Source organism: Elephas maximus, chromosome 14, assembly GCF_024166365.1.
Source record: "Elephas maximus indicus isolate mEleMax1 chromosome 14, mEleMax1 primary haplotype, whole genome shotgun sequence".
NCBI lineage: Eukaryota > Metazoa > Chordata > Mammalia > Proboscidea > Elephantidae > Elephas > Elephas maximus.
In genome coordinates this window covers 96,461,283-96,521,061 of record NC_064832.1, presented here as the reverse complement: position 1 = coordinate 96,521,061, position 59,779 = coordinate 96,461,283, and the positions used below count along the sequence as shown (strand labels likewise).

General features: G+C 45.0%; 1 long non-coding RNA gene across 2 annotated transcripts; it reads left to right on the top strand.

Moving 5' to 3' along the window:
• Positions 1-34,240: 34,240 nt before the first annotated feature.
• LOC126058070 (uncharacterized) lies at positions 34,241-58,828 on the top strand. Of its 2 annotated transcripts, none has more exons than XR_007513077.1 (4): positions 34,241-34,335; positions 35,613-35,678; positions 38,650-38,870; positions 58,745-58,828. It is a non-coding gene; the product is annotated as an uncharacterized LOC126058070 (long non-coding RNA). The 2 variants fall into 2 exon arrangements; XR_007513076.1 differs by lacking the exon at positions 58,745-58,828 and adding an exon at positions 52,471-52,699.
• Positions 58,829-59,779: the final 951 nt, after the last annotated feature.

The window sequence follows — 59,779 nt, the reverse complement described above, 5'->3', positions numbered from 1 at the left end:
ATCTTTGCAGGATCAGATCAGCAGGTCTTTCCTTTGTGGAGTCTCAGGGTAGGTTTGAACCACCAACCTTTCAGTTAGCAGCCAAGCACTTAACCGCTGTGGCACCCGGGCTCCTTTATGTCCATTAAATGGCTTTAAGGGCCACATATTGTCGTCACTGCGGTCATTTGCTGTCCAGTCAGCTCTGACTCACGGCAACCCAATTTGCAGTATAATAAAACGTTGCCTGGTCCTGTGCTGTCTTCGAGGTTGTTGGTATGTCCAAGTCCATTGTTGTGGCCACTGTGTATTTTGAATGCCTTCCAACCTAGGGGGCTCATCTTCAAGCTCCAAACTGGAAAATATTCTCTTGTGATTCACAGGGTTTTCACTGGCTAATTTTCAGAAGCAGATCACCAGGTCTTTCTTCCTAGTCTTAATCTGGAAACTCGTTTGAAACTTGTCCACCATGGGTGACCTTGCTGGTATTTGAAATACCAGGGGCAGATCTTCCAGCATCACAGCAAGAGGCACGCCACCCCCGTGTGGCACACTGACAGATGGGTGGTGGTAAGGGCCACTAAAATGTTGTAAAACTTTTCAGAGTTATGTGCTTGCAGAAGCGAGTATATGTACTGTCATTGACAGACGGAAGCCAGGAGCTCCTTTCAAAGACTGTGCTGGGAGAGGATACCTGGTGGACCTACTAAGATGGGGGGTTCCAAGGAGAAAGAACACCCAGACACTGCAGGTGTTGGCATCCCCTCAGCTACGTGTTGGTTCTGACTGCTCTTTGCCCAGGGAAACTGTTTTCAGTAAGGCCAGGCCCTGGAGCAGCTCTTCACCTTGATTCTACCAGCATCGCAGAGGGCTCTGTAAAGCACACCTATGCGTGGTTGTTGACGTCATGATGACACATCATAATTTGGAGTGCATGTGTTCATTTCTGGAGCCTGGTGGCACAGCAGTTAAGCATTAGACGGCTAACCAAAAGGTCAGCAGTTCAAATCTACCAGCCACTCCTTGGAAACCCTACGTGGCAATTCTACTCTGCCCTATAGGGTTGCAATGAGTCGAAATCAACTTGACAGCACCAGGTTTTATTTGTTGTTAATTTCTACTCTCTTTCATGACAGAAATGCCACCAGGTATGAATGTCCTGAGGGAGATGAATTGAAAAGTGTGGGTAAACCCATATGCAGACCTTCCCAGAATATGTGTCTTTGGCCAGTGATGACAACGACACAGGCATAAATGTTACAGTGATTAAACATTTTACAGAAGGATGGTGATTATAAGGAGTCTGGTAGAGCAATGATTAAGCACTTGGCTGCTAACTGCAAGGTTGGTGGTTCAAATCCACCAGCCGCTCCCTGGGAGGAAGACCTGGAGACCTGCTCCCATAAAGGTTATACCCTAGTAACAGAGTTTATGAAGAAAGTGTTCTACATACTACTTTGGTGAGTAGCGTCTGGGGTCTTAAAAGCTTGTGAGGGGCCAGCTAAGATACTTCAGTGGTCCCACCCATCTGGAGCAAGGGAGAATGAAGAAAACCAAAGACATAAGGGAAAGGTTAGTCCAAAGGACTAACTGACCACAGCTACCACAGCCTCCGTCCAGCACTACTAGATGGTACCTGGCAACCACCACCGACTACTCTGACAGGGATCACAATAGACGGTCCTGGACAGAGAGGGAGAAAAATGTAGAACAAAATTCAAACTCACACACACGAAAAAAAGATCAGACTTACTGGCCTGACTGGAGACTGGAGAAACCCCAAGAGTATGGCCCTTGGACACCCTTTTAACTCAGTGCCGAAGTTACCCTTCAGTCAAAGATTAGACAGGCCCATAAAACAAAGTGAGACTAAATGAGCACACCAACCCAGGGGCAATGACGAGAAGGCAGGAAGGGACAGGAAAGTTGATAACGGGGAACGCATGGTCGAACATTATTTGCTGAGCAAATAATCTGGGAAGCTGGACTGTATGAAGAAGAACGGGGCATCAGGATTGCAGGAAGACTCATTAACAACCTGCATCATGCAGATGACACAACCGTACCTGCTGAAGGTGAAGAAGACTTGAAGCACTTACTGATGAAGATCAAAGACCACAGCCTTCAGTATGAATTTCACCTCAACATAAAGAAAACAAAAATCCTCACAACTGGCCCATAGGTAACATCATGATAAACATTGAAAAGATCGAAGTTGTCAAGGATTTCATTTTACTTAGATCTACAATCAACCCCCACAGAAACATCAGTCAAGAAATCAAGAGACACGTTTCATTGGGCAAATCAGCTGCAAAGGACCTCTTGAAAGTGTTGAAAAGTAAAGCTGTCACCCTGAGGTCTGAGGTGCGTCTGACTCAAGCCATGGTGTTTTCAGTCGCCTCATATGCATGAGAAAGCTGCACAATGAATAAGGAAGACTGAACAAAAATTCAGGCCTTTGAATTGTGATGACGGTGAAGAATATTTAATATGCCATGGACCTCCAAAAGAATGAACAAATTCGTCTCAGAAGTACAACCAGAATGCTACTTAGAAGCAAGGATATGGTGAGACTTCGTCTCACATACTTTGGACATGTTGTCGGGAGGAACCAGTCCCTGGAGAAGGATATCATGCTGGGTAAAGCAAAGGGTCAGCGAAAAAGACCCTCACAGAGATGGGATGACATAGCGGCTGCAACAGTGGGCTCAAGCATAGCAACAATTGTGAAGATGGTGCAGGACCGGGCTGTGCTTGGTTCGCTATGAGTCAGAACCGACTCGATCGCACCTAACAACAACAAGGTCGAGGAGAGAGTGTTGACACATCGTGGGGTTGGCAACCAATGTCACAAAACAATATGTGTATTAATCGTTTAATGAGAGACTAATTTCCTGGGTAAACCTTCACCTAAAATACAAGAAGAAAAAAAAAAAAAGATTACAGCCTAGAAAGCCCTAGGGGCAGTTCTACTCTGTCTTACAGGGTTGCTATGCATCAGAATCGACTTGACGGCACCCAACATGGTGATTACATTTTCCCCAAAATATTCTAATGGTTGTGTACTTGTTCCATGAAGGCAAGGCACAGAAGATTGTCTTAAATCTTCACAACTGTTATTTGGTGCGTGGGAAATCAGCTCCTTGGAATGGCTACCGAGGGGACTACAACATCACAGGGGAGAATGCACTGCGCGCTTACTGTTTATGAAGCATTGCACAATCACCCACGTGATCCTAACATGAAGGCATTGCTTCTGTCCCCCCCAGTAAGAGATACAACCCCCCGTTCCACCAGTGCCTGGCATGTGGTAGGTACCAAATAAGTGTCTGCTGAGTGAATGGGTGAATTTGTTAGAACAAACTGAAGGGTTAGCAAATGCAACTTCCTACCTATGACATTGTCAATCCTTTTCCAGCCATCTCAGCGTTTTGTTACCTTTAAAATATGTGTTGACATCCTTCTGCAACTCCAGTCAATAAGGAGATGATGTGTCCCGGCCTTCCAAGCTAGTCTCGGTTATAAACATCCCATCTTCCTGTTCCACCACCTGTCTGTCATGTCAGTCTGTCCTCCTGTGGGGGCGTGCGTGTTGCTGTGATGCTGGAAGCTAGGCCACCAGTATTCACATACCAGCAGGGTCATCCATGGTGGACAGGTTTCAGCAGAGTTTCCAGAGCAAGACAGACTAGGAAGAGAGGCCTGGTAATCTCCTTCCAAAAATAAGTCCATGAAAACCCTATGGATCGCAACAGGCTATTGTTGGATATAGTGCTGAAAGATGGGTCCCCTAGACCTGAAGGCACTCAAAATACACAGTGGCCACAACAACGGCCTCCACTATAACAATGATCATGAAGAGGGCACAGGACCAGGCAGCGTTGCGTTCCGTTGTACACAGGGTCACTTCGAGAGCAACTAACAACAGCAGATCTCACTGTCAGGTCACAGACTGCAATTTTCCCATAAAATATCCTCACCGTATATGATTTCTGCTGTTACCCTCACACCTGGCCTATCCTTTCCAATTCTGCTTTTCTTCCTTTCTTTTTTGCTCTCCAAAGTTTTGAAGAAAGTCAGGAGTGAAACTTCCCATGAGTATTTAGAGTGGAGCAGAGTTTTTAGAGGGCCAGGGAACACTATCCCAAAGCCAGCTTGCCAGGTAGTTTTTCAGCATCCCCCTGTAGCCCTGAACATTTCCTGGCTGGGCACAGACCTGGGCTCACTAAGCATGTATGTAACCGCTGGGCCAGGTGCTCTTTAAGAAGAGGACGTTATTGCAGTCAGTTGCTGTCAAGTCAATTCAGACTCAGAGTGATCCCATGTGACAGAGTAGAACTCCCCTATAAGGTTTCCTTGACTCTAATCTTTATGGAAGCAGATCTCCTGTGGAGCTGCTGGATTGGTTCGAACTGCCCAGTTACCAGCCCAGGGCTTAGCCATTGTGCCACCCACCTCAGCAACGTGAGGGTCACGGTTAGGGCCACCCAGGGCTCCTTCTCAGGAGGGAAAGGACCTTAACAAATAAGCATCACAGTTAGGGGCAGATTAACTAGTAAGCATAGCACGCACCAGCTTACAGTGAACAACATACGCACGGGCTTAATTGTGCTTACTTACTACTCTGTACTGCAAAATTTCACAAGGGTTTCCAATGCAGTAAAACCCTAATAAAATTGGTCACTACAGATTAGTAAGTAAGCACAACTAAGTTCCCGTGTACCTTGTCTCGGGTAATCTGTCCCTGACTCGCGGCACTGTGATTTTACAGTCGTGAAGGCCGTACATCCAAGTCCTAGGTCTTCAATGGGCAGTTTCCAAGTGACTCTAGCATCTGGGACAACATTTGACTCTTTGATCTTCCACAGCTTTTAATTCGGACACATGGTGTGATGAGGTGGTGTGTGGGGGGAGGGAGGTGGTGATTAAGGCCTTGTTAAACTGAAAATATTGAACCAAAGAAAGTCAGTTAATTGGGGATAGCGTTTAATTAAGACAGTTTTTCTCTGTCACCTGGGCCCACAGGGCAGCTGTATGCCTGTTGGGTACGAGCGAGTTGCAAAGGGGTTTCCACACACGTCCCGCTTCAACTCAGTGGGAGACAAACATCCGTCAGTTCCTCAGGGCCCCCCCGCAACACCTGAGAGTAAAGCGCTCAGATCCAAGTGTCAAAAGCCAAATTTCCAACCTGCCAAGAACCTCAAGGTCCTGTTCTTCGGAAACTCTTCTTCTCTGAGATTTCTTCAGGACACATATTATCACAAAATTATAACAGGGGACACAGAATCCAGGGGGTGAAACGACTTTCCCAACGTCCCTGAGGCCAGGGAAGTGTCTCGACTCCTCCCTAAATGTGCTGGTCTTGTGATATGGTCTCTCTCTGTTTCTGAGCTCATATCAACTTGCTTCTTGTCACGCTTTATGTCTTTCCTGGGGGAAAGAGTTTGCAAGGGTAAGGAAGAATAGAGAAAGTTTGTTTTTTTTACCAATTGCCGTTGAGCTGATCCCAACTCACAGCAAGCCCACAAGTGTCAGAGTAGAACTGTGCTCTGTAGGGTTATCAATGGGTAATTTATCAGAAGTAGATCACCAGACCTTTCTTCGGTTGTCCCTCTGGGTGGACTTGAACCTCCAACCTTTTGGTTAGCAGTGAGAGCATTCACCATTTGCACCATGCAGGGACTCCTAGAGAAAGGAGCACAGGTGAGGATTTCTCAGTTACAGGTGAGAACATCCTCAGATTTAGAAAGATCTAGCCTTTGTCTTGAATTAAATGATCAAATTCTGGTATTTCAAATTCTGTGAACTTTCTCGTTAAGGCATTCATCAAAGCAGGTAGCAGGGTTTTATAAACATCAGAGGACTCTGAATAGACCCTAAACCCAAACCAAACCAAACCCACTGCCGTCGAGTCGATTCCGACTCATAGCGACCCTATAGGACAGAGTAGAACTGCCCGATAGAGTTTCCAAGGAGCGCCTGGCGGATTCAAACTGCTGACCTCTTGGTTAGCAGCTGTAGCACTTAACCGCTAGGCCACCAGGGTTTCCACAGAGACCCTGTCAAGGTATTATTCTTCCTAAACCACCTATTTCCCGTTCATAGCACGGTATTAAAATGATTGATTGGACAAGTAAGTTCATGGTGGATGACACAAACAATACTCACCCAGCTGAACCAACTACACACCATACATCATTTCAGAGCACTAAATCCTTTGCCTAGTACAAAACAAAATAAAAGAAACCACATATTCCCCCGAGACTATCGCCCTGAGATTAACTTGGAACTCAAACCACTTTCAGAGGTCACCTTTCACCCAAATGACAGATTGGCCCATGAAATAAATAACACCACCAGTGAGTACTGGGCTTCTCAAAATAATTGCCTAGATGAACCAAATGGTAAACATCTACCCTAGACCAAAGATGAGACAGCTAGGGAGGACAGGGAAGCTAGATTAATGGAAACAGAACAACTGAGATGGAAATAACAAGAACACTGATATATTGTGAAGAATGTAATCAATATCACTAAACAACATGTATAGAAATTTTTTAATGAGAACCTAATTTCCTGTGTAAACTTTCACCAAAAAACACACAAAAAATTAAAAAAAAAGTCACACATCCACAATTCTTAATGACAACGCAGAGGAAAAGGGTGATTTCTGCATCCGTCAAATGCCCCTGGTTTTCTTAGAAACCATTCTCAACTCAATGGCCTCTTGGATGGTGAGCTGTTGGCAAGATATATGGCTTCTCCTTCGTGGCCTGCTTTCAGAAGCTTTTGCAGTAATACAAACACATCTTTCATCTTTAATATACTCACAACCAAAGATGAAAAAATTCAAGGCACTGCTTTCGGGATACCAACATCCTTTGTCTTGAAATGTTGCTGAAGTAGCTCACAGCCTTAGCCACACAGCATAGGAGGGTTTACAGTTTAGTTCTATAAACACTTTGAGCAGCTGTTTTTCAGTTTGTGCAGCAGAGATGTACAGTGGAATAAAACGTTATACAGCTGCTGTGCGTGTAATTTTATAACTGAGAATATAGGAGAGTAGGCAGGATGTAATTACAGCACAGTGTGACAAGTGCAATGACAGGTGTTTCTACCAGAGACAGGAAAGGGGCCTTGGAGAGGGGCTCCTCCTTGCTTTGGAGTGGTCCAAGGGAGCTGCCCAGAAACATATGACAGAACCAAATTTAGAAGAATCACTAGTCATTTTCAAGGTCAAGAATTTGGGCAGACAGCTACCATTACTGAATATTTTAATCAAAGACTCTGTAGAAGAATCCTGATCAAAAGGGGGGAAATGTAGAACAGAATTTAAAATTCACATGGAATTCAGACTTTCTGGACCCATGAAGGCTGGATGAACCTCCAAAACCATTGCCCTGAGGTAATCTTTAAACTTTGGTACTTAAGCCAAAAATATCCGCTGAAGCCTTTGAACCAAACAATAGTTTAGCCTAATTAGTAAAGAATGTCCAACTTGAGCACTGTACTCTTTTAATGAACTACACGGAATCAACCTGTATCTCGAAAGGTTAGATAGAAAGCTCAGGGTCAGTGAGTTTATGCTAATAAGGAGGAACAATACAAAAAAGGAGGGTTTACTCCCTGCACAGTCTGGAGCCTTTCGACAATCAGAACACAATAACTGCTCCTGTTATTATTGTTTATTGGCAATCTCCTAGCACAACATTGCGTTAGTGTCAATCGGGTAATAAAACGTCTCATTATAAACCCCCAACTATACCCAGTGGAGTGTAGGACGGCTATGTGGGAGCCAGCAGCAAATCCGGGAGCCTCAGGATGCACTGAGCCAAGAGACCACAGGGTCCTGAGGGAAGATAAGCTCTGCTCCCCGCTTGGAGGCCTTGGGTGGTGCACACGGTTAACGTGCTCTGCTGCTAACCAAAAGGTCAGGGTTTGAGTCCACCCAAAAGTGCCCCGGAGAAAAGTCCTGATGACCTCCTTCCCAAAAATCAGCCGTTGAAACCCTGTGGCGCACAGCTCTGCTCTGACACACACGGGGTCACAGTGAGTCGGAGTCGACTCAATGGCAATAAGGTTTTCTTTTTTGTGTGTCGGGGGGATGGTCTTGAATGGATGGTCTTAGAAAATAAGCTTCCACAGATGACAGCCCACCATTTTAGGTCGGGCATAAGCCTAACACAAGGCCCTGGGTGGTACAGACAATTAATGCCCTCAACTGCTAACCAAAACGTTGGAGGTTTGCGTCCCCCCAGAGATGCCTCAGAAGAGAGGCCCGATGACCTCCTTATGGAACATCAGCCAGTGAAAACCCATGGAGCACAGTTCTTCCCTGACACACATGGGGTCACCACGAGTCAGAGCTGACCCCGTGGGGACTGGTTTGGTTTTTCTTCTCCCAACTGACCCCATCCCTGTGGCCAGTGGGAAAAGACTCAGGTCCGTAAGTGGTTAATCAAAGAGCCCAGAAGGCTAGAGGGGTTTTCTCAGTAGTTTCTGTGTGCAGATGGAATTGTGACCTCCCCTCCCTAGCAGGGAGCCCTGGGTGCACAAAGCTGAAGCGCTCAGCTGCTAGCAGCTCTGTGGGAGAAAGGACTGGAGATCTACTCTGGTAAAGATTCCAAACCTGTGGCCATTGAATCCATTCCAACTCATAGCGACAGGGTAGAACTGCCCCATTGAGTTTCTAAGGAGTGGCTGGTGGATTTGAACTGCTGACCTCCTGGTTAGAAGCCAAGCACTTAACCACTGTACCACCAGGGCTCCCTGTAAAGACTACAGCCTAGGAAACCCAGTGGGGCAGTTCTGCTCTGTCTCATGGGGTCGCTAGGCGTCAGAATCGACTGCAGGGCACCCAGCCACAACCACCGCCCTGGCAGCATGCTGGCGTTGGAAACTGGAAGCCAGAGCTGTCAGGCCTGCTCCCTCCAGCTGCCTTTTGCAGAGTCCTTAGGTAAAGCCTGAATCTTAAACCCCCTGAGTACAGGGGGAATAGCTTTATTAGCAAGACCTGAGAGTATTCCCTCCAGAAATATTTTCATAAACAACCTGCGCTACTTATTCAATCTAGCATCTTAGAAGAAAATTACAAGTTGAGGTGAAAGTGCCCTAAAGCTTTGGAGCATCAGGAATGAAGAATTTCTTCAGAGCAGAGAGACAGCAACGCCGCTGGCTCCGTTCCAACACGAGAATATCCGTCTGTTTGTGGGTGAGACTGTCGAGTACGAGATGGCTCCGGAGTTGCGATAGTGATAACTTCCATAATTCGAATTTGGAAAACATGCCCAAGTTACTAACTAGAGGATACCTGGATCTCATTGACAGATTTGAAAAGGGCTTTTTCTTTTCTCGAAGATATTACGCAGTCCTCTTATGCCCTCGCGGCCAGCTCTTCCTCAACCTGTCAGGGGCAGGGTTTTCGTGCTCACCTCCCAGTGCTAGCCTGGAAGCGTGAAATCCCCGTGACAGCTGAGCTTCGACACCAAAACCCTGGTGTTGAACTTGACTGCAAGGAGCCCTGGTGGCGCGACCGTTAAGCCCTTGGGTGCTAATGGAAAGGTTGGAGGTTCGAACTCTCTCAGCAGCTCCGCAGGAGAAAGACCTGGCGATCTGCTCCAGGAAAACTTGCAGCCTAGAAAACCCAGTGGGGCAGTTCTCCTCTGTCCTGTCCGGCCTCTACGAGTAGGAATCAAGCGGATGGCTCGACAGCAAACTCATTGCTTGGTCTACTGTATCTCTGCCTCCCTGCTCACAGTCCACAAATGCTGGTTGTGTGTACAGCTGTGCCAGGTGTTGTAGATCACAGTGGTCTAGCCCCCAACCCACCCTGGGATAGCTCAGGACCAGGTAGTGTTTGGTTCCGTTGTGCACGGGGTCTCCATGAGTTGGGCGCTGACAAATCAGCAGCTAACAACTGTCTGAGGTTTAAAATCCTGCTCTGGGACTTAATACTTGGGAGACCCCGCAGTTGCAGGTTGCTAAGCCTCGGTTTTCTCGACTCTAAAGTGGGGGTGGAGCTTGTGGGGGCGCTGGATGATCAGGTGAGATGCTGCATATGAAAAAGTGTTCTGTAAACTTCACAGCACCATGCAAGGGTCAGATATCACAATTACGTAAGTACTAAATTATATAGGGTACGGTTTATACTCCCCCGTAAGTTTTTCTGCAGTGCTGAACATGGAGGCATTCGTAATATTAAAAAAAAAAAAAGGTGTAACGAAATATCCTACCATGACATACCGTGTCCGAGTCATGCAGTAGAAACCTAAAAATTCTAGGAAATGGATATAATGACGTCATCAAATTGGATTCCTCACTGCATTCGTACGCTTTTGATCTGGGGCTAAATTCCTGAGCATTTATATTGACAAACCTAAATGTAACATATTACTTTTGAAAAGTAGCAGAGTCTCTATGAGTCGGAATGGACTCGACAGCAACGGGTTTGGTTTTTTTTTTTTTTTTTTTTGGTTTAGTGGGACTCAGTTACGAGCCTCATGCCAAGACAACAGCTTTAGAAGATCCAGATACGCAGGGGGATGGCCACATTGAAAGCACGATTTTATCCACACAGATCTTACTTTTTGTTTCAGGAACTATTTTTGAACACTGGGGTTGTGATTTTTCAAATATAGAGAAACGAAGGCTGAGGAGCAGCTTTCCAATGAGGCCCTAATCCTACTCAGGCAGCTTTGCACCTGCACCCATTTACGGGCGACCGAAGCTGTTTGCACGCACACCTGAGTACCAGGCAGCCAGCTGCGGACCGGCAAACGCAAACGCTCATTAGCCCATCAGCAGGTGGGCGCTCACAGACGTTTCCAATCAGAGCCTGCAGTCCAACTCCCTTTCACCTTTCCAGCGTTGCCAGTACTCTCAGACTTCACTTAGATCTCCAGGTGTTTCGTTGTTGTTGTTAAATCAAGTCACTCCCTGAAGTGGTAATTCTCTGTCAAGTTTTCAGTTTCCAACAAGGATAGGAAGGGTTTCTGTTATTAAAGCGGTGGTCAATTTACAGTAAAATCCAATGTTATGTATACACGCGTGTGTGTATATGCATATATGTGTATATATGTACATTCTATTTTTTTATCTGTATATACAAACACATACATATATACACACATATGCGCACACGCACATATATATGTTGTTGTTAGGGGCCATCCAGTGGGTTCCGACTCATAGTGACCCCTGTGTACAACAGAACAAAACACCGCCCAGTGCTGCGCCACCCTCACAGTCGTTGCTGTGTTTGAGCCCATTGTTGCAGCCACTGTGTCAATCCATCTCGTTGAGGGTCTTCCTCTTTTCACTGACCCTCTACTTTACCAAGCATACACACACACGTATATACATATCTACATATCTATACAAGGAGCCTTGGTGGCATAATGGTTAAGCACTCAGCTACTAACTGGAAGGTTGGCAGTTTGAATCTCCCCAGTGGCTCTGCAGGAGAAAGACCTGGCAAATTTCTCCCGTAAGGATTACACCCTAGGCAACTCTGTGAGGCAGCTCTACTCTGTCATATAGGGTTACTATGAGTTAGAATCAGCTCGACAGCACCCAACAACGACATGCGTATGTACACACATACACATATATACCTACATATACACATATATATACCTATGTACCCATTGCCATCGAGTCAATTCCGACTCATTGCGACCCTAGAGGAGAGAGTAGAACTGCCCCACAGAGTTTCCAAGGAGCATTTGGTGGATTTGAACTGCTGGCCTTTTGGTTAGCAGCCCTAGCCTGGTGGAATAGTGGTTAAGTGCTACAGCTGCTGACCAAAAGGTCAGCAGTTCAAATCCACCAAATGCTCCTTGGAAACTCTGTGGGGCAGTTCTATTCTGTCCTATAGGGTCGCTATGAGACGAAATTGACTCGACGGCAACAGGTTGTTTTTTATACATACATACACACACATATATATAACACACACACATACATATATGTGTATTGTGCATATTTATGTGCATATTGTAAAAAATAAACCACCCAGAACACCATCAACAGATTGCTATGCTGGTTTAATAGACAACTTGAAAGCTGTCATTACCGAGCAAATCAGTGCTCTGATTAATTAGTATCGGGAATTGTGAGCAAAAAATGTTGGATTGGTTGACGATTATGTGAGAATACATAAATCTTATAAGAGAGCAGCGTGTGCTCAAACATCATAAAGAATAAACCAGTTGCCATCGAGTTGATTCCTACCCACAGCGACCCTATAGGACAGAGTAGAACTGCCTCATAGGGCTTCCAAGGAGCAGCTGGTGGATTTAAACTGCCGACCTTTGGTTAGCAGCCCAGCAGTTAACCACTGCGCTGTGAGGCTCCATTGTAATGCATAGAAAAGTAGAAATCTTACCAAGACAATGGCAAGATCAGTGAGCGTGATGGCAAGACCTCTGGGGTCTTAGAAACAGCACATCTTCCTTAACCTTGGGTTGTTCTCTAAAAGAAGCGTCAAGGGTTGCAGTGAGCCTGACCACCTAAGAGCAGTCACATGAACAAGGCCAGCTGCTTCTACAGGTTAGCTACAGCTTAAGGCATAACTGCAGGCTTTAAAAATTATACATGTACAATTTACACACAGGTAGGTACGCGTATTAGATACACACGTACATGTTTGCACATGTGTGTATGTGTGCATAAATTATAAAATAAAATTTTAAGTTTTGATTTATGAAAACAGAGTTTCTCTTGCCCAAGACACTAAAGATCATCTTATTAAGTGTTAGAAACCTATGTCCCGTATAATGACACATACATAATTTTTAAATTTTTATTAAAACTGATCATATCCATATCTACAAAATGGTCAAATTTATGCACAAAGATCTTTTTTTTTTTAATTTTTATTGTGCTTTAAGTGAAAGTTTACAAATCAAGTCAGTCTGTCATACAAAAACTTATACATACCTTGCTGTATACTCCTGGTTGTTCTCCCCCTAATGCGACAGCACACTCCTCTCCACCCTCTATGTCCGTGTCCATTCGGGCAGCTTCTGGCCCCCTCTGCCCTCTCATCTCCTCTCCAAACAGGAGATGCCAACACAGTCTCACGTGTCTACTTGATCCAAGAAGCTCATTCTTCACCAGCATCATTTTCTTTCCCACTGACCAGTCCAATCCCTTTCTGAAGAGCTGGCTTTGGGAATGGTTCCTGTGTTGGGCTAACAGCAGGTGTGGGGACCATGACCACCGGGGTCCTTCTAGTCTCAGTCAGACCATTAAGTCTGGTCTTTTTACGAGAATTTGAGGTCTGCATCCTACTGTTCTCCTGCTCCCTCAGGGGCTCTCTGTTGTGTTCTCTGTCAGGGCAGTCATCGGTTGTAGCCGGGCACCATCTAGTTCCTCTGGTCTCAGGCTGAGGTAGTCTCTGCTTTATGTAGCCCTTTCTGTCTCTTGGGCTCATAATTACCTTGTGTCCTTGGTGTTCTTCATTCTCCTTTGATCCAGGTGGGTTGAGACCAATTGATGCATCTTAGATGGCTGCTTAACGTTTAAGACCCCAGACACCACTCATCAAAGTGGGATGCAGAATGTTTTCTTAATAGATTTTATTATGCCAATTGACTTAGATGTCGCCTGAGACCATGGTCTCCAAACCCCTGCCCCTGCTATTCTGGCCTTTGAAGCATTGTTTATTCAGGAATCTTCTTTGCTTTTGGTTTAGTACAGTTGTGCTGACCTCTCCTGTACTGTGTGTTGTCTTTCCCTTCACCTAAAGTAGTTCTTATCTACTATCTAATTAGTGAATGCCCTTCTCCCTTCCTCTCTCCCTCCCTCCCCCCTTTCGTAACCATCAAAGAATATATTCTTCTGTGTTTAAACTATTTCTTGAGTTCTTATTATAGTGGTCTTATGCAATATTTGTCCTTTTGCAACTGACTAATTTCACTCAGCATAATGCCTTCCAGGTTCCTCCATGTTATGAAATGTTTCACAGATTCCTCACTGTTCTTTATTGATGGGTGGTATTGCATTGTGTGACTATACCATAATTTATTTATCCATTCCTCCGTTGATGGGCACCTTGGTTGCTTCCATCTTTTTGCTATTGTAAACAGTGCTGCAATGAACATGGTGTATGCACAAAGATCTTGACATAAATGTGAACAAATAGGAGATTGTTTGAATACATTTGGGGTACTCTCATGCAGTATGCTGATCTTTAGAATAAATTTTCAATTATTTGGAAAAGTTACATCAACTACATTAAAACACACAGACACGCACAAATCCCTTGCCATCAAGTCATTCTGGCTTATGGTAACCCCATGTATTACAGAGTAGAACTGTGCTTCATAGGGTTTTGTTGGTTGTAATCTTTACAGAAGCAGATTGCCAGGTCTTTCTTCTGAGGCATCCTCTGGGTGGATTTGAGCCACCAACTTTTCAGCCGGTAGTTGCACACAAATTGTTTGCGCCACCCAGGGACTTCTCAAAATGTAGAGTAAGAGAAAGAGGTAGAAAACCTGAGTGACTACCTTGTCTGACCTGGCCTGTGTTAACACAAAAAATGGCTATATAACTTTCTCAAGTCAGGGTAGGGAGAGAGGTAATGGAGAGGTGGAGAGAGGTACAAGGAGCAAAAATTCCTGCATCTTACGAAGAGTGAGTCACGAGATACTGTCTGGAGATACCGCAAATCAAGGAAGAGAGTCTTAAGTGTATTATGGAAAGTTACAAAGGTGGCCACCAGAAGACTCAAAAGTATTGGTAACCATCAAAAATCAGAGTGGGGGAGGTAGTGTGAGTTAAGTTTTCTATTCTAATGCTCAAGACACACGTTCTTTAACAGTTAAGCTAAACTATTGTTTGGGTTAAAGAATATTTCAGGGGATGTTGCTGTCGTTAGGTGCTGTCTAGTCAGTTTTAACTCACAGCGACCCTGTGCACAACAGAAAAAACACTACCTGGTCCCGCACCACCCTCACATCATTGCTATGCTTGAGCGCATTGTTGCAGCCACTGTGTCAATCCATCTCCTTGAGGGCCTTCCTCTCTTTCACTGACCCTCTACTTTACCATGTACGCTGAGCAAATAATCCGAGAAGCTGGACTATATGAAGCAGAACGGGGCATCAGTATTGGAGGAAGACTCATTAACGACCTGCGTTATGCAGATGACACAACCTTGCTTGCTGAAAGTGAAGAGGGCTTGAAGCCCTTGTTAATGAAGATCAAAGACCACAGCCTTCAGTATGGATTACATCTCAACATAAAGAAAACAAAAATCCTCACAACTGGACCAATACTCAACATCATGATAAGTGGAGAAAAGATTGAAGTTGTCAAGGATTTCATTTTACTTGGATCCACAATCAACAGCCATGGAAGCAGCAGTCAAGAAATCAAAAGACGCATCGCATTGGGCAAATTGGCTGCAAGAGATCTCTTTAAAATGTTGAAAAGCAAAGATGTCACCTTGAAGACTAAGATGAGCCTGACCCAAGCCATGATATTTTTCAATCACATCATACGCATGTGAAAGCTGGACAATGAATAAAGAAGACCGAAGGAGAATTGACACCTTTGAATTGTGGTATTGGCAAAGAATATTGAATATACCATGGGCTGCCAAAAGAATGAACAAATCTGTCTTGGAAGAAGTACAACCAGAATGCTCCTTAGAAGCAAGGATGGCGAGACTGTGTCTTACATACTTTGGACATGTTGTCAGGAGGGATCAGTCCCTGGAGAAGGACATCATGCTTGGCAGAGTACAGGGTCAGCGGAAAAAAGGAAGACCCTCAACGAGGTGGATTGACACAGCGGCTGCAACCATGAGCTTAAGCATAATAACAATTGTAAGGGTGGTGCAGGACCGGGCAGTGTTTTGTTCTGTTGTGCATAGGGTCACTATGAGCTGGGGTCAACTCAACAGCACCTAACAACCTAGTAACTACTTTACCAAGCATGATGGCCCTCTCCAGGGACTGGTCCCTCCTGATAACATGTCGAAAGTATGTGAGATAAGGTTTCTCCATTCTCACTTCTAAGGAGCATTCTGGTTGCACTTCTTCCAAGACAGATTTATTCATTCTTCTGGCAGTCCATTATATAGTTGATATTCTTCACCAACACCACAATTCAAAGGCATCAATTCTTTTGTCTTCCTTATTCATTCTCCAGCTTTCTCATACATGGGAAGCAATTTAAAAGAACAAGGCGGACCTTAGACCTTAAAGTGACATCTTCCCTTTTCAATACTTGAAAGAGGTCTTTTGCAGCAGATTTGCCCAGTGGAATACATTGTGTGATTTCTTGACAGCCGCATCCATGGACAGGTTTAAGCAAGTGAGACCTCCAGTTAGGAAGCATGTGTTTGGAGACAGGACAGAGAATATGTTTTGTTGGGCATAGAGAAGACGACAAGAAGGAAGATGAGGTGCTGGAGTGACAGGTGATGCCAGGACTGTTTGTGGAAGGATTTCAGAGGTAAAGATGTAAGCCTCAGGAGAACTAAAGGACGAACTCAACATAAGAAAATACTTAAAAAATAAAAAAAAAAACGTTTTCTGGTTTTCTCCCAACAACTTGACTGATTTGTCTTGACTTTCTGATGGTGATTCTCTGCCCTGAAAAAAATCATTCCTTTCTGTAAGGGGATGTGGCCCATAAAATTACTTGGCCCCCACATGTACCAGACAGCCTGTGAATTACTCTTCTCCAGGAAGAAAAATGTCTGCCAGCTCCAGACATCTGTCGCCTGCCCACGCAGAGCTGTTCTACCCGTAGCTCAGTTTACTGGGCTCATCCTCGCAGGAACGCTCTTTCTTATCTGTTTCTCAGGATTAGCCAGAGCAGAAGCAGTGTCCCAGAGCCTCAGTGTCCAAAGGGACTGAGAAAGAATCTGCACCAGGGCTGTTCTCATCCTCAGAGTTACACGCACGTTTCACACACTGTGGAGGAAGGGCATTAACTTACCCGCTGATCAGGGCTCCCTTTTTTATTTCACTGTCTTATTGATTAAGTGACATGGAGAAGGGTAAAAAACATTCCCTCCCATCTTAGTCATCTAGTGCTGCTATAACAGAAATACCACAAGTGGATGGCTTTAGCAAAGAGAAATTTATTCTCTCACTGTTTAGGAGGCTAGAAGTCCAAACTCAGGGTGTCAGCTCCAGGGGAAGGTTTTCTTTCTCTGTCAGCTCTGGGGGAAGGTCCTTGTCATCAAGCTTCCCCTGGTCAAGGAGCTTCTCAGCACAGTGATCCCCGATCCAAAAGACATGCTATTCTCCTGGCTCTTTTTTCTTGGTGGTAGGATGTCCCCATGTCTCTGTGCTCACTTCTCTTTTATATCTCGAAAGAAATTGACTTAAAACACCACCTAATCTTGTACATTAAGTCCTGCCTCATTAACATAACTGCCTCTAATCCTACCTCATTAGCATCATAGAGATAGGATTTACAATTTACAGGAAAATCACATCAGATGACAAAATGGTGGACAATCACACAACACTGGGAATCATGGCCTAGTCAACTTGACATACATTTTTGAGGGACACATCTCAATCCATAACACCTCTTCTGTCTACTAACAAGAAAGACATAGGGCCTATCCCAGAAGAGGAGAATCCCTGGTAGCACAATGGTTAAATTGCTCAGCTGCTAACCCAAAGGTTGGTGGTTCAAACCTACCCAGAGGTTCTACAGGAGAAAAGACCTGGTGATCTGCTCCTGTAAAGATTATAGTCAAGAGAACTCTACGGGGCAGTTCTACTCTGTCACATGGGGAATCAACTCGACAGCACCCAACAACATGCTGGTAGGATGGGAAAGGCTCTTCCCTCGAGGGGACTCAGAATTGCACACAGAACCACTTCCTTTGTTCTCCAGCCTGCTGCGAGAGCTGCTCCTTGAATACCATCTCCTTCCCTCCTGCACTTGAGGCACAAAGAAAGTGATGCTCCTTGGAAAGAGGAAAATGTGAATAGAGCTCTCAGATCCTTTGCTATTTCAAAACAGGTAGTGGAAGCAATCAGAGAGTTCTTCAGCAGGCATTATGGTTAGCAAAAGGAAAATGTCCTCCCTCACTCCAGAATTTCCAATGCCTCACTCCCTCTGTGGCAGCTGCTAAGAAATACATTTTGCTTTTATTTTGTGAAAGTATACAAGCTGAAGATACACCATTTCAACAATTTCTAATGTGCAATTCAGTGACATTGGGTACATTCTTCACGTTGTGCTCCCATTCTCACTATCCTTTTCCACAGTCTCCCACCACCATGATCTTAAACTCACTGCCCCCCAAGCTTCCATCCAACCTTTCAAGTTGCCGTTGTCAATTTGATCCCACATAGATAATTCTTTAAAGGAGCACAATGCTCAAAGCAGATATACTTTACTAATTAAGATAAGCTATATTTTGATTCAAAGATGACTTCAGGGATATTTTTGGTTTAAGGTTTCAAGGTTAAAGATTATCTCGGGGCAATGGTTTCAGGGGCTTATCCAACTTCCATGCTTCCAGAAATTCTGAATTCCACTGAGAATTTTAAATTCTGTTTCATATTCCCTCCCCGCTTTTGACCAGGGTTCTTCTATAGAATCTTTGATTAAAATGTTCAGTAATGGTAGTGGGGCACCATCCAGCTCTTCTGGTTTCATGGCAAAGGAGGCAGTTGTTCATGGAGGCAACCAGACACACATTTGATTTCCTTCTCGGATTCCTGACTCTCCTTCTTCTTCTGTTGCTCCAGGTGAATGGAGACCAATTGTCGTACCTTGGATGACTGCTCACAAAGTTTTAAGACCAAAGCATCCTTTCTAAGTTGACTTTTGTACTGGATCAAAAATAACGGACCAGCTTTACAGGATTATTCTAAGGATACGGTGTCACAGGCAAGGAATCCAAGGAGCAGCACATCACAGGGAACTAGAATCTTTACTAAACCATTGAATAATTCCTTTCTTATTTGGTTCAAAGATTAGCCAATGGCTCAGTTAGAGGACTGCCCGTTTTAAAGAAATGGCGAGAAGATTTCATCTTATTCTTTTCCTTTTCCCCTTTGTCATCTGGTTGACCACACATGTTGGTTGTCATTCTTACTTGGCAGCCGGTGAGAGCTGGTTTGTTATAGAACGTAATCTGGAAGACTCTAGATTTCTTGGATTAGCTGCTGGTAGAGGCTGCTTTTTTAGTGATTTCTTGGACTTTAGTCTCTTTGCTTCTTTAACAGGCATCTGGAATGTAGTTGCACTGGGAACTGATAAGAATCAAACTTCAAGAAAAATTTTAATGAAATAGGGTATATCTGAGACGAGGAAAGGAGTCCCCGGGTGGTACAAATGTTTAAGTATTCGGCTACAAATATAAAGGCTGGCAGTTTGAATCCACCCAGAGTCACCTCAGAAGAAACGCCGGTGATCTACTTCCAAAAAAATCAGCCATCAAAACACCCTGTGAAGCCCAGTTCTACTCGGACACACATGGGGTCGCCATGACGGAGCACAGTTCTACTCTGACACACGTGGGGTCGGCATGACTTGGAGCTGACTCGAAGGCAATTTTTTCTTGGAAGAGTGAAATTTGGAATATGTGTGTTTCTATCAAAATGAACAGGCTCCTTTTACCACTATACTCTATGGAAAGTTTCTCTTATGAATATGTGGTTCTGTAAGTGTTCACCAGGATTGGACAAAATACCAGGTAGTTAGAACAAACTGCCTTGGGCCCGTAGTCTCAAAAAATCAAAAAAGAGCAAGCCCCAGACTCCATGGGCTATGTGCCATCTAGTCACCCTGAAAAGCTTTAAGGATACCCGCCCAAATGTGCCCTAAGAGGCGCAGGTGTCCTTAGAGGCAGCCTGGCAGTGGCAGAGCTTAGACAACCGTTGCTGGGAAGTTGGATTTGGGAGACTCACGGGACCGAAAGGGTGAGCACAGCCTTCTTATTAACCTTACTTTCAGGATGAAGGGGAAATAAGCACTTTGCCCTTTCACGGAGGAAGTGAGTGCTGAGAAGCCATTCTATTAAAGATTGGAAGGTTTTTATATAATTTCTGGAGAAACTGACTCGAATTCTCAAGAAATGCCATGAGTTAATTTTTAGGGTAACAATGTAGATGACTGATTGCTTACCAGTACCATTCCTCTTTTTGATCATTTTGTTGTTGTTGTTGAGAATGTACACAACAAAACACACCAATTCAACAGTTTCTACATGTGCAGTTCACAGACATTGACATATTCTTCATACTGTGCAACCGTTCTCACCCTCCTTTTCCAAGTTGTTCTTCCCCTGCAGAGGTAAACTCATTGCCCCCTAAGCTTCCTATCTAACCTTTCAAGTTGCTGCTGTCAGTTTGATCCCACATAGACAGTTCTTTAAAAGAACACAATGCTCACAGCAGACATTTTTTGCTAGTTAAGCTAAACTGCTATGTAGTTTAAAGAAGACCTCATGCGATATTTTTGGTTTAAGGTTTCAGGGTTAAAGATTATTTCAGGGTAATGGCTTAGGGGGTTCATCCAGTTTCAGCGTCTCCAGAAATTCCAGATTCCATGAAAACTTGAAATTTATTTTTCCCCCTTTTGATCAGGATTCTTCTACGGAATATTTGGTCAAAATGTGCAGTAATGGTGGCTGGGCACCATCCATGGTCTCATGGCAAAGGAGGCAGTTGTTCATGGAGGCAGTAAGCCACACATTCCATTTCCTCCTCCTATTCCTGACTCCTCTTCTTCCCTTGTTGCTCCAGGTGAAAAGGCACCAATTGTTGTACCTTGGATGGCCATTCGTAAGCTTTTAAGGCCCCCGATGCTATGCAACAAGCTAGAAAGTAGAACAGAAGTGCTAGAAATGACATTAGGCCATCTAACTGGAAGGTCCCTTAAGACCATGACTCTAAACCCCCAAACCAAGAGACCAAATCCTGTGAGGTGTTTTGTTTTACATAAGCAGCCTCAGTAGCTACTGTTCCTCTGTTGTTGTAGGAAAACGTACGTCACAGAGCCTTTGCCAGTCCCTGTCCCACCACTATTACTGAAGAAACATTTGCATAGAGCCTTGATTTATACCCGGAGAGTTACTAATGCCCATACAAAGCAGGAAAAAAACGTGTACTTTTAACCCTTTTCTAGCCAAAAGGGAAGGAGGAGCGTATAAAATGTTGCCTGTGGAATAGACCAACCTGGTTCAGATCCCGGCTCCACCGCTTACTTGCTGTGTGACCTTGAGCAAGTAACCTAACTTCTTTTTGCCTCAGCTTCTTTGCCATAAAACTGGCAACTACTGATATCTACAGTGTAGGATAGTCAGGGGTACAACCGTGTAACTCTCTGAAAATACCCAGCTCAGTGTCAGCTGGTGCTGTTATTATTTAACTCCTTTAAACCTCTGTTCTCTCATCGGTAAAAAGAGAATAATTATTTTGTCTAACTCACCATGCTAATTAATGTAAGAGTAGATAAAGCACTTACCACTTGGTACAGAATAAGCCCTTTTTTTTTTTTTAAAATACTAGCTGTTCGTGATAACTCTCCGCCCTGGTGGTACAGTGGTTAAAGAGCTCAGCTGCTAACCAAAAGGTTGGCAGGTAGAACCCACCATCTGCTCTGTGGGAGAAAGACCTGGCAGTCTGCTTCTGTAAACATTACAGACGCAGAAACCCTATGAGGCCGTTCTGCTCTGTCCTGTAGGGTCACGAAGAGTCGCAATCAGCCCAACGGCAATTTTTTTTTTTTTTTTTTCCAACAAAGCAGGGGCTGCAATGCCAGCTGTGGCCTCTTCAGCGTGAACTTCAGAAACACTGCCACCTAGTGGCACACCTAAGTCTCCTCTAAATGTCCCCTTATTTCTAAAGCACTGGCTCCAAGACCTGTCACTGTTTGGGGCTCGTTGATGAAGCAGCTGTGCTTGGGCCTTTAACGACACCCCTTGGACAGGTCAGTCACTGCTGGCCACCGCTGTGTGCCATGTGTGACAGGAAGCTAGTGGAAAGGGAACCACAATGTGTCGGAAACATTAGCCCTGCGGGCACTCAGCCTCCAACAATCTGTTGGCTTCTCTCCTGACTGTCCGTGTTGACTCAACTGTGGAAGTGGTGTTTCCTCAAGCAAAACGAGCTTGAATTGTAATGAAAAATCGGTGAGACAGCGAAACACAAAGAAGGAGCTAGGGCCTTCGTCCACATTGCCATAGCATTGTCAACATAAACCAAAACCAAGCCTGTAGCCGCTGAGTCGGTCCCAACTCATAGCCGCCCTGTAGGACAGAGTAGGACTCCCCACAGGACTTCCCAGGCTGTGATGTTCACAGAAGCAGTTGCCACATCTCTCCCCGAGGAGCGGCTGGTGAGTTTGAACCACCGACCTTGTGGCTAGCAGCCAAGTGCCTAACCACTGCGCCACCAGGGCACCTTTACCGCCAACGCAATTAAGAAATTCAGATGGCTTTGTGGTGGAAGGTGGTTGGAAGGGCTAAGGAAAGGTCACGACAACTAAGCAGCAGCTGTGTGCCCTGGGGGCTGGCGAACAAAGCCTTACCTACGTTCAACAGGGTTGCCCTCGGGTGTTGCGAGCCAGCCAGCTCCCCGAGACGATGTGTGTTCAAGAGCTAGAACAAAATCATCCTAAAAAAATCGGGGCTCATCTACAGAGCAAGCTCAGGAGTGTGACAGCTAAAGGTGACCTTTGCTTCACACGTTTGAAGGGCATCCACCATGTGCACCTTGCCTCACTGCTGTTTGCAGACAAGCACATTTGGGCAAAGCAGCCGTGTCAGTTCGAATCCACCCAGCAGCTCCACAGGAGAAGGACCTGGCGATCTGCTCCCGTAAAGATCACAGCCTGGGAAAACATACGGGGCAGTTCTGCTCCGTCACATGGGGTCTTATGAGTCTGAATCAACAGCACCCAACAGCAACGACCTCTCCTGAGGCCAGGCGTAGCTGCTTGTAATAATGCAGAGAAATAGGTACGCTCAGGCTAGCACAACATCACAAAAACTAAAGGGAATTGTTTGTTAGGGACTTTTTTTTTAAAGTAAACACTCAGTGGGTTCAATTTTATATTGGGGTTATAGGATCGGTTGTTACAGCAATTTTAGGAAAATGATAGTAGTATTTTGCTACCCCCCCCTTTCTGCTTCTTATATGATAACGTGATCATGATCCTAAAATCATCTCATCCGTGAATTTGAACTGAATAAAAACTCTTATCTGGTTTTGGAAAAAAGCAAGCATTTCTGTATAATTATATTAAATGACCTAGGGAAAAGCAGAGTCAAGCATTTTGATTTTTCAAATGTTCGAATTAAACAAGCCCTGTGAGACAGAGAAATGTGTTCACCCACAAGTCCATCGTTCCCCTAAAAGTTAATTAAATGCTGTTTTTTTTTATAGGTCTGATACCAAGATACCAGTTCATGAAGAACAAATTGCTCTCAGGTCAGCATCTAACATACACGGAGATCAGGATTTACGGTATGGACCCAGAAAAAGTGTGAAACTGAGGCACAGATAACAGAAAAAGAGATAAAGAACCTCAAAAAAAGAAACTGAGCGTCAACAATACACCCATCTCTTTCAGAGTTACAGACCACAGAACTCTAGTCTAGCCTCGTCCTTTGGCATCATGACACTCCCATCGGGCCTAAGCCGGTCTTCCCCATGCAGTCAAATGCTCACCAAGTACTTTGGGTGAAGGAGTAAATAAGTAAAAGCCATGGTCCTTTTTTCCCAAATGATTTGCAGGAGGAAGCAGTTATGTTTGTTATTGTAAAAGAGGAAACTGACTTCTTACCCTGTAAAAACAAAATATTTTATTTTCAGAATATTTTTGGTTAAGAGAGATAATTTAAACTGCTTTCATAGTGACACAGGGATCACTAATGGCTGGTCCAGGGACACACAGCCAGTTTGTTACAGAGACGGCACTAGCATCAAGGTCTCCGACCTCATTGCGTGTGTGTGTGTGTGTGTGTGTGTGTGTGTATACATACCCATTGCCACTGAGTTGATTCCAACTCATAGCGACCCTGTAGAACAGAGTAGAGCTGCTCTGTAGTGTTTCCAAGGAGCAGCTGTTGAATTTGAACTGTTGACCTTTTGGTTAGCAGCTGAGCTCTTAATCACTGCGCCACCAGGGCTCCTGTATGTATAGTGCACCCAGAACACTGAACGTTAAAAAGAGTAGATATATTCTATACAATGAGTGGTGTACAGTAGTGGTTTTCCTAAGGGTTACAAAGGGTAATGGAATATGGAGAACCCCACTGCCTTCAGCATAAAGAAATACTTATAATAGGGTCAAATACAATTACGAAGACAAGCACCTGACAGCAATAGTTTTATAGGTTTTGCTTGATTTAAAGAGTACAATCATCGTTTGGGAGTCAAAATCTAGCGATTGGAAATTAGCTTTAAACCCTCCAGAGCCTAATCTACTGAATAATGTCCAAAACACACGAGATACATAGACTCAGGAATTTCAGAAAACAAATCTAGCTCAGTAATCAAGGCAAATGTGTCACTTCTTCTTCCTCGATCTTCCTCTTTCATTGTCCAGCTTTCGCATGCGTTTGAATCATGGTGCTGGAGAAGAATACTGAAGATATCACAGCCAGCCAGTAAAATGAACAAATCTGTGCTGGAGAAAGTACAGCCAGAATGCTCCTTAGAAGCAAGGATGGTAAGACTTCATCTCACGTGCTTTGGACCAGTCCCTGGAGAAGGACATAATACTTGGTAGAGAGTCAGCAAAAAAGAGGAAGACCCTGAATGAGATGGATTGGCACAAGAGACTGCAACAATGGGCTCAAACATAACAACGATTGTGAGGATTGTGTGGACCCAGCAGTGTTTCATTCTGTTGTACTTAAGGCCACCATGAGTCGGGGATGACTTGACGATGCCTAACAACACCAGCAATGACAGTGAGGCCTTCTATACTATGCTGAGCTCCATTGTATGTTGGTTTCTAAAAGATTGGAGCCCTAGTGGCACAGTGGTTAAGAGCTCAGCTGCTAACCAAAAGGTCGGCAGTTCGAGTCCACCAGCCACTCCTGGAAACCCTGTGGATCTGTGTAATCATTCAGGCGCCTCTTCAGCATGTTGTCCCGTGAATACGTACGGTAACGAGCGTGAGCAACAAATTGTGATCTGCCGACCAAGCTTCCAGCATTCCATCCACCTCACATCTATGTCTGACTTCTGAAGTTATTGCGCCATCTCAGTAGGATGCATGCTATTTATCTACTGTTTATTTATTTTTACTAAATGTTCTTATCTTTCTAATGTGGTGGCATTTTAGATAGAGCTAAGACTCTTGCAAAAAGTGTTTGCTAAGCCACATAAGTGTCCACTCTGCCCTTGAGATTAACGACCCCAATTACAGGACTGATGTACGTACAGATTGACTGACATCGCCTCGTTGTGATGACCTTAGCCCTTCCCTGTCTGGCATGTCCTGAGTACTGTAGTCATTCTGGTTGACACTCTAGTGCATGTACTACACCACTGCTACATCGTGGCCCTTCAATCTCTAGCATTGTCTTAGGAAAATCAAAGGGAAAGGGCTAAGGTTCAGTGGTGATACAGAAGGTCTGAAATCAGGACTCTGACAAATCGAATGTTACACAGACTCCTGTTCCAGGAAGTCAGATTGACCAAGAGAAGTGAGAGGAGAGGGTATAATTAAGAAGAAAAATTACAGCTTTATTGCACTCTCGCCCAATGCTCAGTGACACCAGTTGAATTTGAGTTCTTTCCAAATTCCCAAAGGGCCAAGCTTTCTCCTGGTTACAACCTAAATGGGTGTATTTCTAAAACAGTACGTATAATTGAAATTTGCACAAGACTAAGTATAAGGAGCCCTGGTGGTACAGTTAAGCTCCCAGCTGCTAATCAAAAGGTTGACAGTTTGAACCCACCCAGTGGCTCTTCGAGAGAAAGACCTGGCAATCTGCTTCCATAAAGATTACGGCCTAGGAAACCCGGTCGGGTAGTTCTACTCTGTCACACTGGGTTAGTATGAGTCAGAATCGACCTGAGGACACCTAAGCACAACAAGTGTGTCGTAAATACACTAAGGAAGTGGTTTCCAAAAAACAGGAGCTAGTAGGATACCCTTGTGTGTTGTAATTAGCCCCAAAGTCTGTCACAAGGAATTTGTTGACCATAATAGCTAAAGTATCACAGTCCAAGAAGTATTTACTTTAAAAAGAATCTTGATTTTACGCAGGATTGTCCCTATAATACTGTCATTTTCATTCCTTTGCATTTGAGCACGCTTCCTGGGGTGAGAGAGAAAGGGGTGAAATGACAGCCATTACGCCTCGTCCTGAACTTGCCGAATCTTCCCAAGGTAAGGTTCACTGACCCCGGAGGTGTGTGCGTGCTTACAAACGTCACAGCGTTAATCGGTTTACAATAGTGGTTGTTTGTTGACCTGTCTGTGTTTCACACAAGCTCTCTGAGGATGGCAACAGTGTCTTGCACACCACTGCACACCTTTTGCCTTGCGTGGAGCTTAGTGCATCAAACACACTCAATAAATATTTCTTGAATTAAAAACTTGGATGTTCCTTGGTGAAAAGATGTAAAATGTGGATTTATACAAAAGCAGAGTGAATTAACTTTACAAATTCCTTGATACTATGTGTATCAAATGTGCTGAAAATTATTTACTAAAATTTGGTTTCAGGCACACATCTGTTGTGTGGGTTTTTTTTTTTTTAAGCAAAGCATATCTGTATTTATTCTTTAAAAAAATCCTAACTCTCTATTAACGTTAATTCAATTCAATTCAACCGGCATTTATTGAGATCTTACTCTGCGCAAGTTTCCACGCTATGGGCTAAGAAAACATGGTGAATAACGTGCAGTCTTACCCTCGAACATCAGGTATGTGAATAAATAAATTATAGTGCAGCAAGAAAAAGGCGAGAAGTCTCTGGGTAGTGCAAATAGTTAGCATGCTCAGTTGCTAATGGAAAAGCTGGAGGTTGGAGTCTACCCAGACTCACCTCAGAAGAGAAGCCTGGTCATCCACTTCTGAACGGTCAGAGCCATTGAAAACCCTATGGATTACTTGGCCCAATAACATGTTTAGTGCTTCTGTTCTACTTCCTAGTTCATTGCATAGTGCCTGGCATCTTAAAATCTTGGCAACAGCCAACCAAGGTGCAACAATTGGTCTGTATTCACCTGGAGCAGCAGATGAAGAAGGAGCATCAGGAACAGGAGGAGGGCATGGGATGTGTGGCTAATGGCCTCCATGAACAACTGCCTCCTTCACTATGAGACCAGAACTAGATGGTGCCCTGCTACCATTACTGAAGGTTTTGATCAAAGACTCTGTTGAAGAATCCTGATGAAAAGGAGGAAAATGCAGAACAGAATTTCAAATTCTCATGGAATCCAGAATTTCTGGAGCCATTGAGGCTGGAGGAACCCCTGAAACTATTGCTCTGCAGTAATCTTTAAACACTAAACCCAAAAATATCCCCTGAAGTCTGCTTAAAACCAAACAAGCGTTTAGCTTAATTAGTAAAGATTGCCTGCCTTGAACACTGTGCTCTATCTACATGGGATCAAGCTGACAACAGTAACTAGAAAGGTTAGGTAAGAAACTTAGGAGGCAGTGAGTATATTTAAATGAGGAGGAACAATTTGGAAAAGGATGCTGAGAATGGTTGCACAACTTGAAGAATGTGATCAACGTCACTGAATTGTACATGCAGAAATCATTGGTGTATATTCTGCTGTGTATTTTCTCAACAATGACAACAAAAATAAGATAAATTATTAAAAAAAGAAAAGAAATCCCTATGGAGCACAGTTCTACTCTGACACACGTTGGATTGCCACGAGACAGAGTTGACTCAATGGCTACTGTTTTGTTTTTGTTTTTATGAGAAAGGCAATGATGTATGAAATACACAGCATAATACATAGGAGGTTCTTCTCCACGTCAGCTTCACAAAACAATTGCCAGATCTTCCTTCTGTGGAGCCACTGGGCAGGTTTCAAGCCACCAACTTTTGGTTAGAAGCCGAGCATTTACCCGTTTGCACCACCGGGGCTCCTTATAGATGTGGGCTGTCATTATAGTGTCTTACACGAGCACGTGTTCAATAGATGGATGGAAGGATTGGTGGGTGGAGAAATGGACTTAGAAATCAAAAAAGCAATAAAAGAACAACAGGACTTGGCCTTTTTTCTATCTGCTGAGGATCAAATCTACTCAGAAGGGTCTGGAAGACTCCTGACAGGGGTGACATCTTAGCCAAGATTTCTAGAATGAGTTGTAGGTGACTGCTGGATAAAGGTGGAGAAGTTTGGAAGAGGGTCGTCCTCAGTGGACAGAGCAGCATGAGCAGAGGGATAGAGGCATGGAACAGCTTAGAGGGCGACCGTCTGCAGGAGGATGTGCTGAGGGCAGGTGGCATGCTGATTACTTAGAGCTTCCATGACATTCGAGGAGCTAGCCCTCAATTCCACAGTCAGGAGTTTTAAGTGTAAGATCAGAACAATCACCACTGAGTTTTAGGAAGCAGGGTGAGAGGGGAGCAGATGATAGATAAGGCAGAGCGCCCAGTGCAGATACTGGACCCAGGAAGTGGGAGTACAGACGGAAGGATGGACTCGCGAGAGACCTGAGAGGCAAATCCACAGAACATAGGAGTGAGTGTATGGGGGGATGGCCATAAGGCAGACAGACAGATACCGACACACATAGACACAGACATAGACACAAATATACACAGACATAGGCATAAATATACACAGACACACACAGAGACACACACATAGACACAAATACACAGAGACACACAAATACACAGAGACACAGACACACACAAAGACACAAATAAGCCCACACAGAGACACACACACAGAATGATGGGCACATACAGTGTAGTCACAGAACCGGTCAACTCAGCATCTTAGTGAAGGAGGAAAGACAGTGCACGTGTACTCGCTGGAGACCTGAAAAGACACCTAGTTGACCCCATCCTGGGAGCCAGTCCAAGTCCATGTCTTTGGAAACAGACTAACTACGATTCTATCACCCTACCTGGGGGCTTGTTGATCATGGCTCCCCGGAGGGGGCCCGAGGTCCAAGGTCAGTTGGACCCCTGGCTATCAGACATCTCATTAAAGTTTCTGACCCTCTGGACAAGTTCTTCTCAACCTCAGCTTCACAAAAGAATTGCCTGAAGAGCGCCTGAAAGTCTAGCCCAATCATATGCAAATTGTGCTCTGGTGGTGGGATCCAGCGTCGGTGTGACCCCAGTGGGCCATGGAGGCAGAGAACCAGTGGTCTGGACAGAGACTAAGGTCTTCGTGGAGAAAACTAGAGTTTAAGTGACGCACCCAAAGTCACAAACAACGGGAAAGAGAGCTCCAGCCTCCTAAGCCCCAGCCCGGGGACCTGACCACCAGGTGAATTACACCTGGGAACATCACAGGTCTTTACCATCACTGACAAGTCAGTCTCATGACATTCCCCAGGTACCTCATGTGTGCCCAATCCTGACACAAACTGGATCTTCTAAGGAGCAAAAAACACCAGTGCTATCACTAGTGCGGTAGGGACCACACCAGCTGACGCTGTCAGAGGGCATGACACCAAAATGACTGTCCGTGCAATTTTTATGCAATGTTTCAGCAGAAATCTGTTATTTTTTATAAAAATATCGTTGGAGTTAGTTAAAACAGCAAAAACATGTTTCGTAGGCCCAGACTACATGTATCAATACACCTACCAGGCTACACTGTACGCTAATTTACTTTCTAATTAGTCTGTCAGAGCTGCGGTTATTACCCAGCTACAGGGACCTTTCCAATCACGTGGTTTTGTCTGCATGCGCTGTAAGCACGCACTGTTGTTTTCATTGCTGCCGGTGTTTTATGGTCACTGATGTTGTCAAATTTTCTGGTAATTTTAGCTACAATGTTGTGGCAATTAACATGGGGGGGAGGTGACACCATGAGTTGCCGCGCTGGGTGACACCAACCCCAGTGATGCCACAGGAAGACATTTTTACTTATCAAGATGATGACAAACTAGTTAGGAAGACATATTATTCCAAAAGGTGAGCCAGAGAACGGACGACCCAGAACGTAATTCATGCTAGCAGCACTTAGAGAAATTCAGAGAACTGAGAGTTAACTGTGGAAAAGATCTTCCACGGAAGAAACAAGACTCATCACAATGTGACTTGGAATTATGATGGCTTTAAAAGGCAACGGGTGACATTCCTTGGCCTTTTGGTAACAATCCAACTCGCCCTGACAGGTATGCACACACGTTATTTAGTATTTCTTTTAGGGAAGATTTAATAGATTCAGGAGGAGTTTGCAGCCCTCGCACAATTTTAAATCATAAACCAAAATGTAGATGCAGTCATTTACTCATTGAAAGATTAGGTCAACTGGAGAAAAAACCCAATTAATGGCGAAGCAAGATGAGTAATTACTAACCAGCTCATTCGACTGTGAAGAATCTCTTCCAGGGCGCTTCTTCAGACAGGGAGTAGATGAGCTGCTTAGCTGGTGTAGTGATAACGTTCACTGTGCCCACACATAAATACCATAAAGTACAAATTTAGTTAATACTCAAGGGTTTATTTTGAGAAGAAGCTAAGACCAATTTTACATACTATGCCAACCCTTGTTGTTTGTTGTTGGAGGCCCTCGAACCCATTCTGACTCGTAGCAGCCCAATGTGACAGAGCAGAGCTGTCACACCAAAAGGCTTCCGAGGCTGTGATCTTCACCAGAGCAGATCACCAGGTCTGTCTCCTGTGGAGCCGCTGGGTGGGTTCAAACCGCCGACTTTACAGTTAGCAGCCGAGTGCTTAAACATTGGCACCACCAGGGCTCTGTAAGTATTTAAAAGATATGACCTGTTATTATAGTGTATTTCATGAACAAGCGTTTAATAGATGGATGGAAGGATTGATGGATGGACAAATGGACACAGAAATCAAACAAGCAATAAAAGAATAACAGTATTCATTACAACCAACAGGACTTGGTCTTTTTCCTGATCTACTTCCAAACTGCAGTAAAATTCTAGACAGCTCCTGCAACCTCACTCTGACCTTGACAGCTGTAAAATAATGATGTTCACACTTTCTTCCCTTCTTCCAGCTGACGTGAAGATTAATTCTATAATAACTTTTCACGGAAACCTCTGAAGATCGTGTTTTATGAGTATGAAATATTATTTTTGAATGTCCTAGTTTTTATCCAATGCTTTCCAGAAGGAGTGGAGGGGCTGCATTTGATGGAATCCTAGAAAAGCTGAATGACGTACTCCTTGTTTAACGTGGCAGATTTGGGGCACCTCACGTGCTAACTGCCGGATACTGTAATTAGAGAACTCTTACGTGGGGTGAGCATCTGCTGAAGCACATTGATGGAGCCCTGGTGGCACAGCGGTTAAGTGCCGGATTGCTAACTCAAAGGCTGGCGGTTCAAACCCACCCAGCAGCTCTGCGGGAGAAAGACCTGGTAATCTGTTGCAGTAAAGATTATAGCCTAACTAAAAAATATATACTCAGGTACACAAGTATGTGTGTCAGAGTGTACGTGTACAATTGTCCCTCAGTATCCGAGGGGGATTGATTCCAGGACCCCACCATGGATACCAAAATCCTCGAATGCTCAAGTCCCTTATACCAAATAGCGTACTATTTGCATATACCCTATACCCACGCTCCTGTGTACTTTAGACCATCTCTGGATTACTTGTAATACCTGATACAATGCAAACGGTTGTTTCCTCACAGTTGAGTGCTTTCTCTAAAAGGTAGCTGTCTCAGGCTGTATTCTCTAGAGAGGCAAAACTAACCAAACCCAGTGCCGTCAAGTGGATTCCGACTCATAGCGACCCTACGGGACAATTTTTACACAAATCGTTCAGTGACATTGGTTACGTTTTTTCCAAAGTGTGAACATTCTCATTATTTCTGTTCTGGTTGTTTCATTTCCGTTAATGTAATTTCCCTGCCCCCTTACATTTCATCTTTTTTAAAAGTGATTGTTGACTGGTTTCATATAGATGATTTTTTTAAAGGAGCACAGTATTTTGAGTGATATTTATTTTCTGAGTCAATTTGTTATTTAGCCACAAGGTGACCTCAAGGGTTAGTTTGGGCTCAAGGTTTGAAGAGTATCTCAGGCAAATAGTCCTGGGGAGTCCTCCATTCTCAACCAGTCTAGTAAATTGTTTTTTTTTTTTTTAAGAATTTGAATTCTGTTCCACATTTTTTCCTCACATTCTATCAGGATCCATCTACTGTAAAGATTGTTGGTTGGGAACCTATACTCCTGTATAAACCTTCAGCAAAAGTAATAAAATACTATTAAAAAATAAAGATTACAGTCTAGAGCCCTATGAGGTAGTTCTCCTCTGTCACGGGGGGTCACTATAAGTGGAAATGGATGTGATGACACCCAGCAATGGCACAGCACCTGGAATGAGAGCAGCAGCAGCTACCTGCAGTGAAAAGAACAGGGATATGACCGCACCCTCGAAGGAAAGAGGCATTGTTCTGCCACATCTAGAAAACCCAGATCATTAAATTCCTGAATCAGATGGATGCTTGTTGGATTCAAGGTGATCCCTTCGTTAAGGTCAACGTCTTCAAGGGAAATCAACACAAGAGTTGGGGAGAAGGCTTAGAGTACAACACAAGGGAATAAATAGCTTGCTGAAGGCTGATTTATGAAGTCATTTCTGCCAACACTGAGCCTGGGAGGCACCCCAGGAGCTGAGTTATCCGAGGAGGAATGTGTAGGCAGCTGTGAATGTTAGGTTACTTGATCAATTTCCATTTGTACAAAGTGCTCATTCCTGAGCCAGCGTGCTTTACTTTATGGGCTGGTCTTGTTGCCTCATTCATTTAACCAGGTGTTCTGGTAAGTGAGCTACAGGGGGCTTTCAGGGCTGGCTGTCTCCAGGAGCCCAAATGGACACATACATTTGAAACAAAGTGCCTTTTCTCCATCAGAAGATGGCTGGGACTCTAAACCATGATCTATACTCCAAAGCTATGAAAAACGATGGTAAATTATTCCAAATGACAGCTTCCATATCATTTCAGAATCGACTCAATGGCAAAGGTTTTTTCGTTAAAGCTGAAAGAAGGCTCTCAGTTGCTGTCGAATCGACTGACTCGTGGCGACCCCATGTGTGTCGGAGGCGAACTGTGCTTTATACGATTTTCAATGGCTGATCTTTTGAAAGAAGATTGCCAGGCCTTTCTTCTGAAGTGCCTCTGAGTAGACTTGAACTGCCAGCTTTTCAGTCAGCAGCCAAGCACATTAACCTTTTGCACCACCCAGCAACTCTGAAAGAAGGCTTGGTGATCATTTAATGACAACTTTCTCATTTGTAGATAAGGAAATGGAGACTCAGAAAAGTGGTGAGCCTTGGCCAGGATCACACAGCCTGGCCCCGGTAACCCCAGGGTTAGATTCCAGGGCCTCAGACTCACAGCGACGCCCTTTTCTCTGCACCAAATCAAGCCAGATAAAACCCATCCGCTGACGGCGGGCCTCCCTTGAGCTAACATCTTCTTTAATCAGGTTGGCTTGTGCCGTGTGTACTGCTCTTGCTTGAGCCCCTAATTTATTACATGAAAACGGCTTAAGATATTAGGAAGACTGTAACTCAGGAAAGCAGTGATGTGCCAGGCATGTGGCTTACAGTAAAGATATGGGCAAAGTGTCTACAATGCAGAGAATCATAACTGATTGAATGCTTTGTCCAAAAATGTTAGTTCTCAGCCAGATGACATAGAGCATTCTAGAGCGAGCAAGGGGGATCTGTATAAAAGGATATCTGCAAAGATCTCAAACTTGTTTGGCCTCATCTAAAATATTTATAACCTGTATCTAAATCTGATTTTATTTCATTTGCTTCCTTATGACTCAAGTGGAAATACACGCTCAGTCAGGCTCAGGTATTTCATTCATGCCTTCTCTGCACTCTCAGGGCCCTTGGTGGCATGGTGGTTAAGCGCTTGGCTGCTAACTGTGAGGTCGTCAGTTCAAACCCACCAGCTGCTCCTCAGGAGAAAGACGTGGCAGTCTGCTTCTCTAAAGATTACAGCCTTGGAAACCCTGTGGGGCAGCTCTCCTCCGTCCTGTAGCATTGCCACGAGTCGGAAATGGACTCGATGGCAATGGTTTTTGTTTTTTAATGTTTGGTTACCATTGTCCTTCCTGTGAACCGGTCACATGGGCCCTCGCACACTGGCCTGCACCCTCCGCTCTGAACAGCCACTTTCCTGGAGGCAGCTGACCCAGGTGCTGTGGGCAAGCACGTCTCCTCTGCTTTCTCCGAGTGCCAGGTTCCTCGACCCCGGTGAGTGTGCAGGTCTCACATGTGTATCCCTCCTTCTCCCCTAATCCCTTCTCCTTGAGGGCATGCCTTTTTTTTACAAAATAAAAAATGCATTTCTAGCGTGTATTAATCCCCAGGGTCAGTGATCCAAACTGTGTGTGTTTATGAAGCTGCTGACCTGAGACACCCTTTTGGAAGGGAGACAAAAGTTCTGAGTGTACCTTTATTAAACCAGAAAGTAGCACAGAGCCTGAGTAAGAAATAAATAAAAATAAGTGTTTTCAGTTCAGCAGCCTTTCTAACAGGGTCAGGGGCTGTGCACACGTTGGCCAGTGAAAAGACCTCCATTTGGGGCATCCTCTCTGAAGCTACAAAATCCCTCGTGGTGCAAACTTCTAACATACTCAACTACTAACCAAAAGGTTGGAGGTTTGAGTCCCACAGAAGTGCGTCAGAAGAAAGGCCTGGGGATCTACTTTGAAAAATCAGCCACTGAAAACCTTCTGGAGTGCAGCTCTACCCTGACACACGAGGAGTCACAAAGAGCTGGAGTCAATTACAAGGCAACTGGGGTTTTTTTCCCCTGTTGGAAGCAACAAGAAAGATTTTGGAATATAAAACATATTCGATCTTAAACAAAAACTGGAGTTTGCAGGATTGCAATACTTTATCCTTTTTTTTTTTTTTTAATTTACAAGTAGCCGAATCTGGAAATAATCAGTTGTGTAGCGTGTGTTTCCAGCTGGAGGCTGTGGCACCTCCCTTACCCTGGGGCTTTCCCTGTTCTAAACAGCAGCTCTGATCCTCACCCACTTCCTGCTTCAAACCCTAGTCAAGTTGCTTCGGATGTTTAACCCGTTCGCCCTGTGAGGTACATACAAGGCTGAGTGAGAGTCTTGGGTTACGGATGAGGGAGCTGCAACTCCACAAGATTAAGTGGCTTGTCCATGGTCCCTGTCTTTTCTGAAGGGTGGCCCTGAGTGGACACTCGGGGAATGACGAGACTATGGGTCATTCTGCACCCTTTTTGTGTAAGATGTGTCTTAGGGACCCGTCAGGAATGGGGTTGTAGGAGGTCTCTAGGCAATAAGCAGTCCTGGGGTAGTGCAAATGGTTAAGCACTTGGCTGCTAACCAAAACTTTAGTGGTTTGAGTCTACCCAATGGTGTCTCAGAAGAAAGGCCTGGTGATCTATTTACGAAAAACCAGCATTAAAAAACCTATGGAATGCGGTTCCATTCCGACACACAGGCTTGATATGAATCGAAGGAACTCAACTGCAACTTTTTCTTCCATAGTCAATAAACAGTGCTGCAAGGAGCTCTGGTGCTGCAGTGGTTAAGCGCTCGGCTGCTAACTGAAAGGTCAGTGGTTCAAATCTACCAGCAGCTCTGCAGGAGAAAGACCTGGCAATCTGCTCCTGTAAGGGCTACAGCCTAGGAAAACCTATGGGGCGGTTTTATTCTGTCACACGGGGTTGCTGTGAGTCATAACTGACTCGATGGCACCCAACAACAACGATATATTTCTAGAATAAGTTTTTCAAACTTAGAGATAAATTCCAGCCTTCCATAAAGCATCCCTGGGGAACGTCTTACCAGGGGTTTGTTCAGATTCGAACCTCTGCTGAGAACTTGCATTTCTCACAAGCTCCCTGATGAGAATTTGCATTTCCACCCCAGACATACTGAATCGGAGTCCACATTTTAACAAGATCCTCAGGTGATCCTTTTGTATAACTTCCTGGGAACTTGTGAGAAATGCAAGTTCTCAGCAGGGGTTCAAACAGGAACTAACAGGTGAGAAGTTTTGCTTCTTACCCCTTCATGGTTGCCGCCTCATCCAACCCACTATCACCTGGCATCTTCACCTGTAGCAGATTTTAACCTATCTGCCTGCCTCCAGTCTTGATTTCTAAGGGTCTCTTTGCCACGTAAGCAGACCAAGTAAAACAAAAAAATCAAACCCACTGCCCTTGAATCAATTCCAACTCATAGTGACCCCATAGGACAGACTAGAACTGACCCACAGGGTTTCCAAGGAGATGCTGGTGGATTCGAACTGCCAACCTTTTGGTTAGCAGCCAAACACTTAACCACCGTGCCACCAGGGCTCCCAAGTAGCCTTCTAAAACCACTTCCAACTCCTTCTCCATACTTCCAATAGTTTCTCATCACACTCAGAATAAAGCCATTTGTTCAACCAGTATTTCTTTGGAACCTACACTGTTTCAAGCGCTGAATGAAATTTGAAGTGTTATCCACATATTTTGAAAGGAAGCACTTGTTTTGGGGTGGCTGGGAAAATGAGAACCAGTCTTGGATCCTGATGAACACAGAGAAAATTTGGCTGACCTTCACAAAAAGCACTCTTAATAGTAAAGGCTGTCACGCTGCAAAGAGCTTCCCGGAGGAGGTGGCAATGGTCCCAGTCTGAGTCATAGGAAGTCTTGCTGGACAGGACGGTCAGTAACACACTCTGGGGAACAATCTTAAAATATAAAGGCCAGTAGGAGGGATTACTTCATTGTTTCCATCTTTCTTTTCTACAAAGGTCCTTGTGGGGCCTTGTCAGCATGGGTGGCCAAAAATGTAATCGGAGAAGCATGCAGCAGAAGGGGAATCAAAATGTCCCGGTTGCTGGTTTTACTCCTATTACTGACTTTTACTGGCAGGCTTTATCCCCTGAACTAAGGAGCCTTGACTGCTAACTGAAAGGTTGGTGGTTCGAATCCACCCAGTGGCTCCATGGGAGAAAGACCTGGCAATCTGCGCCCGTAAAGATCACAGCCTAGAAAGCCCTCTGCGGGCAATTCTTCTCTGTCTCGTGGGGTCAGCTACAGTTGAAATCAACTGGACAGCACCCAACAAAAACTGTATACCCTGGACTTTTTTCTCCATAGCATTTTCAGTTAATACTCTCCATTTTTCAATATTTTCTTTTTTATTGTCTTAGCTCTTAAATTGAGAGAGTGTTAACTAAGATACAGAAGCATCAGACTGTCTGGGATCACACTTTGGTTTGCTATAGAAAGTATTAAAAACAAAAAGACTTGTTGCCATCCAGTCGATTGTGACTCATAGCAAACGTATAGGACAGAGAGACCTGCCCCACAGGGCTTCCAAGGAGCGGATTCAAACTGCTGACCTTTTGGGTAGCAGCCGAGCTCTTAACCACTGCACCACCGGTATAGGAGGTGCAAATAAATTGCCCAGTTCCTCCCTCTTTTAATGGTGTTTTAGTGTCACTTCAAGGAGCCCTGGTGGCCCAACCACTATGTACTTGGCTGCTAACCAAAAGGTTGGTGGTTTGAACCCACCCACTGGTTCTGAGAGACAAAATCCTGGCAATCTGCTCCCATAAAGATTGTTGTTGTTGTTTGGTGCCATTGAGTTGGTTCTGACCCATAGTGACCCTATGTACAACAGAGTGAAACAGTGCTTGGTCCTGTGCCATCCTGACAATTGTTGCTACGCTTGAGCCCATTGTTGCAGCCACCGTGTCAGTACATCTTGTTAAGGGTCTTCCTCTACTTTACCAAGCATGATGTCCTTCTCCGGGGACTAGTTCCTCTTGGTAACATGTCCAAAACACCTGAAAAATCTTGCCATCTATCTTCTAAGGAGCCCTCTGGCTGTACTTCTTGCAAGACAGATCTTTTCATTCTTCTGGCAGCCCATAGTATATTCAATATTCTTCACCAGCACCATAACTCAAATGCACCAATTCTTCTTCAGACTTCCTTATTCATTGTCCAGCTTTCACATACATATGAGGTGATTAAAAATACCATGGGTTGGGTTAGGTGCACCTGAGTCCTCAAAGAGGCATCTTTGCTTTTTAATACTTTAAAGAGGTCTTTTGCAACAGATTCGCCCAGTGCAACGCGCTGTTTGATTTCTTGACTGCTGCTTCCATGGGTGTTGATTGTGGATCCAAGTAAAATTAAACCCTTGATGACTTCAATCTTTTCTCCATTTACCATGATGTTGCTCACGGGTCCAGTTGTGAGGATTTTTGTTTTCTTTATGTTGAGGTGTAATCCATACTGAAGGCTATGGTCTTTGGTCTTCATCAGCAAGTGCTTCAAGTCTTCTTCACTTTCAGCAAGCCAGGTAAAATTACTACTCTGTCACATGGGGTCGCTTTGAGTCAGAAATTGATTTGAAGGCACTCAACAACAGTATCACCTCACATTGTTACCAGGAGATTAGCAACAAAGTAATCTCCATATATTTTCTTTCAAAATGCTTACATTGTGTGTTTAAAGACCTGATTTTTCACTTCCTGGCAACTTTTTTTAGATTGCTGTCTAATCTATTCCTGCATTTCCAGGTGTCTTACTATGGGGGCCCAGGCCCTAGGGCGACTAAGGAGCCCAAAGAAGAGTAGAAGAAAGAATTCAAAAGTTGTTTCCTTCCAGCCAAATTGGCTTATCGTCCGATATCCAGAACGTCTGATTAAAAATAAAACTTTAATCATGTTACATTTGGGGATGAACTCAGAAGCTTTATTTTTCGGTTCGTGAGCCTGGGAACAGCTACCCCAAGAGTCAGGTAAGAGTTCCCAAGCCCCCAAACAGGCAGAAAGGGTTTTATAAGAGCGTCTGCAGGAACAAGGAAGTTGTACTGGGCAAATTTCAGATTGGCTGGTGGGCAATTTCTTTCCGTATCTGGGATTAAAGGAAAACTTTGAACCAGGTTAAACTGATCAGGAAGTCTTCACTGGCTAGCTTTGGTTTCGTTTTCCGGGAGAGTCAGTTGGTTGACTCGGATTTTGGCTTCTGGGAAAGTTAGGCATTTATAAGAAAAAGAAACTTAGGGTTTGATTTGCTGATGTGGGGCTCAGCACAAGAGACTTCATTTTGGGACCAGAGAGGTTGAGGGGCCCTGGTGGTGCAATGGTTAAGTGCTTGGCTGCTAATTAAAAGGCTGGCAGTTCAAACTCACCAGCCGCTTTGTTACCGGAATAAGGTTCTTGCCTCTCACCGGTCAAGAATGAGCAGGTAAGGCATGCAGAATTTTCCACAGGACCAAGACCTTATTGAAGAGGCTTGCGAGCAGAGATGAGGAGGACCTAAGCAATGCTTACCCGCGTCTCACGGAACAAAAGACGAGCCTGGGTTTTTAAAAAGTTCTTGGCAGGAAAAGATTCATGTTTATTCATAGGCACAGGTGGGGATATGTTAACTACGGTGCACGCGCAGCAGCTTTCTAAGGTGTCTCCTGTCCCGGAGGCCTCTAGGATTCACAGCAGAACTTATTATGGGGTGTTGCACCTGCGCAGTTTCTTGCTCCCCAGGTTCGATTCCCCGGCTGGGGCTGTAGCCCCTCACTGCCCCTGGTGGAAGGTCACACAGTGGTCACAGGTGGATGTTCTGCGCATGTCCCCAGGGCTGGTTTTCTCCAGACGCTTCTGAAGGACAACTTTAAAAAAGTTTGCGGGCTGTTTTCTGGTACCCTGCCCCATTGTTCTGGGGAATGGCTTTGTTTCTGCACCCTGGCCCATTTCTTGTTACTTTGTTTGCAGATATGGGGCCCCTCTGTTCCCTGTCTTAGCTTCACAGGGGACAGATGCGGTAACCTGAACTCATAAAAGTAACAGCCTTGGAAACCCTACAGGGCAGTTCTATTCTGTCATGTGGGGTGGCTCTGAGTTGGAATCAACTCAAGGGCAATGGGTTTTTGTCAAGTTTAGTCAGGTTAACCCACCTGACTAAGCAAGAACAGCCTTTACCTCAGGGAGTATGCTATAGCCTGGTCCCACCAAAGCTGAAAGCCCTAAATTGGGCCTGTTTCACGTGGTTCTGATGTGGCACCTCCAAAAATGGACATGTCATGTGGTTTTCATATTTAGTGGTCACTTCTGCCTAGCATGCCCAAGGGCTTGGCCTGAGGCTCCCTGGGTAGCTCCCAGTGAAGAACATTGGAGACAAGGAATCGTTCCTCGGTAACCTTTCACCTTCGAAGCCGTTGCACAGTCAGTCAACCTTTCCAAGAAATCCGAGCCTTCTTAAAGATTCGGAGCCTCTTAGGCAAAAATTTCCGGTCCTTTCCGTCCTTCCACTGCCCCTGAGCACAGCAATTCATCAGTTAGTGGGCCTGAGGGAGGCCACAGGAAAGGGGCCCTTAGCCTGCAAAGTGAACAAGGAGACACTTCCCAGCACACAGATCATTCTGGTTGTTTTGTTGCAGGAACTCAACCACCTGCAGCAGAGCACCTTTGCTGTTGGTGTAGTTTTGTGATTACGTGGTTGTTAGACTAGACTGGGCTGGAAGAGGCTGGAAGAGCTGTGGTAATTCCCTAAAATTTCATCTAGGGGTAAGAAAGATGTACTCAACACTGGGGATTAAAAGAAAATGGTGATAAAGAATAAAACTGGTCTTAAACTGCTTGCCTTCAAGTCGATTCCAACTCCTAGTGACTATAGGGCAGAACTGCATCACAGGGTCTCCAAGGATGCAGTCTTCATGGAAGCAGACCACATCTTTCTCTCAAGAAGTGGCTGGTGGGTTTGAACCACTGACCTTTCAGTTAACAGCCAAGCGCTTAACAACTGTACCACTAGCTCCTAAAATTGGTCTTATACCCTCTTAAATTTAGATTTTTTCAATAAAATATTTGCATATGAGTTGTTAATTAACATTGCTTTTGTGATCACCTCCCACCTGTCTCTTTACCTGTTTAAATAATAACAGTTCCTTTAACTGCGTGTCTTAGTCATCTTGAGCATCTCGTGAGAATCATCTCCTATGACTTCAGTCATGGGAGAAAAACCTGGTTCCCTAAAGATGACAGGCTAGGAAACCCTAGCAGCAGTTCTACTCTGTCACAAAGGGTCAGTACCAGTTGGAATCAGGTGGATGACACCCAACTACATAAAACAACACCCAGAAAAAGTCAGTCAAACTATTCCATGTCTCTTGGCTCCAGGTTTTAAATCTGTACCCTAAGGGAGGGTGAACAAAAGAACCCCTGCAGTCCACAGTTCAACAGCTGTACAATGGGCCACTTGAAGTTATCTTCAAGTCCTCCTTGCCTTGGTTAATTAGCAGAGCATCAGCAGGTCCCTTTCCTAGTGAGATCTGAATCCGATAAATCCACTCACAGCTCCCCTCCCTTTCCAGGGCACCTGCATCCATGGTGAGACCACTCAGGGAATCACCTCCACACCCTGTTTCCCACTGGTGGTCTGCTCTGGATCCCCCATCTGACCCCATCTCCCTCCCATCCCCAATGCCAGAGGGTTCTTTTAGAGAGAGAAACACTCTCACCCTGCTGGCTATTCTGGAAGAATCAACCTTTGCTAAAAGAACACTGACATCAAAGTGAAGCTCAATTTATCCTCCCTGGCAATGTTCTATAGCCAAAACCTGACATGCAAATAGAATATTTTATAGCATATCACTACATTTAGATCAAAGGGATTTTTACTAGAATATGTAACTTAGAAGAGTGCATTTTAATTGCCCATAAATGAAATATTAAACTTCTTAGAAGTATTAGGTATACAAAATGCAAGTGATTGGATGAATTATGCTAGTACAATGAATAATTTAAATGGCAGACTCACATAAGGAGTAACTAGAAGTGAGACAAGTGTATTCCCCCAAACGTGCCCGAAGCCTGTTTTGTCAATTTGGAGTCATATCTCGTATAGGTACATTGTCACCTTTTATACTTAAAGATATCGTTGTGAATGTCGGGGATATCATTGGGTCAGAATATCAATGATATCATAGGAATACCACTGCCGATGTCGATGGATCTTGGCTGAAAGCAGAAAATACCAGTAAGAAGACGTTTACCTGTGTTTTATTGACTGTGCAAATACATTTGACTGTGCGGATCCTAAAAAATTATGGATGACATTGTGAAGAACGGGAATTTTGGAACTCTTCATTGTGCTCCTGAGGAGCCTGTACATAGACCAAGAGGCAGTAGTTCAAACAGAGCAAAGGAACTCTGCATGGTTTAAAAATCCAGAAGGGTGTGCGTCAGGGTTGTATCCTTTCACCATACTTACTCCATCTGTATGCTGAGTAAATAATCTGAGAAGCTGGACTCTGGAGAAGAAAGAGGTATCAGGATTGGAGGGAGACTCATTAACAACCTTCAATATGCAGATGACACAACCTTGCCTGCTGAGAGTGAAGAGGACTTGAAACACTCCCTGATGAAGACCATGGTGTGGATTACACCTCAACATAAAGGAAACAGAAGCCCTCACAACTGGAACAATAAGCAACATCATGATAAATGAAGAAAATGGACTATGATTATACATCGAGATAAATAAACCCAAACCAAACCAGTTGCCCTCACGAGTCAGCTCTGACCCATGGCGACCCCATGTGTGTCGGGGAGAACTATGCTCCGTAGGGTTTTCAGTGGGTGATTTTTCAGGAGACTGCAAGGCCTTTCTTCCAAGGTGCCTCTGGGTGGACTCAAACCACCAGCATTTTGGTCAGCAGCAAGTGTGGCCACAAGCTCATACTGCCCAGGGACAGGTCGGCATGTACACTGACTGGGCAGAATCCGTGCTGGGGTGTCAGGGAGGCCAGGCCACATGCAAACCAAAGGCACTGAGGCTACAGAAGACGTGGGGCTTGGAGGACCTGGAAGGATTGGTCAGCGTATTTATGCAAGTGATCATCCAGGCTGGGCAACGTGCTCTACTTGTTAAACTGGAACTTTTTCCCAGAGGATCAAAAAAAAAAGAAAAATCTCTTCCTGGACAATATTCAATACATGGAAGGTCAGCTCAACTGGACTGGACTGGACCAAAAGCAAAGAAGTTTCCGGGATAAACTGAATACTTCAAAGGTCAGCGGAGCAAGGGCAGGGGTTTGGGGACTATGGCTTAAGGGGACTTCTAAGTCAATTGGCAAAAGAATTCTATTATGAAAACATTCTGCATCCCACTTTGAAATGTGGCATCTGGGGTCTTAAATGCTAACAAGCGGCCATCTAAGATGCATCAATTGGTCTCAACCCACTTGGATCAAAGGAGAATGAAGAACACCAAGGTCACAAGATAACTAAGAGCCCAAGAGACAGAAAGGGCCACATGAACTAGAGACTTACATCATCCTGAGACCAGAAGAACTAGTTGGTGCCCGGCCACAACCGATGACTGCCCTGACAGGGAGCACAATGGAGAACCCCTGAGGGAGCAGGAGATCAGTGGGATGCAGACCCCAGATTCTCATAAAAAGACCAGACTTAATGGTCTGAATGAGACTAGAAGAATCCCGGCAGTCATGGTCCCCAAACCTTCTGTTGGCCCAGGACAGGAACCATTCCCGAAGACAACTCATCAGACATGGAAGGGACTGGACAGTGGGTAGGAGAGAGATGCTGATGAAGAGTGAGCTAATGATAGCAGGTGGACACTTGAGACTGTGTTGGCATCTCCTGTCTGGAGGGGGGATGGGAGGATAGAGAGAGTTGAAAGCTGGCAAAATTGTCACGAAAGGAGAGACTGGAAGGGTTGACTCATTAGGGGGAGAGCAAGTGAGAGAACGGAGTAAGGAATATATAAACTTACATGTGACAGTCTGACTTGATTTGTAAATGTTCACTTGAAGCTCAATAAAAGTTAATACAAAAAAAAAAAAAAAAAAAAGCTCTTCCTATCCAGTCGATTCAACTCATGGATACTCTAAAGGGCAGAGTAGAACTGCTCCACAGGGTTTCCAAGGAGCACCTGGTGGATTTGAACTGCTCAACCAGGGTTTCCCCCAAGGGATTAGTTGTATAGTTTCCCAGGGTCTCCAGCGTCCTCACCCTTGACTGTACAATGCAAATTTCCACGTAAATGCCCTTGAAGTCAAATTGGACAGAATCAGCCGAGCTACACTGCAATAGCTCCAAATGAATTCTCGGCTTTGCTAGCAAGAGTAGGTGCTCAGGGTTCTAAATTCCAGCGTTTGATGCATTTTACCAAGAGCTCAATTCTTTGTTTCCAGAGCCTGCCGCTAGCACTGAACGGTACAGCCTGCATCGTGGTTTAACACGTCCACTTGGAGCGTAGCTGAATAACATTTGACTTCCATCACCTTGAAAGCGTACTTACAGCTCAGCCCCCTGCAACCCTGTGGCCTTCTGCAGATCAACGCTGATGCATAACAAGACAGCCTCAGCCCAGCGGGGCGCCTTTCCTCGGGGCTCGTGCTGGGAAAGAGCTAGCTTTCTTTTGCTGCAGAGGCAGGACCTTCCCACAGGGCAGTGGCAGGAAGGAAGGTCAGAGTTGGCTTTTGAGTACGGGCTGTGGGTTGAGGAGAGAGGATTGAAACCAGTCCTATTCAATCCTGTGAGGGTTCCCCTGGGGGCTGACCCCAGGGCTGCGGCCTCTATTTCCCTTTCTCAGCCCAGCAACTGGGCGCCATTTCGGGGGCAAGCCTTCTGGAAACTTTTGAGCTCACCAGTGGGTGTGATCCCACACGCTTTTCCTGCCATTCTTCTGAAAACGCCAGCCTATTCTTCTTCGCCAGAATTTTCAGTCTCTGCTGCCTGGAAGCTTGCCACCCAGCGGTGGGCTGTTCAAAAGTGGAATTGAGGTTATGGGAATTTTCGTAAATGATTTTTTTCCCACAACATACGTGGCGAGTAATGATATTATGTCAATGGACCCTCCCAACGTCCCTGCTGAAGTTTCCACCACACCGTGTTCTGTAGCATTTATGCCTACCTAAGAATAAGAATAGGGATGGAGCCCTGGTGGTGCAGTGGTGAAGCGCTCGGCTGCTAAGGTCAGCTGCTTAAATCCCCCAGCCACTCTGTGGGAGAAGGATGTGGCAGTCTGTTTCCATCAAGATCACAGCCTTGGAAACCCTATAGGGCAGTTCTATTGTGTCCTACAGGGTCCCTATGAGTTAGAATTAACTTAAAGGCAAAGGGTTTTGTTTTGGTTTTTTTAAGAGCAGGCTGAGGGCAGTGGTGGGTCGCTGGTGGTAGAATTCTTGCCTTCTGTGAGGGAGACCGGGTTCAATTCCTGGCCAAAGTACCTCATGCACGGCCACTGCCCACCCATCAGTTGCTGTGATGCTGAACAGGTTTCAGCAGAGCCCCTAGATTAAGACAGACTAGGAAGAAAGGCCTGGCAGTCCACTTCCAAAAAGTCAGCCTGTGAAACCCTGCCGACCAAGCCCTGCTTCTTTCCATTGTGCACTAAGGAAGAGGGTAACGAGGCACGGATTAGGGGACTGCTGCTAAAGGGGAGTCCCTGGTAGCGTAAACGGCTCTGCACTGGGCGACTGACTGAAAGGCTGGCGGTTTGAACCCACTCGAAGGCTCCTCAGAAGAAAGTCCTGGCCATCTGCTTCTGAAAAGTCAGCCACCGGAAACGCTGTGGAGAGCAAGTCTGCGCCGACGCACGCGGGTCGCCGTGAGTTAGGGACAACTGGAGGAGCACGCGGGTCGTCGTGAGTTAGGGACAACTGGAGGAGCACACGGGGTCGCCGTGAGTTAGGGACAACTGGAGGAGCACGCGGGCCGCCGTGAGTTAGGGACAACTGGAGGAGCACGCGGGTCGCCGTGAGTTAGGGACAACTGGAGGACAGCTGGCTCGCGTTCCGGGATGGCCAGGGTGCTTTCACCTGGGTATTCTCATTTAATCCTCGGGTCAACTCTCCGAGATGGGAATTATTATCAATATATTTTTATGGAAAAACCAAGTCTCAGAGGAGTTAAATACTTTACCAAGGTTATAACGTTAGTGTATGAAATTGAAATGAAAAGGGCACTCGGGTTCTGACTTTAGCTCTGTGCTTTTATCTACGTGTTTATCACTTAAATAGCGCTGTAGCAGGAGAACCAAACACACCTAATCGTGCATGTGCTCACTAAAAGCGTAAAGTTTGAGATTTGGGGGAAGAAAATACAGCAGTTAATACAAAATGGTCACTTTTTAGCAACGAGTTACAATTCTTGCTCCAAACTTCTTTGCTCTGTGATTGTAGACAATGTATAAGCCAAGTTACAACAGGGCTATGTCATCAAGTCTCTGTGGATATTCAGCTTCGGTGATTTTTAAACAAAGCAAATTGCCATCTAATTAGCAAGCACTAACAGTTTCTAAAATTAGTCCACCATTCCAGAAAGTTATTATCTACAAATAGCCATTTCTTGTCCTCTGAGTGGGAAGCCATGTGCCTGACAGTAGGAGCCCTGGTGGCAAAACAGTTTAGCACTTGACTGCTAACCAAGAAAGGTTCTCAGTTCAAACCCACCCAAAGGTGCCTCAGAAGACAGGCCTGGTGATCTGTTCCCTTAAAGATCACACCCTACAAAACCCCATGGGGCAGTTCTACTCTGTCACATTGAGTCACTATGAGTTGGAATCGACTTGATGACACCCAACAACAATAGTAGACATTAAGTATATAATTTCTCCAGAATCTAAACTATACCAAAAAATAAAACTGAAGCTACATCTGGATTAAGAATAAGGCAGCTAATGGCCATGATAATAATAATAATAACGATACAGAATTCAAGAAACAAGTAAATACAAGACTACTCTATTTTGCTTTGGAACACATTGTAGGATTTTTAAAAGGTTTTTGTTCTTGTCAGTTGCTTTGAGTTGGTTCCAACTCATGGGAACCCTACGTACAACAGAATGAAACACCGCTGGTGCTGCACCTCACAGTCGTTGCTGTTTGGAGCCCATCATTGCAGCCACTGTGTCAATCCATCTCGTTGAGGCTCTTCCTCTTTTGTGCGCTGACCCTCTGCTTTACCAAGCGTCATGTCCTTCTCCAAGGACTGGTCCCTCCTGATAACATGTCCAAAGTACACGAGACGGAGTCTTGCCATCCTTGCTTCTAAAGACCTTTCTGGCTGTACTTCTTCCAAGACAGATTTGTTCGTTCTTCTGGCCGCCAGTATATGCAGTATTCTTTGCCACACCATAATTCAAAGGCACCAATTCTTCTTCCGTCTTACTTACTCACTGTCTAGCTTTTGTGTGCATCTGAGGTGATCGAAAACACCATGGGTTGGGACAGGTGCACTTTAGTACTCACAGTGACATCTCTGCTTTTTAACATTTTAAAGATTTTTTTGCAACAGATTTGCCCAATGCAATACATAGTTTGATTTCTTGACTGCTGCTTCCATGGACGTTGATTGTGAATGCAAGTAAAACGAAATCCTTGATAATGTCAATCTTTTCTCCACTTATCTTGATGTTGCTCACTGGTCCAGTTGTGAGGATTTTTGTTTTCTTTATGCTGAGGTGTAATCCATACTGAAGGCTGTGGTCTTTGATCTTCATCAGTAAGTGCTTCAAGTCCTCTTCACTTTCAGCAAGCAAGGTTGTATCATCTGCATAACGCAGGTTGTTAGTGAGTCTTCCTCCAATCCTGATGCCCTGTTCTTCTTCATATGGCCCAGCTTCTTGTATTATTTGTTCAGCATACAGATTGAATAGGTATGGTGAAAGGATACAACCCTGACACACACCTTTCCTGATTTTAAGCCACACAGTATCCTCTTGTTCTGTTCAAATGACTGCCTCTTGGTCTACGTATAGGTCCTGCGTGAGTATAATTAAGTGTTCCGGAATTCCCATCCTTTGCAATGTTGTCCCTAATTTGTTATGATGCACAAAGTTGAATGTCTTTGCACAGTCAATAATACACAGGTCAACATCTTTCTGGTATTCTCTGCTTTCAGCCAAGATCCATCTGACACCAGCAATGATATCCCTCGTTCCACACCTTCTTCTGAATCTGGCTTGAATTTCTGGCAGTTCCCTGTAGATGCACTCCTGCAACTGACCATTTTTTAATTATCTTCAGCAAAATTTTACTTGTATGTGATATTGATGTTATTGTTTTATAATTTTCATATTCTGTTGGATCACCTTTCTTTGGAATGGGCACAAATATGGAACGCTTCCAGTAGGTTGACCAGATAGCTGTCTTGCAAATTTCTTGGCATAGACAAGTGAACACCCCCGGTGCTGCATCCATTTGCTGAAACATCTCAGCTGGTACTCCATCAGTTCCTGGAACCTTGTTTTTTGCCAATGCCTTCAGTGCAGCCTTCCTTCAATACTGTTGGTTCCTGCTCATGTGTTATCTCCTGAAATGGCGGAAGGTCGACCAACTCTTTTTGGTACAATGACTCTGTGTGTTCCTTCCATCTTCTTTTGAGGCTTCCTGTGTCATTCAGTATTATGCCCACAGAAACCTATTCATTATTGCAACTCAAACCTTCAATTTTTTTCTTCAGTTCTTTCAGCTTGAGAAATACCAAGCATGTTCTTTCCTTTTGGTTTTCTAACTGCAGGTCTTCACACATTTTATTATAATGCTTTACCTTGTCTTCTCCAGCTGCCCTTTGAAATCTTCTCTTCAGCCCTTTTGCTTCATCATTTCCTCCATTCGCTTTAGCTACTCTACATTGAAGAGCAAGTTTCAGAGTCTCTTTTGAGGTCCACTTTGGTCTTTTCTTTCTTTCCTATCTTTTTAATAACTACTTGCTTTTTTCATGTAAAATGTCTTTGACGTCATCCCACAACTCATCTGGTCTTCAGTCATTAGTGTGCAGAGTGTCAAATCTATTCTTGAGATGGTCTCTAAGTTCAGGTGGGTTATGCTCAAGGTCATATGCTCCAGTGGGCTTGTTCTAGTTTCCTCCAGCTTCAGCCTGAGCTTGCGTATGAGCGATTGATGGTCTGTTCCACAGTCGGCCCCGGGCTTGTTCTGACTGATATTGAGCCTCTCCATCGTCTCTTTCCACTGATGTAGTCAGTTTGATTCCTGTGTGTTCCATCTGGCGAGGTCCACGTGTACAGTCACCATTTATGTTATTGAAAAAAGGCATTTCCAATGGATAAGTTGTTGATCTTGCAAAATTCTATTATTCAATCTCCGGCACTGTTTCTGTCACCAAGGCCGTATTTTCCAACTACCAATCCATTGTCTTTGTTTCCAACTTTCACGTTCCAATCACCAGTAATTATCAACGTGTCTTGATTGCATGTTTGATCAATTTCAGCCTGCAGAAGTTGGTAAAAATCTTCAATTTCTTCATCTTTGGCCTTAAGGTTGGTGGGTAAATTTGAATAATAGTCATATCAACTGGTCTTCCTTGTAGATGTATGGATATTCCTTTTTAAAAAGAGAGCTTCTTCTCTAATTATGTTTGATTTAATTAATGTAAAATGTTTCTGAACTACAGAACACACCAGCTGGGTGCTGGAGATCAGCCTGGCTTTGCAGGTCTGAGAGGAGATAGCAAGCTCACTTGTGGATGCTGAGGGCTGACTGCTTCAGATTTTGTCGGGGGTGGGGGTGACTTCATTCGCTACTAAGCTCTTCTGGTCACTTCTAGTTTACAATTTTCTCCTACAAAATTATATATATATATACACACACACATATAAAATCTAAAAGATTGGAAATGGAAGGGCACAAATAACTACATATTAGTAAAAGCCTAGGCAATCACAAGGAGTCCCTAGGTGGTACAAACGGTTAGGGTGTTAACCGAAAGGTTGGCGGTTCGAGTGCACCCAGAGGTGCCTTAGAAGAAGGGCCAGGCGATCTACTTTCAATGAATCCGCCACTGAAAACCCTATATAACACAATTCTCTCTGACACACACGGGGTCACTATGGGTTGGAATCGACTCCATGGCAACTAGGAAAAAAAAAAAAAGACAAGCACAATGCTTTAAAAGATACGGGGAAAAATTCATCTCATTTTAATTTCGAAATGTTGTTGGTTGCTTTTGAGTCCATTCCAGCTCACGGCAACCCTGTGTGTGCAGTGTGGAACTGCTGCATAGGGTTTTCAAGTCGGGGAGCATTTTGAAAGAGAAGGTTTTTAAGTCGAAGGATGAAGAAAGCTCTGCACAAGTGCGAAGCCACCGTTCTGTTCCAGGCAGGTGTCCTTTGAAAGGGGGCCATTCTGCTCGCTGGACTGGGGAGGGAGGGGGTGGAACTTTGCACAGTGGAGAGAACTTGGGGCCTATGGAATGGTTAGGAAGAGAAGTCACGTGCTTGTGATGAGAAGAATAGGGAATAACCTTTGCGATTTTTGAGGGTACCTTTTGGAAACACTGATGGTGTAAGGGTTAAGTGTTATGGCTGCTAACCAAAAGGTCGGCAGTTCAAATCCACCAAGTGCTCCTTGGAAACTGTGTGGGGCGGTTTTACTCTGTCCTGTAGGGTCTCTATGAGTCAGAATCTACTCAACGGCAACAAGTTTTTTTTTTTTTTTGCTCATATGAGAGTCCTTGACTGATGCAAATGGTTGGCTGCTAACCAAAAGCTTGGAGTTCTAGTCCACCCAGAGGTGCTGTGGAGGAAAGTCCTGGCCATCTGGTTCCCAAAACTCAGCCATCAAAAACCCTAGGAGCGCAGTTGCACTCTGACACACGGGGGTGCCGTGAGTCAGAGCGGACTTGTCGGCAATGGGTTAACTGTTTGCTTGCAGGAAAGAAGAGATTTTTCAACATCGTTGTCAACCGATATATGCTGACTGCCCGTCAAGTTCATGGGAAGATATTAGCACTTGAACATTTCAAGTGTCTTTAGAATTGTAGTGCGACCTTATAGCCATAAATCTGTTATTTTTATAAATGTTTGCCATTTAAATGGCGTATACAGTGTCAGGGATAAATGTCCATCTTATTTGTAGAGTCTCCATTCAGAGTTATCATCTCAGCATGCTAGACGTATTCTCTATGAACCGGCTGTCGTTGTTGGGTGCCGTTGAGTCGGTTCTGACTCATAGTGACCGATGTGACAGAGTAGAACTGCCTCGTGGGGTTTCCCACGTCATCGTTACAGAAGCAGATCACCAGGTCTTTTCTCCCTCGGAGCCACTGGGTGGGTTCCAGCCACCGACCTTTGAGTTAGCAGCGGTGTTTAACGGTCGCGCCAGCAGGGCTTGTTAAGGGCTGGCTGGACGATGGCAAACGTAAACCTAGAAAATAAAACTCTCATTTTACAACTAAGAGTAGCATCACCGGGGATTCTACAGGAGTTATAGGTGAGGATTTGTGCATAACCAGTCCTAGCAATTCGCTCCCCTGAATGCACAAGGTTTGCTACTTTCTAATATCTTTTTTTTGTTGTTTTTTACTTTTTTTTAAATTGTACTTTAGATGAAGGTTTACAGAGCAAATTAGTTTCTCATTAAACAATGAATACACATATTGTTTTGTGACATTGCTTGCCAACTGCATGATATGTCAACACTCTCCCCTTCTCGACTGTGGGTTCCCTATTACCAGCCTTCCTGTTCCCTCCTGCCCTCTCATCCTTGCCCCTGGGCTGGTGTACCCCTTTAGTCTCATTTCGCTTTATGGGCCCGTCTAATCTTTGACTGAAGGGTGAACCTCAAGAATGACTTCAGTACTTTCTAATATCTTCTGCCATAAAATAATTTGTAGGTTGTAAGTACCAAGGTAGTTGTCCAGGGGATTTCAGAGACAATGAATTGCTTATTTGTTACACTGATCTTGACATTTCATATTGCAATTGAAAACAATCTTCCTCAATTAGCTATGTTCTTTCTGGTGAGAAAGATCACACAAGAGTGGTATATTTGGTTGGACAATATTTCCAAAGTGTTTGAGGAGTCTATTAAGTATGGTCCTGCAGTCTCATGTTGATATCCACATATTAAATTCTCAGCTTGCCCCAGAGTACAGATTCAAATGTATGTAAAAATCTTCTTGGGAAACAAAGATTTTATCGAGGTTCATAGAGAAGAACTATTATAAGACTTTTTTGTAAAAAAAAGTCCTTTCCTCCCTTTTAAAGGCAAATTCATCTTTCAAAAGCTATCTCTCCAGATGTGGGAGAACTTTTATAGAAAGTATTAAATCAGTAATAATGTTAAATGTTCATTTACCTGCAAGTATTTCAGAGTCTCAGTGCCGAAACTCTCAACCTAAGTGCTCAGCTAATAGCGGAAAGGTTAGTGGTTCGAACCCACACAGAGGTGCCTCAGAAGACAGGCCTGGCAACCTGCTTCCAGAGGTCACAGCCTTGAGAACCTTACGGGGCAGTTCTACTCGGAACGGATTCTACGGCAACTAACGACGATAAGGTTCTGGAATGAAAACGACTCTGACTTTTCCTTCTGAGATATTTACTAGAGCTTCGTGCTTGCCCTTCTCGGCCTCCAGGTGCCTTTGCGTTGACTCTGACCCGCGGCGACCCCGTGTGTGCAGAACAGAACTCTGCTCCAGAGCGTTGCCAGCGGCTGATTTTTCGGAAATGGACCACAGGCCTTTCTCCTGAGACATCTGTGGGCGGACTGGAACCACCAATCGTGTGGTCAGAAGCTGAGCACCTAACTGTGTGCACTACCCAGGGATTCCTCGTGCTTCCCGAGGCCTTTTTTAACATGTCGTTTGTGCTCCCCCGTCTGCCACCTCTTAGATTTTATATAAAAATCCACTGCTGTCAAGCCGATTCCAACTCACAACAACCCTATGGGACGGAGTAGAAATGCCCCATAGGGTTTCCAAGGAGTGGCTGATGGATTCGAACTGCTGACCTTTTGGTTAGCAGCCGAGCTCTTAACCACTGTGCCTGGTTAGCGTTCAGCTGCTAACGGAAAGGTTGGTGGTTAAACGCACCCAGCAGCTCCACAGGAGGAAGACCTGGCAATCTGCTTCCATAAAGATCACAGCCTAGAAACCCCAGGGAGCAGTTCTGCTCTGTCACGTGGAATTGCTGTGAGCTGGAATCCACTCAACGCCACCTAACAACAACAGTAACATGAATTTGTAGGAGGAAATGGTGGGCTGATAGTGAACAGAAGGCCCTTCAATGGGATAGAAGCAGGCAGTCTGTTTTCAGCACTGAAAATGGAGGCCTAGCTGCTAAGCCTACACTGGGGCTGGGCCCCCAAGCTTTGTTCTTGGAGGTGGTACGATCTCTCAGACACACAACACAAGGTGGTGCTGTTGTATTTACGCTGAACTAGCTGAAAATCAGCCACCTAGGCTATCTGCAGGTTTGAGCTGAAAGTGCTGAGGGTGCTGCCAAGGCAAACCAAACCAAAACAAAACAAACCCGTGGCTGTCCGGGCAATTCCAGCTCCTAGCGACCCTGCAGGACAGAGTAGAACTGCCCCACAGGGTTTCTGAGTTGCTGCTGGTGGGTTCAAACTGCTGAGCTTTTGGTCAGCAGCTGAGCGCTTAACCACTGCACCACCGGGGTCTAGTTTAGCAAAGTGAAATCCAGTAACGATGCAATTTGGCTCATTCACACCCCAGAAGTCTCATCTGAAACAATCAGATAATTGAAGCGACATTTGTTTACTCCACTCACAGTGGAGGTAATTAATTCTGCCCTCCATTTCCCCTGGCTAAGGCGGGGTGACCTCCGAGTTATTCTTTAAGTAAATCGATTAGGGGTCTGGCTTGCATGCACAGCTCCTGCAGATAGGTAATTATACCAGCAAGCGGAAACTGCCGTCCTCTTTGCCAGCCATGGCCTTGACGCTGTTTTCAAATATTTGCTTCTTGTTATTTGTAGTTGAAAAGCCATTTTCAAGCCTAATTAATTTGTCCCTCTGCATTTTAATGATCAATGTTTCTGGCCCCATGGATTGAATATATAAAACTGATGCATGGGGCCAGCATGAGTGTTTATTTCAATATTGGTACAAGTCAGTGTCAGAGCTCAGCTCCCCGAACGCGTTTTCAGCTTCACCCCGTTAGACCTCTCAAGCCACGCCTCAGCACTTGGCCCGGCTACCGCTGTTTATCAGGTGTGAATTTCCGTATCCTCTGCTGCCCAGTCCCGCGGCGCCAGATTATCTCTAGGTGTCTGTCCTGTGACTGCTGTACAATTACATCTGCATTTCCCTGACTTTCCATGAACTTGTCCCCTTCTTTCAAGATCACTCACAAACACAGTTGTTCTCTATCTGAAGGACACGACCACTGTGGCCCTGTCCTAACCGCCCTCAAGTGCCACTGAGTAACAACATTGCCCAGAACAGGACAATAGTCCGTTGTGATCCACAGGGCTGTCACTGGCTGATTTTTGGAAGTGGATCACCAGACCTTTTTTCCTAGTCTATCTTATCTGGAATATGAGTCGGAATGGCACTGGGTTTTTTATCTTATCTGGAAGTAGATTGCCAGACCTTTCTTCCTAGTCTGTTGTAGTCTTGAAGTCAATCACCAGGCCTTTCTTCCTAGTCTGTCTTAGTCTGGAAACAGGTAGCCAGGCCTTTCTTCCTAGTCTATTGCTATCCGGAAGTAGCTAGCCAGGCCTTTCTTCCTACTCTATCTTAGTTTGGTAGCTCCACTGAAACCTATCCACCATGGATGACTCTGCTGATATTTGAAATCCTGGTGGCCTAGCTTCCAGCATCACAGCATTGTTCACTCTTTGTCCCCAAAGCCCTCCTCAGTGTTGTCATTGAACTGGGAAACCACCCGTGAACTGCAGCTCAGCCTGCTCTTATTATCCAGGTGTGTCCCCAGTCAAGCTGCTGAACTCGTCTGAAGTTGAGATCACTCGCCTGTAAACCGGAAACAGCGTCTTCCTCAATGTGTTGTTTATGTGGATTTAACGATTCCGTGAAGTGGAATACTCTCTGTGAAGACAGCCTGTACGGTGCCTCTCGCTGTCCAGGTGTGAGGATTTGCGGTTAGATACTGGCTGGTTACAACAGTGGTCTCCAGGCCTGGATGCTGGTGTAAACCAAAAAAACCCGTTGCCATCGAGTCAAAGCGACCCTAGAGAACAGAGTAGAACTGCCCCAAAAGAGTGCCTGGTGGATTTGAACTGCTGACCTTTTGGTTAGCAGCTGTAGCACTTAACCACTGTGCCACCAGGGTTTCCATTTATAATTGTGTTTAAGCTAAAAATGAAAGGATATCACACACTGTTGTTGTTAGTTGTCACAGAGGTGGCTCCAACTCACCGCAACCCCACGCACAATGGAAAGAAACGTAGCCCAGTCCTGCCCCACCTTCACAGTCGTTGGTTTGCTCGAGCCCGTTGTTGGGGCCACTGTGTATCTTGAGTGCCTTCCAACCTAGGGGCTCAGCTGCCAGCACCACTTGGGATAATGTTCTGTTGTGGTCCGTAGGGTTTTCGCTGGCTGATTTTTGGAAGTAGAGCACCAGCCTTTCTTCCTAGCCTGTCTTTGTCTGGAAACTCCCTTGAAACCTGTCCACCATGGGTGACCCTGCTGGGATTTGAAATACTGGTGGCATAGCTTCCAGCATCACAGCGACACACAAGCCACCCCATTACAACACTCTGACAGATGGGTGGTGGGAGCTTGAGGTAGTTCCCCCAAAATACCCCCTGAAGTCTTCTTAAAACCAAACGATATTAAAACCCGTTGCCTTCGAGTCGATTCTGACACCTAGTGATCCTATAGGACAGTGCAGAACCTCCCCATAGGGCTTCCATGGAGCCGCTGGTGGATCTGAACTGCTGGCTTTTTGGTTAGCAGCTGAGCTCTTAACCGCTGTGCCACCAGGGCTCCAAAACCAAACAACAGCTTACCCTTATTAGTAAAGAATGTCTGCCATGAGCCTTGCGCTCCTTTAAAGAACTATCTAAATGGGGTCAAATTGACAAAAGCAACTTGAAAGATTGGACAGGAAGCTTAGGGGGCGGTGAGTGCATGTCAAGGGGGGAAAAACAACTCAGGAAAGGGGGGCGAGAATGGCTGCACGACTCGAATGCAATCAACGTCACTGAATTGTACGTGTAGAAACTGTTGAACTGGTGTCTGTTTTGCTGTGTATATTTTCAACAATTACAAAACAGAAGAGTTTTGTAAGAAATCATTCATTCATTCAGCAAACATTTGTTTTCCTACGTGTTCAACACAACTTACTTCATGCTGTGACCCTTATACATATAGTCCTTGACCTAATGGAGGCACAGTTCAGTAAAAAATAGAAATAATGTTGTTGGGGACCATTGAGTCAATTTCAACTCATAGTGACCCCGTGTGACAGGGTAGAACTGCCCCATAGGGTTTTCTAGGCTGTAACCTTTACAGGAGCAGATCACCACGTCTTTCTCCAGAGGAGCGGCTGGGTAGGTTTGAACCACCAACCTTTTGATTTGCAGCTGAGTGCTTAACCGCTGCACCACCACAAGTCCTGGGAAAATCAATAGGCAGCTGCAAAGCACTGTGGTACATGCAGCGCTAGAGGAAGGAGAGGATGCTATCGCACCGCACCGTAGGAGCAGTGGTTTAGTCAGGAGACCTTTGGAGGCAGGTAACAGAAATCCATTAAGGCCAGGGGAAACAGGAGAGCTTTATGTATATGGGTACCGTAATTCTCAGGTTAGGAAGAACAGCCGCCAGGAAGAAAGGAGCTGATTCTTGTTCTCTCTGATCCTGCGTGTTTGCTTCTTTCTGGGCAGCTGTTTCATTTTCTGACACCTGGCTTTTGTGGTTTGTTGTGTCAGGGTTTGAGGTTGCCAGCAAATGACACAGACCACACACACACTCTATCAGTACACGGGAAATGCTTTACTCAGGTAGAGCCATAGCGAGACCAGCTTCTCTAGTGGGCACCGGTCTCCCACAGCCAGCAGGCTCGTCCCTCACATGGCCAGGACAGGGCAGGTGTCTACGATCACCCCACCGGTGCCCCAAACCAGAGACCCTGTTACCCTCCCACAGGGAACAGATACAGAAGTGGGGTCGGCCAGGTGCCATGTGGTGCCTGCAAATGTATAAGGGACAGAGACAGCTCCTGTGTGCCCAGAACAGGAGAGCGGCTTCCCGGATGAGGAGAAGGAACCGGGAGAGAGAAGGCGACCCAATTTCCAGCCTCCGTATCAGAGATGTTCTGGGCCCACGGCCTTTGCTTAGGCAGCCTGGATGGGAGGCGTAGGGCAGACCGCTCCCCTGGAATTACTGTTAGTGTTATTTCTCCGTGTGCCTGGCAGACCACTCCCCTGGAATTTGTGTTATTTCTCTGTGCGCATGGCAGACCACTCCCATGGCATTATTGTTAGTGTTATTTCTCTGTGCACATGGCAGACCATTCCCATGGAATTATCGTTAGTATTATTTCTCTGTGCAGGTGGAGGGATACGGATGCCCCACGTTGGCACTTCACCTGAGTTTACCTCTCTTCCCATTTCAAATACTACTTGAATTAGATTCTTTATTGCAGATCCCAAACCAAATTCCCAGGAGAGAATTCCATTGGCCTTATTTGGCTCACACGTCCACCCCTGTTTCAACCAGTGCTAGCTATAGGACCTGAGATGCATGACAATGACGTCTCCCTAGGGCTACCTTGCTATTCAAGGAGAAGGGTGATTCTCAAGAGGACCCTTCAAAACAGGTCGACTTGCAGGGATGCCTTACGCTAATTAGGGCCTTCTGGGAAAACTTCCTAGAGTAAATGCCAGCTAACTGAGACCTGGTAGCAATAAAATTATGAGAAGCCTGGAGGGGCCCAGCACCTCTGGAGCCCTGAAGATAAGACACAAGACATTCAGCCAGCTAGAACTTAGGGATGTGGGATCCGAGAGGGGAACAATCTCTGAGTGGTGGAAACTAGAGAGGGAAGAAGATGCCAAGTTACCAAGGATCTTGAAAGCCATGCGAAGGGGCTGAGTTTATGTGAGCTAATCTTCTTTGGGGTTCCCGGGGTGGTACAAACAGTTAAGCACTCGGCAACTAATGAAAAGATTGGAGATGCTAACCCACCCAGGGCTCCTTGGAAGAAAGGCCTGGAGATCTACTTTTGAGAGGTCGGTCACAGCCTGAAAACACTACGGAGCGCAGTTCTACTCTGGAGTTGCCATGAGTAGGAAACAACTCGACAGAAACCGGTAGTCCTCCTTCATGTAAACCTCAGCATTAAAAAGTTATACCCTCCCCCAAAACACATTTGTGGTCACAGAGGCCCCAATCACATCCTTCCTGAGACCGAGTTAGAACATTCTGTTTTGGGTTGTTGCTATAAGGCTCCCGGCCGTCTTCCTCCTGTAACTGTCCTCCCCCAGGATGTCTTCAGATATTGTGGGGGCAGGAATCATGCAACCATGGCTTTGCAGGGATGTGGGAGTGATTAATTCATATTTCTAGTGATGTCTTTGACCTCCTGCGTATACAGAAGGAAAAAAAAAGTATCCATCCCTTCGATTGATCCCCTATTTTTATTTTCATAAAAGGACATAAATAGAGCAAAAGACACACCAAGGTGCTGGGGTAACTTACCTGTTTTCAGTTGTTTCCTTCGGGGTTCATTGTCAAGCATGCCTGGGAAGGCCATAATGTGACAATTTGGGAAATTCCATTTCAAAGCAATTTTCCCTAAAATAACAAGGGAACACAAGCCCGAAGATAAGGGACGCTGACAGGAGCCATGCCAACTTAGTTACTTGAACTTGGTTTGCATAATGTATTTAACAAAGGACTTTCCTGTATTTTGAAATATTTTCCAGCAACCCCCACTCCCACCCCATGTGTTCAACTCTACAAGTTTTTCCAGGCTGCTTCTTCATGTCCATCAATCCTGACTCCAGTATTGAAAACCTGTAAGTACTTTCTCCCACTGTTTCTGCTGTCTTTCCTCTGCTTAGATTGTCCTTTTAGTTTTTCTAGTTGCATCTCCTCCTTTGCCCCATCCAATAAGCCTAGTCTGGATCCAGCTTACTGAATTCCTGTCTTACTAGCTTCTGACCATTTTCATTCTGTACTGTGGGAAGGTACTTTGTTGGAGCAAGATCAATGGGAATTGAACATTTTTTTTTTTTCTAAGAAATCGCTTGTAATAAAGCAAACAGGTTGTGTGACTTTTTTTAATACTCCCTTTTTCATCCCTTTTCTCTATGTCTATGTTTCTGCCGGTTTGTATGTATGCAATGTGCCATACAAGTTCTTAGTGAAGACCGTGTGGAGCAGAGCACAGACCAGACTCTGTTCTAATAGTGTAGTCAACAGGTATTTGTCACTCACAGGATAAACAGGACAGAGGTGAGGAAAACATCCTCATCAGCCAAGGTTCCCTGAGGTGTCTCCTGTCCCAGGGTGCGATGTAACACCGCATCCATGCACACCCCACTTTGAGTCATGGGAGAAGAACACTGGAAACCCCCTCTTCCAGGGTTAATGTACTAGCAAGTAGACGTGGCTACTTGCCAAATAATGTGTACAGAGAGGACGTGAGGGAAATGGGTAATAAAAGGAAAAATCAACCAAAACCAAACCCCTCGCCATCAAGTCGATTCCTACTCATAGCGACCCTATAGGACAGAGTAGAACTACCCCGTTGGGTTTCCAAGGAGCAACTGGTGGATTCAAACTGCTAACCTTTTTGATTAGCAGCCATAGCTCTTAACCACTATGTCACCAGGGATTCCAATAAGAGGTAAAAAGGGGCAATAAAAGTGGAAATCCCCCTGCAGGCAATGGACTTTACTCATTACCCTGTTCAGGGTCGGTGACCATCCCCCAGTGGCTATTCTAGACTTACTGGC